Here is a 71,496-nt window from a genome sequence, read left to right on the forward strand (position 1 = left end):
CACGTAATCCTCATGGACGCCCCTTGGCATAACTTCTCCTAGGAAGCTAAGGGGGCACCGGAATGGGAGCACGCTGCGTCATCATTAACCGAGCCTCAAACCGAACCGTATGACAAGACTTCTAGCCTCCACCGTCTTGACGACCAACGCCTCCAAGGGGACATTGGTTCGGAACACATGGCCAGGTTACCGTCTCGGTAACCGAGGCCGCTACAATAGCCCCTCAACTCTCTGGAGCCCCACATCTTGGCTTTGGGGAGTTGATATCGTCACGAACCCCCCGTACGAGAATCTTGCCTACTGTTACCGAGCGACTTTGGGAGGTGAAAAACAGTTAACCTTAGCCGCCGGGGCCACGTGTCGATAATTCCCGGCCTTCAAGGAGTTTGATAGCTGTCCCGGCACGTGCCGTGTCAGTTGATTGGTACGAAACACCTTCCTCTGGAACACGTGTCAGTATGCCAATGGCCTGACTCTTCGGCACTTCTGACCTCGGTGCAGAGCCCTTAATGCCGACCGTCCAATGAGGACGCGTGTCAGAGATCCAACGGCTCTGATCGAGCACGATGCCTCGTTTCCCGCGCAACTCTTCGACCCTCCCACTATAAATAGGGAAGACGAAGACAGACCGTCCATTTCCTCTGTGCTTCGAAGACAAACCACCGCCGCCGCCGCCGTCGCCCTCCGCTTCTTGATCGAGACTTCAAGCATTTTGGATGCGGATCTTGACACGAAACCCAGGTATAATGATCTTTAGTCGCTAGCTTTCATGTTTTGATCATTTTCTTCAAGTTCATTTTCTTTAATCCAGTCTTTTACGCATTGTGGCTGTGCCGCCGTTGGCTGCTGTTTGGCTTACGGCGGTGCTGGGCGTCTCCATCGCTTTGTTCTTAACTTTCCCGAGGTCTAAATTCGACCCGAGGACAATATTCATCCCGAGGCCAATCTTCAACCCGAGATCATAGGAACAACCACTGGCCTCGGAGACCCTTCCCGAAGAAGGGTCTCCGGAGATCTACTAAGGAACGACGACCATTCCGTCCCATATGCTAGGTCATGTTGCTTTTCCCTAGGCATATAGCTAACGGGCTTTTGCACATTTTTTGCTAGGTAGGGGCGAATGGTTATTGAAGTCTCCTCGGACAGTTCCAGTAGCTCATCTTCTGCTAATCTTGAGGAGATCTTTGAGGAAATTCGTGCTCAGGCTTTTTACCGAATTCCATTGGACGCTATTGAACCTTCAGACCCTCTTAGAGCTTCACGTCCCGTCACAGCCTTTGTCCCTTGGGAGATGGAGATCCCTAGTACGTCAGACCACGGACCGGGCCCATTCCCCGATGCCCCCGAAGAGGTTCTGGGACGAAGGAGGCCGATGAGGCTGTGTCCCTATCTGAATCAATACTTCAACGGGACCCCGGCTGCCTACGCCGAGTTCAAAAGGGTCTACAGCATCCCTCTGGACGTAGAGGTTTGGCTGCTTCCCGACAACAACCCCAAGACCTTTCCTCACCAAGCAGGGGAATTAATTTTTCCCTTGATGGCAATCACTGAGGGAGGGGTTAGGTTCCCCCTTCATCAATTCATCCGACGAGTACTCTAGACCCTCTCTCTTACCTCCTCCCAGCTCACGGTAAACTCTTACCGAATTATCACCAGCGTCATTGAGCTAAGGAGGCAGTTCAACTTGACCTTTGGGGTAGAGGAACTCTTCGGCGTATACCTCGTGGGAGTCAACCGAGAGAGCAACCGGTACTACCTCTCTTGCAAGACAGGATATGATACGTTCCTTGTTGACCGCCTCCCCGACTCTGAGGAGTGGGCGAACATTTACGTCTCTCGGTAACCGAAAATTTTATGTTCAGACCCGGGGAGAATGCAGATGCCGTTACCAGAGTGCAGTTTGGGACCGGAGCTCCTGGTTGGTAGAAATTACTCTTCGGTAGATGCTTTGCATGTTTTTGTTATGCCATGCATACTTATACTGATCCCTTGTTTTGGTATTGCCTTGCAGCCGAGGGCATCGTTCAAGAGCTTCGGGAAAGAGCTATCCAGGCCCGGATTACAGCGGCCTACGCCATTCCTATCACAAGTCAGTACGCACCAGAGCTGCTCGGGTACATCCCAACTTATACGAGCTTTTTAAAGAAGAAACCGAGGCAGCAGAGGGTCCCGAGGGCAGGGCGAGGACGAGGCAGAGGGAGAGGACGAGGGCGAGGGGAGAGGGGGAGAGGAGAGACTGCGACCGAGACCGAGGGAAGTAACTCCAGGCCTCGGGGCACCCTTCGCGAGGAAATTGACCGAGATACGCCTGAGAGAACCGGGCTTAGCGAGGAGATGGTAGATCCTGGAACTCGTGAGGTGCTGAATCTCAGGCGCTAGAGGCTGGGAGGCAGGGGCAGGGGTAGGGGAACAGTCCCCGGTACGCCAGGCACTGGAACTTCAAGGGCGACTCCTATTTCGCCACAGGAGCCCCCAAAAAAGAGAGCTCGGCATGAGGGGAGAGACGGAGAAGGGGGAGGAGATCAGGAGACGATCCTGATCGAGGAGGAACAGGGAGAGCCCGGAGGGGGGATCGGTGGAGCGAAGGAAGGTTCCTGGGTCAATCCGAGGGAACTCCCCTAGGCTCCGAAGTTCCGCCACTTCGCCCGTCGCCAGATCCATCATGCGGACAGCGTCAAGAACCTCGGGGTAGCCTTTGGGATGCTCCGGGGGAGCATTCTTCTGAGGGATGCTCGGGCTGTCACGGGCTTGACCGAGGACATCACGGCCGAGATAGCTCAGGCCCTTTTCACTGTAAGTTAATGGTTTGTGCCCCGCTATTTTCAATCTGAATGTTTGTACTTGGTGAATCTCTTTTGTTCTTTGTTTGCAGGCGGGCGCTCGGGCATTGGCTATCAATGACCGGTGCAAGGCGTAGGAGAAGGAGATCGAGAAGCTGAATCGGGAGTTAGCCCGGAAGGAGGAAGACCTAAAGGTGGCTCGGGAGACTTGCGAGCTCTACCTGGTAGACTTCCAAAGGTGCGACAGGGAGAGGTTGCAGGCAGAGGGCAGGGCCGCCAAGGCCGAGGAGGATGCCAACACTCTGAAAGTCACCCAGGCTACAGAGGTTGACTTTGCGAGGAAACGAGGCTACGATGAAGGTTGGGATGCAGCCGGAGTAGAATATAAGAAGCAGGTTCGGGAGATCGAGGCCGAACTGCACCGGGACCGTTTCTCGGACGGCCTTCGGTATGGCCATGAAGCCTTGGTAAGGAGGCTCAACCTCCCTGAAGACTCTGAGCTCCGAGCACTTCCCGAGGCGCCTCCCGAAGAGCTTGTCCTGCCTGAGGAAGAGGAAGAGGTGGTGGAGCCCGCGTCCGAGGATCAAAACCCCAGGAACCCAGCCGGTCCAAATGCTCCTGCGCCCGAGGACCAGCTCGACCCCAACGCTCGTGCTTAGGATAGTGTCTTCATTTCCCCTTATTTTTGAGATTTCATGTCTTTTGATTCTGTAGCTTTGACTGGACGGCTCTGGACATTTGGAGTTTGCCGTTCCAGGGTTTGTAAATATTTGATACCGAAACTGTACCTTTTTGTTTATGGTTTGGCGTTATAACTCATGATGATTTGTGATTGAATGCTTTCTTTTCCTGAATGTTTTCTTTGAAATGCTTGTCTAATTGGTTTACTGCTTGGGTAATGATGCCCCTGCTTCGGTGAGATTTGAAGAGTTGTAAAACAAGTTTAACCGAAGCATTAACCGAAGAATTTTGCCAAGCATAGAAAGGATGTTTATTCAGGGAAAAGTGACCTGATCCGGAGCCCCTGCTTTAGGAGGGTCGGCAGGAACCGAATTATGGAATCAGAAGCAAGTATTTATTGAATTTTGAATTTTCACGCGCCTGCTTGTTTAACGAAAATAAGCCTAGCGAGGAGTAGACGCGTGAAATGGTAGTACTGCTTGGGGACGTAGGCTGAAGTTGCGAAGGGATATGGCTTCGGCCACAAGTTCGGGATGCAGTGAGTTCGAGCAGTGAGAGACTTTGGTGGGTTGGTATAGGAGGCTCCGGAGGAAGCCGAGTATCCTTAAAGCGAGTGACCAGAAGTCCAAACGACCGAAGAGGTCGGGGTGACTTGGTGGGAATTTTGTTTGAGGGTATCACCTTTGAGAGAACAATATCCCTGAAGTCGGTGTGAAAGCGGTCCGGGCAAGAACGGACCGAAGTGTAAGTAATTTAAATAGCAAAAGGTACAAATAGTGCTAAGAAAAGAAAATTCTCATTCATACTTGTTGGGGTGCTGTCATTACATAAGCAAGTTGCCTTTGAAACTTAAAAGAAAACGAAATATAAAAGAAATGAATTGGGCTTCGGTAACTGAGTACTATCCATAGAACTTCTTCAGGTTGTTTGCGTTCCATGTTTTAGGAATGGGGGAACCATCCAGTTTCTCCAATTTGTAGTTTCCTGAGCCGAGGTGCTTGAGGACTCGGTAAGGGCCCTCCCAGTTGGGCATTAGCTTTCGCTTTTTGGATTTCTCCACCATTTTTTTCTAGATGAGATCGTCAAGCTTGAACGACCTAAGGCGGACACTTCGGTTGTAGCCTTTTACAACCTCCTCTTGGTACGACGCGAGCTTGATCCTTGCGTTGTCGCGTTCCTCTTCGGCTAAGTCGAGGTCCGAAGCAATGCTGTCGTTGTTCACCGATTCATCAAAGTTTTCTGTACACATTGTCGGGAGTCCGACTTGGAGAGGGATGACCGCCTCCATTCCAAATGCCAAGGAGAAAGGAGTGCGATCGGTGGATCGCCGAGGTGTAGTATGGTAGCCCCAGAGTACCCTGGGTAGCTCTTCGACCCACTTGCCTCGGCGTGACTCGAGTCGTCGCTTAAGTCCGGATGAAATTGCCTTGTTTGCAGCCTCGGCTTGTCCGTTGCCCTGGGGGTAAGCCGGAGTGGATGTGTCCCATTTGATGTCGTACTCATCTAATAGGGCTCGGTATTTCTGTCCTATAAACTGCCGTCCGTTGTCTGTAATAATGGCGAAAGGGACACCGAAGCGCGAAATGATATTTCGCCAGACGAAACGGATGATGTCTGCTTCTTCAATAGTTACAAAGGGGTCGGCCTCGACCCACTTTGAGAAATAGTCTGTGGCGGTTAGGAGGAACTTAAATCCTCCTGGGGCAACGGGGAGCTTACCGACGATATCCATGCCCCATTGGGAAAAAGGCCACGGGCTTGTGAGAAGGCTAAGGTCCCGGGCTGGCTGGTGGATGATAGGGGCGAACATTTGACATTTCTTGCAGCCTTTGACGAACTCTTTAGAATCCTTCTTCATTGTCGACCACCAATACCCTTGGGATATGGCTCGGTGAGCGAGGGACCGCCCGCCGGAGTGGCAATCGCTGTCGCCGGCATGAAGCTCTTCGATGATGCCTGGAACTTGATGTGGGTACACAACCAATAAGTATGGTCCGGTAAATGATCTTCGGTAAAGCTTGTCGTTGGGATTGAGCCAAAAGAGAACGGCTTTGTTTCAGAGTCGGTGAGCATCTTTCTTGTCGGTAGGCAGGATGTCATCGCGCAGGTAACCAATGATTTCATCCATCCAACTTGGGCCGAAGTCTATGTTGAGGACCTCGTGGTTTAATATGTCAAGCTCAAAACTAGGCTTATCAATGGCGCTAAAGGAGATAGATCGATGTTCTGAAGAGGAGCAGGCCGAGGCGAGCCCTGCAAGTGCGTCGGCATGGGAATTTTGCTCTTGGGCGATATGCCCGACGCGGATAGCCTTAAAAGTTTTGATGAGCTGGACGGCAGAATTAAGGTAGGTCCGTATTCGGTCGTCCCGGGCTTTGTATTCTTCCGACAGCTGGTTGACTATAAGTTGCGAGTGGCTATAGACCACAAGTTCCTCGATGCCCAGTGCTTGGGCGGTCTTGAGCCCGGAGAACAATGCTTCGTACTCGACCTCATTGTTGGAGGCTGGAAAAGTGAGAGAGACGGAGCTTTCATGCAAGACGTCGGAGGGGGAAAGGAGTACGATCCCAGCTCCTGCGCCTCGGCTGTTGGAGGCACCATCGACGTACATTTTCCAGATATCGCCGTGAAAGAGCTTCCAAGCAAAACTTGGACTTGTCTGGAGGGCCGCTTCGGGGTGCGGGGATGGGATCGAAGTGATAGCGTCGGTTGGAGTGAGCTCGGCGATGAAGTCGGCGAGAACTTGAGCTTTGATCACTGTCCGCGGTTGGAAGTGGATCTCAAAGTTTGCCAGCTCGACAACCCACTGAGAGATTTGGTTGGAGAGGTCGGCCTTCCGGAGAAGAGATTTGAAGGGGTACTCGGTTAGGACGATGATGCAATGCGACTGGAAGTACGGGGCAAGTTTTCGGGAGGCTGAGATGAGGGCGAGCACGAGCTTTTCCAGGGGGAGGTAACGTGTCTAGGCGCGAGTCATAGTTTTGCTGGAGTAATAGATTGGTTGGTGCTCCCGACCCTCCTGGCGGACGAGCACCGAGCTTACAGCGTGCGGAGAGACAGCTAGGTAGAGGAACAAGTCTTCCTGGTCCCGAGGGGTGACAAGGAGTGGGGCCTTGGAAAGATACTCCTTTAGTCGCTGGAGGGCTCGGTCACAATCTTCTGTCCAATTGAAACTCCGTCGGCTGCCCTTTAAAAGTGCGAAGAATGGCTGGCATTTGTCCGAAGAACGGCTTATAAACCGATTCAGGGCTGCGGCCATGCCAGTCAAATGCTGAACATCGCGCTTGTTGTGGGGAGCCGAGAGTTGATCAATAGCGAGAATCTGGGAAGGATCGGCTTCTATACCGCGTCGAGAGACGAGGTGGCCAAGAAATTTGCCGGAGCTGACACCGAAGACACACTTCTCGGCATTGAGGCGGAGCTTGTGTTTCTTGAGTATCTCAAAGACTTCGGCGAGGTGAGTTAGATGATCACTGGCGCGCATGCTTTTGACCACCATGTCGTTGATGTAAGCCAGCATAGTGTCGCCTAGTAACCGCTCGAACATCTTTGTTATCATTCGCTAAAAAGTGGCCCCGGCATTCTTTAAACGAAAAGGCATAACAAGGTACCCGAAGACGCCGTGGGGGGTGATGAAGGCCGTGTTCTCGACATCGCCTGCGCTCATGGCAATCTGGTGATGGCCTCAGTAGGCATCCAAGAAGCTGAGTCGCTCGTGTCCGGAGGTGGCGTCGACGAACGGGTCGATACAAGGAAGGGGAAAGAAGTCCTTTGGGCAGGCGTCGTTGAGGTTTGAGTAATCGATGCAGACCCGCCATTTGCCATTCATTTTCTTAACTACGACAGTGTTGGCCAGCCACTTGGGGTACTGGACTTCTCTAATTGCCCCTGCGTTCAGAAGTCGGTTGACTTCTTCAATAACGGCCTCGGAATGAAGAGGAGAGGACCGTCGTGCTTTTTGTAAAACTGGGCGTTTGGCTCGGTCGATGTTGAGTTCGTGGCAAATGAAGGAGGGGTCGACCCCGGGCATCTCATATGGGGTCCAAGCGAACACTTCGATGTTCCGGTTGAGAAAAGCTACCGTCTCATTCTGATCAGTATCACTAAGTGAGGAACTGACAAGGAAGAAGCGGGAACCGTCTTCGGTTATTAGGATGGTGGCCACGTCTTTTATGGTTTTGTCATCGGCGGGTTTACCGACGTCCTCCAAAATTGGGGCCTCGGGGGCTTCAATGAGATTAACCCGGGAGGCCTGTTTGTTACTTTGGACGGCATTGACGTAGCACTTCTTTGCCACAGTTTGATCTCTGTACAAGTCTTTCTGGTGCCCATGAGTACCAATGAAACGGACCACTTGGTGATAGGTGGAGGCAATCGCCTTAAGCTTATGCAGCCAGGTGCACCCGACAATTGCGTTGTAAGGGCTAGGGACGTCGACTACCACGAATTCCGTTTCAAGAGTCACCGAGCCAGCACGGACTGGAAGAGTGATCATGCCGATGGGTCAGACCGGTGCTCCGTTGAAACCGATAAGAGGAATTTCAGAGGGACGGAGGTCGGTTTCGGGAATCTTCAGATCCTTGAACAAAGAGTAGTACATGACTTCAGCCGAGTTGTCCTGGTCTACGAGGACGTGACGGACGTTGAAAGTTCTGATGCATAGCGTGACCACGAGGGTGTCATTGTGGGGAAGCTGGATGCGGTCGAGATCCTTCTCGGTGAATGTTATCGTCCATTTGGAACCGTCATCGGTTCTGGGGCGTTTTGGTTCGGGACCAACCAACATGACCTGCTTGGAGGATGAGGCCTCGTTCAGCTCGTCCCGGATGATGCGAGCGGCATCAGGGTTTAGAGGACTGTGTATGACATGGATCGTCTGGACCTCTTCCTCGGTGTTGGTTTCGGTCTGTTGTGCCCGAGCCATAGTCTTCTCGTGATCGATGAAGTTGCCGAGGTGGCCACCCGCAACAAACTGCTCCAAGTAGGCCTTGAAGGGCTTGCATGTTGTGGTGAAGTGACCCTGCTCGTTGTGGTAACTGCATCGGACGATAGGATTCTTGATTTTCCCATTTTCGGTTCCTAGCTTTTGTTTTGGGAAGGAGAAAAAAGGCTGATCCTTCACTTGATCGATGATCCGGTAGATAGGAATGGTGAAGATGGTTTTCTCGGCGCTGAAATCACTTGGCTTCGGTCCCCTCCTCTGCGACTGCTTGATGGTGTTGACCTATTTTTTTAGTGTTGGGACAGGTGTGGGAACCGGTGTGGATACCGAGGTATTTAATGTCTTCGAACTCATAGGCTTCCCGATGCCTCTCTCTACCTTGGACTCGATGAGCTGACACCAACCCTCAATACGAGTCATAAGGTCCTTCATAGAGTTTGGCTTATGGCGAGCGAGGTCATCATAGACTTGCTCGTCCTGGGAAGTGAGACCGAGCTTGAATCTTCGGGCTGAGATGACGCCATCGCAACCCTCTATTTCATTGAATAGTTCCCAGTAACGTCTGGTGTACTACCGGAGCGTTTCGTCGTTCTTCTTGCAGAGGGCCAAAAGGGAGTCGATCTCCTTCTCTTGCTTATTGTTTGTTACGAACCAGGCCATGAAGGCATCACAGAGGGAATCGAACGAGGAAATTGACCGAGCCGGGAGTTGATTGAACCAGGTGAGGCCGAGGTTGCCGAGGCTTGCAGGAAACACTTTGCACAAGAAGGCATCGTCCGAAGGTTCGTTCCGAAGAAACAAAGATATGACGAGCTTGTATTGAACCAAATGAGTGTATGCCTCGGTCTTGACGTCGTATTTGGCAAACTTGGGTTAGGTGAATCCTTTGGTGAGGGGGGGGGGGGTTAATCGAGTCGATCTCTCTCGTAAAGGGGGAGGTCGTGAGTCGTGTAAGTCGCGCGTCACGATGAGGTCGGATCGAACGGTCGAGGCCGTCTGGACGCTCAGTCGTTGTACGCTTCTTGAGGATAAGTTTGTCCAATCGTTCATATTCCTTTCTCTTTGGAGCAACACTGATCAATTTCCTGGGAAAGCGTTCTTGGCGGTGATGGCGATAGCTGTCCCGAGCTGAAGGCTCGAGGCGCTCAGTGACCGGGCTCCTGCTGTGTGCGCCGCCGGGGTGCGAGACGATGGGACTTCTGGCTTTGGGGACCTTCAGGCGCTCACGGTATCCCTTGGTCTGGAACTCCACAAGGCCGTCATCTCCCCTGGCAGCCCTTGTGAGGCTAGGGGTAGATTCCCGGCCTGTCTTGCCCACTCGGACTAAGTGGGTGGAGGAGGCAGAGACGCTCCCAGCACCGAGCCTCTTGAAGGCCGATGGTCTCCTTCGAAGCTGTATGGTGGAGCAAGAACGATCCCTGTGCGACGCGTCTTTTGTGGCTCAAGCGTCTGCCGCTCTTGGTGACTCGAGACGATCCTTGACTGAGGGGCGGGATCTGTGCTCTAGCAAGTGACCGACTTCGCGACTGCAAGGGGGGGTGTGACAGCCCTTCCCACCACCGCGACTCCCGGAGGAATGAGACGGGAAGATTTGGAGGAGATGTTTGATCTCCGCCAACTCGTCTCGGATGTGTCTGTCGCGCTCCATTACCGTCGTGAGATTGTCGATTTTCCACTCAAGATGGCGGATGTAGGAGTGGAGTTCGGAGGATGGGCCTGCGTCTGGAACTGACTCTCCGGCGCCAACTCCGATGGATACATGGGTTTTTCCTAGGGCGGTTGCTCTGCCGAAAGCCAGGCTGTGGTCCACGAGGGAACCGAGCCCGTGGGCGGTACCACTGTGATGCGCGTCGTCGATCTCAACCATGTTCAATTCAGGAACGCTGAACGGAGCAGGAAAGGGGGAGGTGGAAGCTGAAAGGGTGGCTATATCCCCAGCAGAGTCGCCAATTGTAGGGGTTCGATTTGACGGGACCTTGACCTGAATTAGTATTCCTCCTCCGTTGATCCGTTTCCTTGCCTCTGGACCTGCAACAAGTCACTAGGGCTGGAATGGCCCAGTGACCCTCCGACAATCAAGTCAGACCTCAGGGCTGAATATAGATCTAGGGTTTGGGAAGAATGACATACCTCTCTTCATGAGCCTCCTTTTGTATTTATAGACCTAGGTTTACTTGGCCTCCAAGTTAGCGCGTGAAAGTCACGCTCAGGTAACCGCCTCGGGTGACATCATAGGTGACGCATCGGATAAGGCAGTTACGGAGCACATGACCAGGTCTGATTCTCATGATTACGTCCGCCACGTAATCCTCATGGACCCCCCTTGGCATAACTTCTCCTGGGAAGTTAAGGGGGCACCGGAACGGGAGCACGCCGTGTCATCATTAACCGAGTCTCAAACCGAACCGTATGACAAGACTTCTAGCCGCCACCGTCTTGACGACCAACGCCTCCAAGGGGACATTGGTTCGGAACACATGGCCAAGTTACCGTCTCGGTAACCGACGCCACTACACTTTCAATTATTCAAAATGAAGGAAACGCAAACTAAAGGGAATGAAATGATTTGGTTTTTCCATTTCTGACATTAAGCTTCAACTTGTCTATGCAATAGCAATGAGGTGATTCTCTGACAATTTAAATGGCCAATTGTTGGTGTGACATCAAATTGTTGGTAAAATGTTGCTAGACTACTCTTCTGTTACATAGTGATGCTGATTACCTCTTTTTCAACAAAATTTCATGCTTTCACTTTCAAAGTCAGCTGTTCATAATTTATTTGCTGATAACAGGATCGGATGAAGAAAATTATCCCTTCATGCTTGACCGATTTCCTAGTCCTAAATTAATGGGTTGCCCCAAGCGTAGGGCGGAGATCGACGCAGCATAATATCCGGTAAGTCCGGAGTCGAATCCACAGAGACGGTGATGTGTGCTGACTAAAAATTCGGGTTGTAGAATTAAAATTAGCTCTTAGGTAGCCACCCCTTATTGTTTTGTTTGAGATTAACTAAAACTTAAGAAAAATAACTTTTCTTTTCAAATAATTAAAAAGAGGTACAGTCGTAGGGTTCATAGCACTCGTAACCAGTCCAGATCAACCTGCTCAATTTGGTATTCTTAAAAATGTTCAATTTTGGATTGAAAAGATACCCCGCAAGATGCGAAACCTTAGGGTCGCCGTATACCTATGCGCAGCGGAGAATGGGTTTTGGACCCCCATTCCCCCGTTCACAAGGGCTCCGACAATGCCCAGATTCGTCCGCGGGAAGTATTTTTCCAATCTTAAATCATTTTTACATTGTTTGATAAAAAGAGCAGTACCCGAACTGATCACGGCGTGCTAATCACCCCGCGACCCTACCTATATAACTACTCACTAATCATTATGTGATAAACAAAAGAAACCCTAAATTGAAACATGATTCTATTACGCAAGATGAAAAATAAACAAAAAAATAACAATTAATTAAATACCAATGAATAACTTTAATAAAGAACAGAAATCAATACGAGTTACCGGTGTGCGGAGATCTAAACAAAACTTAAAAGAGAAAAACAAAGCTTCGAAGAAATCAATACTGTAAAATAAAGGTCGGAGTGTGTACTGAAAATACAGTGGGAGAAATTGCAGCCCTGTTCTTTCTTTAACCCTCGATCGCTGCTTGTGTTTTTCTCTGACAACCCTCCGTTCTTTTTCTCGCAGCTCTCTGTCCTCCCTTTTATATTTTTTTCCGCTGACAGCCGCCCTTTTTTTTCAAAAGCTGCTGCTGCCGATTTTTTCCAAAAGCTAAAGCTGCTGCCGAAATAAAATCCTAACCAAAGAAAATGGCACTCGGCAGTCCCTTTCTTCATTCTTTTCCGCCGCCTTGTTCTTTGATTTCGGCAGCCCCCAAATCTTCTCCTTTCATATGTGGGCATGTGTGTATATATATATATATATTAAGCCAACAACCCTTCTCTCCTTTTTTAATTCTAATTCCAAGTCGGGGCCACACTTCACTGACCGACCTAATTCCCAATTGATCCAAAAGCCATTATTATCCTATGTAGTCATGCCCATGGACTACTTAAGTTCATAGCAAAATTCTTGACTCTGTATTGACCTTCAAACGGACCATCTCCAATCACCATATAATATTTTAATTTCGCACTTCTTGCACTAAATCCTCCAAATACCTACAATACACAAATTAAGCATTAAACTTTAAATAATAACATAAATGAGACGTAACAAAGATAAATTAGGAGGCGCTAATGTGAACATTTACGCGCCTATCACTTCACTAGGAAAGTGCAGCGAGACATATGGGTTCATCAGCATCCTCTGAATTGCAATGATCCTTATGTGAAGTTTCTTGTAGCTGACTGGAGAGGCTGCCAGGATTTGGTATTTGAGGCCAGATTGCGGGAATGCGTGGACTTCTTGCTATTGCCATCAATGAAAAAAGGGTCCTTATTACCAACTACTATAATCGGGCAGACCATGATGAGTGCAGAGGTCTGAGTTGCTAGTAATTGCTTCATACTTCTTTTCCTTCATTGACATCTGATTTCCGTGATACTACTAGATACATGCTGATTGCTCTGTGTCTGCGGTGTTTCAGGGCTATCACGTTCTAGTTGGTCGTGTTACTTCTTTCCAGAAACATCCCAAGAATGCCAAGATCGTGCATTCCAGTTAATGAAGGAAAAGGATGCATGGGAAAAAGGAATTATAACAGGAAAAGACAACTACAAATCAAAGCAAATATGGTCTGGACAGACTCCTAGGCAAGCTCCTGAACATATTCATTATTTTCTTCATAAATTTTAGACACAGAGTACGTGTTGTTGTACAATGAACCAAACACGGGTGCAAGCACGGAAAATAGCATGAAGACTAATATCAATCATGACAAGGAAGCATGACTTGCCGATATATGGGGTTCCACAAGATTCCCCACATTGTTACTGTATTCTCAAATGAAGAAAAGACCAACATCGGCCAAGGTTTGCCAAATTAGATGTGCTTTTTGTTGATATACATGTGGTGAGGTGTCCAGTACTATTCAGGCTTCAAAAATCAACACGAACGCATTGTCGGTGCTTTATCTCACTCTGTCTAATGTCTTGCAACAGCGCTTGGGGTAATCCTTGGAGATATTTACAGCCAACAACAGATATAAATGGAACTCTAATTGCCTCTCATCGCAAAATGGATAGAAGGTGGTGGCGAGCCCAGGTATAGGGAATATTTTTTAATAAAGACATTGGCTTAGCTTTCGAGGACAAAGTACGCAAAAGTACTTTTATGAAATTAAAAATTTTCTTCTTTCTATCTTCTCGTTTGCCAGCTAAATAACAAGGTCAATGATTGTCCTGAAACGGTCAAACATAAAAGTACGGCTATTTGAGTTTCAATCGTGAATATACTCACCAATGTAGTCTACATAACGAGAAGTCGCAAACATATTTGGAATTGCTTTATGCAAGTATGTAAAATAAGAAAAAACTATATTTTCATGCTTATAAGTATTATTTAGCGGCTAACACAATTAAGTTATCGGTTGAATATTTTCAGGCAGTCCGCTACCTAATGAGATTTCAGACTGAGTATACGTGCAACTTGCTAAATGCTGAACGTCATGCGACCTTTGGACGGGAAGCTGCAAAATTGGTTCTTGCAACACCCGCTAAAGAATGGCTAGAGGTTTGTCTATCTAGATTCCTTTGTCATTTGTCAAGCAAACTGTAGGGGGATGAAAACAATTGATGTTTCGGATCACCTTGGATTGCAACGGCTTATTCGTGCCTTTTCGTCGGAACCCTAATTCGTCGTCGGAACCCTAATCTGCAAAATAGACAAGGGATGAGTGCACCTTTGCCTCTCGTGGCAAAGGCCCTCCGATGCCAAAGTTAGTATCACGTACTAGCAATTAAACCCTAATTATCAGTAGGAAAGCAATCAGAAAGCAATGTATTGCGTACCTTTTGCCTTTAGGTTTACCTCATATTTATAGATTTGCGTATGCTTGTAGCCCAAGCATTCCTGTTGCCATAGGATTCCTAACTCGTATAGGAAACCCAGGATATCAAGGATTCTCGTTTCCTTTATCAGTTTATTAGAAAAGAGTCCTTTTAGGATTCTTTTCCATTACAAGCCGAACATCCCATTCTCATTGGGTATCTTTATCAGATCCTATATTCTCGGGATCTTATTCCCTTACGGGACATAACTATTCTGAAATCTTCCAGAGTATTCCCTCTGCTCCTACTCTTGATTGGAGCTCTTTCTTTGTTCGGCCATCTCATGGCTGAACAGTCCACATGGACCAATGACCTTACATGTATCCGGTCCTCATTGTTTATATCTGGAGAGACAAATGACTTCACATGTCTTTTGTCTTTTTCAGCCGAACAGACTGCATGGGTCAATGACTTCCCATATTTTTGGTCCATATCGCCGTTCACCACACTGCCCGGCAATAACTCCTGTCATATTTACCACGTGCTCCCAACACCATGTGTTTGGCTATAAAATGTATTTGTTCGGGAATACCTCCCTACAATTGCTCCCCAGCTTCATTTACATGCCACTGTTCGGGGGCAATACATGAAGCTCTTTTTAGAAACAATTGTTTAGACTAGACTCTTCTGATCCCGTGTAGTCATAATTTTAATATTCATTTGTTGCCTTGGCGCCTTTGCCTTTGTACCATCTTGAAGTAATGACTCCACGTGGCGTATCTCGTACGCTTTTCATTTAATGTGAACTGACGCTTTGCCTAAACGACGTCAATACGTCGTTAGTTGAATCCCTTTATCCCGTTACTTTTTAAGTAACGGTGTGAGACGAGACGTTTCGTCTCCGTCCCTGGCACTTAAACCCCTCAAAAGGGTTTTTTCTTGCTTTTCCATCCAAAGTTTCAAATCCTTCATTTCTCTCTCTTAAACCAGACGAAAATCATCTATCTCTGATCCACCATTGTTGTGATCTTCATTTCGATTTCAACTCAGGTAACAACTGCAATAGTCTCATAAGACTTCTAATTCTCGCCCCTTCTTGCATTTTGTTCTGAGATTTCATCTCTTAGGGTTTTGATTACACCCAGTTTTCTTGATTTGTCCCACCCACTTCTTTTGTTTCCATGGCGGGTGATAGCGAAAACCTTCCAAGACCTAGTAAGTTTAGAAAACTCTGTGAAACCTCAACTGCCATGGCGGCGTTTAGGACTGAGTATAACGTCCCTGAGAACGTGGGGCTCGAACTCGCCCCTTTAGGTGCAGACAGGGATGGCGGCTCATGGGATAGGATGTGTATCCCAATTGTAGCCATAGTCGAAGGCAGAGTTCGTTTTCCCCTACACCCATTACTCCGTCAAATCCTAAACTGGTATCGAATCATGCCAATGCAGGTTTCGACCAATTTCTTTAGGTTAGTGATGGGAGTAGTAGCCCTGAATAGGATCTTGGGGACCCAACTGGGAATTTGGGACATCCAATGGTGGTATAGCAATGTGCTAAACCCCGAATACAACACATATTATTTTAAAGTTCGGAAAGCAGACAAGCGTCTCGTGCTCAATTTGCCAGACTCTGCTCGTGACCACGAGGTTGAATTCCTCTATGTAACGGGAGCGTTCGAGCCAGTAGGGGAGGACGGCCAGGTGGTAGGTTTGCATTGCCCCCACATATGGGGTTACCCACGTACGCTCCTAATTTCACTTTGTAATTCTCATTTACTTTCTTTTCATAGCTTTTCTATATGCTAATTGTATCTTTGAATTTTGCTCCTGCAGCTAAAAACGATAACAGGTGCCCTAGACGAGAGCCGAGCTACGTCCGAACAGAGGACATTAATAAAATCTTAAAATACACAGGCGTCCCTGGTACCCGAACAGCAGGTCGGGGTCGTGACGCTGATATACTGCTAGGATACGAACCTTCATACAGAGGGGTCATTGATAGAAGACTTGCCCATCCCAGCACCAGTGCTGCTTCTACCTCCACATCAACTGCTCCCCAACCTCGTATTGCAAGACTTCAAGCTGGTGTTACCGTTGCTGGTCAACCTGGTGAAGTTCCCATTTCAGAAGGCGTACCACTTCCGCGTTTAAAACTTAGAAGATCTACGCGTGGACCAGTCTCTGAACAACAACAGCCCGAACAACTGGTTTTAAATCGTGATACCAGCCAATCTTCCTCGTCTGGTTATTCTCCATCACCTCGTGATCCAGGTACAATGACTCGTCAACCCCTTAACCTGAGCTCTTTACTTACTGTGTCCACACGAGGTCGAGGTCGGGGGAGGTCAACCGGGCACGCTCCCCCACCACCTCGCCGGACTAGGGGGTCTTTGACACGATCCTCCACCTCTCCTCGGGAACACGATAGTTCCCAGGAGGCTACTGATGCCAATCAGAACAAACGTCCTAGGACTGAGGAACAGAGTACTTCAGCCGGTCATGCTGACATAACTGGCAACCAGCCCCCATCTCCAAACTCCCAAACGCTTCCTCAAATATGGGCCCCTCAACTCATAAGGGGAGATCGACCCGTCCATATTGGGGACAGTGCTAGTTCCTCCGAGACTGCACTAGCGCTTGCACAAGGCTTGCTGCTACCTGTAGACGTCCAGAAGGAGGCTGCATCCTCTCCAGATCGATTGGTGTCCACGGGTCTTGTCAGTGGAATTAAGGTAATAGATCTTTCTTCACAATTTTCACTCATAGTTGCGAAGCTGGTGAGCTATTGATTTCTAATAACTGCTAGTTTTTTGCCAGTTCATTCAAAAAATGATGATGCTGGGTCAAAAACTACAAGAGATTGAACCAGAACGCAATAGGCTTTTAAGAGACAACACCAGGCAATTGCAGACAATTTCCAAGCTTGAGAGAGAGAGAGAGAGACAAAGCCAAAGCGGAACTTGAAGAGGCAAAAAGCAAACTCGAGACTGCTGAGGGTAACCCCAGCCAGGCTTTATCTGAAATCGATGGTACAAAGAAGATAGCCTTTGAAGATGGCTACCAAAAAGGTTTTGACACAGCAACAGCAAATTATGTGGAACAGATGCCGGGACTACAAGATCAAATTTGGGCAGCTAGCTGGGAGGCATGTGTTACCAAATTAGGGGTTGCCGAGGACTCACCCTTCTGGGTTGACAATGATCTGCCAAGCACTCGTGCTCAAGACATTCAGGATCCAGGGGAACACCTTGAAGACGACATTGAGCAATAGATCGAAGAGTTCGCCAACACTGGAGAAGAGACCCCAGCAGATAACCGTGATGCTGCTACAGAACGATCATCTATCCGGGATACAGCTAATGAACCCATAATCCTAGAAGAGAATCCAGTCGAAGATGGTGCTGATACTGAGATCAGCACTGATGTCCCAGAGGTCCAAAATATGGACTAAGTATATGAACTTTTAAATATGTTGGCTGGTCCTGCGTGACCATAAGCATTTTGGCCCTGCGAGGCACTAGTACTATCAATACTTTTCTGATAACACAAGTATTCGGCCCCTCGTGGCATAACATTTATAATTTGCTCGGCTACTCTTGTCTTTACATCTGTTCGGATGCAAATAGTTTAATCTTTTAAGTATTTCGTACTTTGATCCTATAATCACATGCTTGTTTGTGCATAAGTGTTTCAATACTTAGCAAATCTTGTGAATCATCTGTGCTTTGAACTATTTCACGTATTTAGAAACAGTCGTTGTCTAAGTTCCTCGTACGTTGGAAATCATATAAGTATTTTCATACTTATATTTGTAAGTTTCACGTACTTTAAGAAATTTATACAAGTAATTCATACTTGTATTTTGAAAACATACAAGTGTTGTCATACTTGTTAAGTTTCACGTACTTGTTTAAGTGTCACGTATTTGTTAAGTTTCACGTACTTAAATGTTTCTAAGTTTCTCGTACGTTCTTCAAATTCCATACAAGTGTTTCGTACTTGTACTCGTTAAGTGTCACGTACTTAAAAAGACGTACAAGCGTTGTCGTACTTGTTAAGTTTCCCGTACTTACGTGTATAAGTGCCCATTTCCTGCTCCCCAATACGAATAAGGGAAACCAAGCCCATGGTTCGTATTTTGAAAACAAATACCAAGAACACAATATTTTATACTGCAAAAAGTGATTTTATTCATAATCCGTAAACCTTAAGAGGGCGTTACTCGTACCCCTTAAAAAATTTAGAACAAGGGGATTATACTCGTAATTCCCACACAATCACGTAGTGCAAATCTAAAACAAAACTTAATGCTTCTAAACAAAAAAAATTCGTAGATTATGGACATTCCAAGGCCTCGGAATTGGATTACCATCCAAATCTGCCAATTTGTAGGCCCTTATGCCTGCAATCTCGGTTACTCGATACGGGCCTTCCCAATTGGCCCCCAACTTGCCTTCGTTGGCTACCTTGGTGTTGCCGAGCACTTTTCGTAGTACGAGATCCCCAACACCAAATTCTCGAGGATGAACATGTTTGTTATAGCTTTTCATCAGTTGTTCCTGGTAAGAAGCCAGATGCACGAGGGCCTTTTCCCTTCGTTTTTCAGCGAGATCAAGCTCAATCTCGAGGGCTTTGTCATTGCCTCCACTTTCAACCAAAACGATCCTATTGGTCGGCAGACCTACTTCTAGAGGTATGACAGCCTCTGTTCCATATGCCAATGAATAGGGGGTCTCTCCCGTAGACCTCCTAGGCGTTGTTCAGTGAGCCCACAGCACTAAAGGTAATTCGTCTGGCCACTTCCCTTTGGCTTTGTCTAGCCTTTTCTTGATCCCATCAAGGATAGTTTTATTAGACGCCTCTGCTTGCCCATTACTCTGAGGGTAGGCTGGGCTGGAATAATAATTTCGTATTCCATACTGAGCACAAAAAGCCTTGAATTTCTTCTGAAATTGGGATCCATTGTCTGTGATCAAGGAGTAAGGGACCCCAAAGCGAGTGATGATGCTTTTCCACACGAACCTTTCTATCATGGGTTCAGTGATTTTAGCCAGTGGTTCTGCCTCAATCCACTTAGTAAAATAGTCAGTTGCTACCAGCAGGAATTTTCGATTCCCAGTTGCTTTGTGTAATGGACCCACGATGTCCATCCCCCATTGAGCAAACGGGTGAGAATTTCTGACACTTTTCACAAATCTTCACATACACCTTTGCATCTACTTGCATGTGTGGCCACCAGTAGCCTTGGGTAATTGCTCGGTGGGCTATGGATCTGCCTCCAGCATGGCTCCCACATGTTCTCTCGTGGATTTCATGAAGAAACTTTTGTACCATCTCAGGATGTATGCATAACAAATATGGGTCTGTAAAGGATTTCCTGTATAACTTACCCTCCAGGGACAGCCAAAACCTAGCAGATTTGATCCTTATTTTGTGAGCATCCTTTTTGTCAGAAGGGAGTATCTCGTCTCGTAAGAACTCCATGATTGGGTCCATCCAACTTGGTCCTTGGTTCACGTCCAAGACCAAGTCTATACTCCTCCCAATGCTCGGCTCATTCAGATATTCGACTGCCACCTTCCTTTTGAACTCGGTTGGTACAGCTGCAGCCAACCAAGCTAATGAATCTGCATGAGCATTCTGTCCAGAACTTATCTGTTCAATATATACCCTCTCGAAGGTATCAAGCAAGTCCTTGGCTGCCTGTACGTAGGCCACCATCTTTTCGTTTTGAGTTTCATATTCGCCGGACAGCTGATTGACCACAAGCTGTGAATCACAATACACTCTAACCCGTTCTGCTTTTAGGGTCTTTGCACTTCTTAATCTAGCTAAAAGTGCCTCATACTCAGCCACATTATTCGAAGCACTAAAACCGAGCCGAACAGATAGTTCTATTAGTACTCCTTGAGGAGGAAAAAGGACAACCCCAATTCCAGAACCAGTATTACATACTGATCCATCGACGAATAGCTTCCATTCCATAGGATCCTGTTCGGCTGTGGGTTGATTCTTTGTGGGAGATGTCTCTGTTGCCTGTTCCTTTCTTGTAGGAGGCAGGGGAGCCACCGTAGGAGAAAACTCTGCCACAAAATCAGCCAACACTTGGCCTTTGATTGCCGTGCGTGGCTGATAATCAATATCGTACTGGCTCAATTCGACGGACCATGTCGAGATCCTTCTCGAGAAGTCTGCTTTTCGTAGCAGTGATTTCAATGGAAACTCAGTGTAAATCACAACCTTGTGACTTTGGAAGTAGTGTGGCAGTTTCCTTGTGGCTGTCCTAAGTGACAGGATAAGTTTTTCTAAAGGCAGATATCTCGTCTCTGCATCTAGCAATGTCTTGCTAACATAATAAATAAGGATTTGTTCGATTCCTAAATCCCTCAACAGGACTGCACTTACTGCATGCTCGGAAACAGCTAAGTACAGAATTAAAGACTCACCTGGCTGAGGTGTTGACAAAAGTGGGGGCTCAGCCAGGTACTTCTTCAGATCCTGGAAGGCTTGTTCACACTCTGCTCCCCATTCGAATCCCTCCCTCTTTTTCAACAATTGAAAAAAGGGTCTGCACTTGTCACTTGACCTGCTGATGAATCTATTAAGTGTTGTAGCCATTCCAGTCAATCTTTGGACTTCCCTAGTGGTTTTGGGACTCTGAAGCCTTTGTAAGGCAGCAATTTGATCAGGGTTAGCCTCAATCCCTCTCATGGTCACCAAATGGCCCAGGAACTTTCCTGATCCAACTCCAAACGCACATTTCGAGGCGTTGAGTTTCAATTTGTATTCCCTCAAGATTTCGAAAACTTCTTTTAAATCAGCCATATGTCCCTACTTATCTTTGCTTTTTACCACCATATCATCTATGTAAACTTCCATAGTCTTTCCAAGCAGCTTCTTGAACATGATAGTTGCAAGTCTTTGGTATGTTGCCCCAGCATTCGTTAGCCCAAAAGGCATACCACTATAGTAATACAACCCTCGTGGTGTGATAAACGAAGTCTTCTCTTGATCAGGCCCAAACATAGCAATTTGATGATATCCTCGATACGCATCGAGAAAACTCATTCGCTCGTAACCAGCGGTTGCATCAACCAACTGGTTAATTCTTGGAAGAGGAAAACTATCTTTTGGACACGCTTTGTTTAGGTCTGTGAAGTCTACGCAGACACGCCACTTCCCGTTCTTTTTCTTCACCACAACGGTGTTGGACAACCATTCTGGGTAGTAGACTTCACATATTGCTTTAGCCTCCAGTAAACGATCGACCTCCTCAATTACTGCATCCACATGCTGCACGGCTGCCCTCCGTTTTTTCTGAATGATCGGCTTGTGCTGAGGATCAATGTTTAAATGGTGACAGATCACACCTGCATCCACCCCGGGCATTTCCTCTGGCACCCATGCAAATACATCAATATATTCCTTCAGAAATCTTATTGATTCAGCCTTTTCGTCCACTGGTAATGATTCTCCAATTAAGAAATATCTTTTAGGATCAGTCTCGTTGATCTGAATCTTCTCCAAGCCTTCAACCACTTTTTCAGCCGGAGTTCTTCCAACATCCTCGATAGTTGGTTGATCTAGTACTTCTAATGTATGAACATGATGGACCTTTGGGGCTTTGTTAATAATTGAAATCAAACATTGTTGTGCCACTTTTTGATTGCCTCTAAGTACCTCAATCCCATTCGATCCTGGGAACTTCACCATCTGATGATAAGTCGAGAAGACTGCTCTCATCTTATGTAGCCATGTCCTCCCTATAATTGCGTTATAGGAAGAAGGTACATCGACGACTAAAAAATCTGTCCTCAATACCACTTATCCTGCCCGAACAGGTAGTGTTACCTTTCTAAGGGGCTAGACTGCTCCTGCCCCGAACCCAATCAGAGGTGTTGTAGACTGCTCTAAGTCTGTCTGGACCAGCCCCAGCTTTTTGAACGCATCGTAGTACAACACCTCTGTACAACTCCCTGAGTCCACTAGAATCCTTTCAATGTCATATTCCCCAACTCGTAGGGTTACAACCAAAGCATCATTGTGGGGTATTTGGACCTCTCCCGGGTTATCATTAGTGAATGCTATGCTCTCTTTGCACACATCATTCTCTCGCCCTCTCTTGTTTCCCAGTCGCATCACGTGCTGATCGTGCTTAACTTGCCTTTGTAACAGACCTAACCTCATGTCTCGTATAAGGTGTGGCCAACCCATGTATCATATGGATTACTCCTTTAGAGTTTTGCTCGTAACCCAACTCCATAGCTTTCCCTTTCTCCTTTGGATCCTCCTGGATAATTCCTTGAGATAGCCCCGAGAGACCAAATCATCAAGGTGGCTCTTGTACATCTCACAATCTTCGGTCATATGGCCCCAATCTTTATGGTAACTGCAGTGCTGATTCGTAGCACGTTTTGCATCATTGTCTCCGCCTAGACTTGGTGGCCATTTAAAATATGGCTGATTCTTTATTCGATAAAGAATCCTGTAAATTGGTTCCTTCCAAACCGTAGTGATAGAAAAGAAAGACTTGGGGTCAGGAGCTTGCTTATCCTTGTACGTCTCTTTCTTAGCCTGCCCATACTCCCTTCTCTCTCTATAAGTCTTGGGCTCTGGTTTATCCACCTTTTTGACAGGTGCCTTCGACTGCTCGACAACGGTCCTGCCGTCCTCACGGAGTATGTCATCCTCCATTCTGGCATGTTGCTCTATCCGCTCCATCAATTTAGCCAATGTGGCTACCGGATGTTTATTTAATGAGCGACGCAACTCTCCCCGAACAGGCAAACCAGTCTTGAAAGTGGCAATTGCATACTCTTCACTACAACTTTCAATCTCGTTGAAAGTCTCCCAGTACTTCTTTGCATAATCCCTGATCTGCTCATTCTCCTCCTGTTTCATGGTGGAAAGACTTTCAAAGGTCTTTGGGGCTTTTCTGCTTGTCAAGAACCGAGCAGTGAATTCCTCGGCCAACTGCCTCCATCCTCGTATGGATCGTGGGGCCAGTTTATGAAACCAGGATAAAGCCACCTTGCCAAGACTGAAGGGGAACATCTTGCATAAGATGGAATCATCCCTTTCATGCATAAACATAGCCTGTTGATAATGCTGTATGTGAGCCACGGGATCCGTATTTGTCTCCTAAAGTACGAACGCACCGTGCTTCACTCTGCTCGGCAACCTAGCCTCTTGTAGCCTCTTTGTAAATGGGGAGGCTGCAATATTACTTAATGCCTTGCGTGCTGCTTCTCGTGCAGTCACTGTCCCATCCTCGAACTCCTTTGACTTGTGAGCCGTGGCCTTGGCCCAATCAGCATCAGGTCTTTCGTACCTGTCTCGATGATGTTTCCTTGTTCCCTCCTCTTCGGGGGTGGAATTTCCGTCTCTGTTCCTCCTTTTTCGTGAAGAAGCCCTTCTCTCCGGTGTTCGGCTCTTACTTCTGCTTCTCCTTTTTCTTGGAGAAGCTTCGTATCGCCCTTTGGTAGGACTCCTGCTCGCTCTTCTCCGTGAATGAGTCTGCTTATGGATTACCAGAGTCCGTCCGTCCCTCTGGGAATGCCTACGAGAGAGTCCAGAATCTTCTGGGTGCTCTCGTACCCGCTGCAACTCCTGTATCTCGTACTCTCGTTTCTTAATTAAACGAGCATACACCTCGATTTCCCTTCTCTTTTTATCAAGGACATCATTATCATTGTGTATACTTCTTGAATGGGTAACTGACTCTTCTTTTCGATGAGCCCTTTTCCTTCTCATGGAGCCAGTAGCAGTTTTATCTCCTTTTTCTCTGGAGTTATCCCCGTTATGTCTACCAGTTGGCTTTCTCGGAGCACCGGGTAGGGATTTATCTCTTCCCCCACCCAACTGGTCCTTTGGACTAAACGGAGTAACTGGATCTTCTTCCATCGTACTTACTTTTCAGAAAAGTTTGTTCGTTTTCCACAGACGGCGCCAATTGTAGGGGGATGAAAACAATTGATGTTTCGGATCACCTTGGATTGCAACGGCTTATTCATGCCTTTTCACCGGAACCCTAATTCGTCGTCGGAACCCTAATCTGCAAAATAGACAAGGGGTGAGTGCACCTTTGCCTCTCGTGGCAAAGGCCCTCCGATGCCAAAGTTAGTATCACGTACTAGCAATTAAACCCTAATTATCAGTAAGAAAGCAATCAGAAAGCAATGTATTGCGTACCTTTTGCCTTTAGGTTTACCTCATATTTATAGATTTGCGTATGCTTGTAGCCCAAGCATTCCTGTTGCCATAGGATTCTTAACTCGTATAGGAAACCCAGGATATCAAGGATTCTCGTTTCCTTTATCAGTTTATTAGAAAAGAGTCCTTTTAGGATTCTTTTCCATTACAAGCCGAACATCCCATTCTCATTGGGTATCTTTACCAGATCCTATATTCTCGGGATCTTATTCCCTTACGGGACATGACTATTCTGGAATCTTCCAGAGTATTCCCTCTGCTCCTACTCTTGATTGGAGCTCTTTCTTTGTTCGGCCATCTCATGGCCGAACAGTCCACATGGACCAATGACCTTACATGTATCCGGTCCTCATTGTTTATATCTGGAGAGACAAATGACTTCACATGTCTTTTGTCTTTTTCAGTCGAACAGACTGCATGGGTCAATGACTTCCCATATTTTTGGTCCATATCGCCGTTCACCACACTGTCTGGCGATAACTCCTATCATATTTACCACGTGCTCCCAAACACCACGTGTTTGGCTATAAAATGTATCTGTTCGGGAATACCTCCCTACACAAACCCATATAATACGAAGCTCTCTCCTAATGGATTAAGAAGATACTTTTGCTTTATCCGTTCTTCTGGTACTTTAATTGATCAACTTATCTGAACGGACATGTCTTAATGTAGTAGCTTGCGAGAGATATCAAGGGGTATTGGACTTTTTAGGGCATCCTCCTCCTTTCCTTTCAGTATCAGTGTCTTTGGAATCCAGTACTGAAATGGATAGCTTGCAAAAACAAGGCTATATAGCTATAGAGCAACTAAGTAACTAAAAGACTCGCGTATTACCAATTCCACAAGAGAAGGCTTTCTGTTGAAGCTTATTTGTAATCCTTGTCCTTAGAACCTTTCTTTCAAGTTCAAAGGCCAAGCCTTTTTTTGTCACTTAAACCTGTTTCTCAAAGTCAAGCTTCAAATTGAAGTTTCTGGATAAGTTTGGAGTTCAGATATTAATTTCAAACGAGAACAAACGGTGTAACTTACTGAAAGTGTTTCTGAAACGATCCGTACTTTTGATATCGTTGAAAGAAGATCTATGTCTGTTATTTTTGTAAACTAATGAGTAATGCCTTTTGAGAAAATCCTTTTCAGGAAGTTAGAGAAGAACCGCAATTTGAAATGGAGCAATTTGTATGGTCCAATCACAAACCGTGGATGCCTAGGCCATTGCTAAGCATACAAGTGAGGATGGGCGATAAGGCATGTGAAATGAAGATATTTGAATTTGAAGAATACATGAAACGTGCTGAACGCATAAGAAAGCACTTCCTGCACCTTGTCAGCATCTGGCTATCCACGGAGATGCAGGTTATTTACAGTTTTCTTGTGCTTTATATCGTTTTATCTTCTAGACAGAAAGACCCTAGCTGACGTAGTAGATCTGGTTCTCATTCTTACATAAAAAACAAAATATCACGATTTTTTTCTTTGCAAATAGTTACCAAATACAATATAAATATGCTATAACAAGGGTACAATCCAACCCGAATCCAATTAAGGTGTGTGCCCTTATTCAACAACACAAGTGTCTATTCAAATTCAATCAACCTGTGAATTAATAAGAATCTTGAGAAAGTCTTTCATTGGTCTATCGATATAGCGGTTCCATCCATCTCTTTACATTCCAAACCGGGACAATATTTATGATTCTTATGGTTGCCCATTTCCATCAATTACTAATACAAAGAAACCTAGCAAAACCCTTGCCTGCTTAGCCTTTTTTCCTTTCATTTATTTGTTATTTAAGGAATTGTCTACTTCTAAACTATATTGCTCTTTTTCTTTGATTTGAAATACGCTGCCACTGATATACAGAGAGGATATCAGAGTTGCATTCAAGTTACCTTTTTAAGTTTTTTGTGACGAGGAACTCTAGTCAGGGTTTCTTTTGACCCAGACCCCCTACTGGATAAACTCCAGATATATGCAAACAGACTAAAAGCCACAATGTCACAGACTATGTTGCATGGAAACAGAAACGGCTGGGGACATAGAGACAGATGGGCGACATGACTATTCTAAAGAAATGGGGACACAGACATGGCACGGCAGGAGATACCTCAATATTTTTTTAAACGGTTCTTTCAGTTATGCAAACCTACATTGTAACCACTACATATTTAGGTTTGGACTCCTATTGAATCGGAATCCATTATTGAGTGATGGTGTATGCTTATGCACATATACTTGCGCTTTATATTACATTTTTGTTGGCTAAATACTATTGAAATTACAAATATTTTGCTGTCAAAAAGCTTTTAAAATCTGTACATATCACCATGCTGTGTCCCCATGTGGGTCCTCGGAGTGTCCCACCGTTAACAAATATTAAAAATGTAATGGACACACCGTTATGTGTCCCTGGAGTGTCTGACACGGTTACAGTGATCTCTAGGAGTGTAGATGCTTCATAGGCTGCAAACATTGGATAAGTCCGGTCGTTTTCGGCAGAAGTTGAACACAAACCCATTGAGTTCCATTGGAGTTGTTTGATCATAGTGTTTACTCTTTTTGATAACTTTTGTTTTGCTGTTGTGATCAAATTCTCATAGGACTACTTTTCTTCAGGAAGTAATTGATAGATGGAGATCATACCCCCACTGGAATTTCTACTTACAAATGTGACACGCCTGGTGGGAAACATGTCAATGGCTACTTACGAAGCCAGCCTGGGGAGGGAAACCAGCACGAATTACCCTCTCGTTAATTTCTTGATGGCTGCGGAATCAGATTTCTTCGTCGGAGCCTTGGGTTCCAGTTGGTGCTTTCTTATAGACGGAATGAGGAACACGGGAGGAAAAGTTATGGCTGGCTATTTAAGTGTCAACAAGGATCGGTTTTGGTAGCTAGATAGTAAAATGGCAAATACATAAAAATGGAGGCTGGCAGTTCCACGGGTACGTATGTTTTTGTTTGTTTGTCAGATGTACATATATTTTTTTGATCTGCAATGTCAGATGTATATGGGTATCCCTTTTTGTTTTTGTATAGGTTTATGTATTTAGCAAACTAATGCACATGAAATCAACTGTCAATATTGTTGATAGTGCTGTACTTCTATAATAAAATGGGAAAATTAAATGCAGTTTCCTAGGGTCTATTTGCCCTTGCCTTGGTAATCATCTAGAATCAAGACAAAATTGAATGTGCAAATGAAAGTAGAAAACCAAAGTTAAAACCAAATAAAGCAAAAGTCATTCCTTCCCCCTTCCATACTGTGGCCCAAAAATGACTAGAGAAACAAATGTTGCTATTACGATTTCTGCAGATTGATTCCGCAATGTTATGTCAGAGCTAGTCAATTCATGAGCCATTCAGGCTGCTGAAATCATAGTTTGGCAAATATGTGGGCAAATTTTAAGTCCATCTGCCGTCATCTTTTGCTGCCAAAAAATGAAAAACTCATCTTTGGTACCAACTTTGGCTTTGTCGAAGTTGTGTTTTTGTTTTTGTTGGGTTGGCTGTGTGGGTGTGGGTGTATGTGCAAAGCTGTGCATGTGTGTGATGGGTATATGGGCTAGCAACTTTGTTGTGTGCGTGTATGGGGTGCTAGCAATGTCTATTGCTGGTGTTGAAGAAGCTGCTATTTAGAGGGGAGACAAGTGCTATGTAGGTAGTTTGGGTGTGATTTTCTGCACACCTAGATTGTTGCTATTGGTATAGCTGAGTGCCATTTCCTGGTTTTTCTGCTTCTGCCATTCAAATGCAATGGTTTTTAATAGTTTTTGTTAAAAATGATTCTGGTTCTTGTGTACCGGTCATGATCAAGATCCGCTGTTAATGCTGTTTGGACCTTAAGTTTGATTTCGGCTCTGAGGCTGCTGGATCTAGGGTCTTGCTGGTGTTTTGGTGTTAGGTTGTGCCAAATCAAATCTGCCCCATTTCTTTTCCATTGCAGAAAAGAGATCCCTTCCCCTCGCTTTAAAAAATACACGCTATCGGGTTGCCTTCCCGGGTGGGTCTCGCTGCCTCGTGATGTGCCTTGAAATGGCCCTTGCCAGTGGGCAATCTGCTCCCAGGATATCGCTCTGCTGCAAATAAAGAAAAAAAAAAAACACACATTGGCTTTGTCAAACTTTCGATATCCAAGCAAACTAAATTGCATCGAAACAATGATCGAGACAATTCAATTCAAAGGTATGAATTTGCAATTGAGCAAAAATGGCACCAAACGGCTGCCGCACCATTACTATTTTTGGACCTTTTGATATTATGAGTACTATAGTAACAATAGTCATTCTGGCAAATAAATTTCACACGAACATGTGTACTTGCTTTTGCTCTTAGAATCTACCATTCTCCGCGTTATATTCTTCTATCTTCCAGGGCCTACATCGCGTATAAGAGACGCAAAACGAATGCGGACTAGGGGACATTTTTTTTTTTTGAACTAGATTAACGTGAACTCGTGATTTATTTCTTCTTATTTCTAAAGGGCTTTCCAAGCTGTTTTAGGCTTCTAGCTGAAATTTTCCCATCTCCGGAGGGGGGTCTAAATTACTTTATCAGTTGTGGTTGTCAAAGGCTGAAGAGAATTGGGAGTACTTCCTATGTGATACTTACTATAATATATTGGAAAGAAAAAAAGCTTTTTTTCTTCTCTATATACCTTGATAAATAAAAGCTGTATTTTTTTTTTGTTTGCATAGACGAAATCTTGTTTGGTGTTAATAGAAGAAAAAGATACCCACCCATGGGTTGCCTCAATGGTGAGGGCGAATCTGTGCCTGCAAGGCTGCAACATGGTAGAGTTCGTTTCCCCCCGGAAGCAAATCATGATTTTAGCGGGGGGCCATGGCAGTGGATTGCTGTGCTAGTCTCCCCCAAGGTACGCGTAAGTTGGTCCGGACACCTCGGTTACCCAAAAAAAAAATCCATATATAAGCGCCTTGGCTTAGGACTCCACCAATTCCTACTCCCGAAGCATCACAATCAAGTTAAAAAGTCTCTCTCTCTCTCTCACCACGACCACAACCACCGTGTCCACCCCCTTGTAAAAGATTAATTCGGAAACAAGGCTATAAAATGAAACATTAAGGGAAAAGAATAACAAGGAGGAAATTCAAGGAGGATGCCTTTCAATTAGAGGTGCCAAATGAGCGAATTTAGGTGGGTTAAAACGGGTCATGGATTGAATATGGACGGGTTGAATACGGGTCAAAAGTAGATAGGTTAAAATGGGTTGGGTCAAATATGGGTCAATTCATACCCAAACCCGACCTGACCACTTCCTTTTATATGGCATTTGGTTGGCGCGCGTCCCCATATTATTTCATGTGTCGAGTCGGGAAAAAAGTCGGTTTTGATTTTCAAAACAGTTTAGGGTGGTTTGGATTATATAGTAAGGAGTGACTTTTTTTCTCTATTAAAAAAAATCTCATTTGTAAGTTTAATTTTGCGTAAAACTTTTGTGATTTATTGATTCGTCTCGGCGAGAGGAATTGAAAAAGTTAAATTTTTTGTTTGAAACTTATATTTTTTTTTTAAAAAGGACAAAAACAAATAAAAAAAGACAGCTTTTTACTTTTTTTTAAGAAAACTATGAGTTTTGATGAAAAAAATTATACTTTTTCGATTATAAGTCCTAAAAGTTTGAGGCAAATCTAACAAATGCAAAAAAAAAAAAAAGAATAAAAACAAAAATAAGTCACTCCAAAAGTGTGTTGGACGGTCCAGAGTAAAACCCTCTCTCCCTTCTCATCGTGTAGAATTTGGACTTTGGGTGCTGTGCACCTCTGAGCCGCCAGATCGTGCATTCGACTACTCGGATCTCATATCGGCAACTAACGATTGAGAGTCGTTCATTGCCGATATGAGATTCGAGCCGTCAGATGCATGATCCGACGGTTCAAAGGTGCGCAGCACGGTGCTACGAGCAGCACCATCCCCCAATTCGTAGAATTTTACTCTCTCCAACAAACACAGTCCAAAATGAGAGAGAGAGAGAGAGAGAGAGAGAGAGAGAGAGAGAGAGAGAGAGAGAGAGAGAGAGAGAGAGAAAGAGAGAGAGAGAGTAGTGATTAAAAATAACGAGAGTTTAGTTGTGGAAATCAATTGAGTTGAGTGGGAGCAAATTAAAAATAACGGCGAGTGGATCTTTTAGTTCCAACCCATCTAAACCCATAAAATAAGTGGGTTTATTAAGTTGGCCCAATTACAACTCATATTTAAATGTGGGTGGGTTTGAGCTAATTATAAATGGATGGATTTAGATGAAACCCCCATATTACTGTACACAAATTGCCACATCTACTTTCAATCCTAAGAACATGAAGTTCTAAATGTCAAACAAGTACACACGTTTGTTATTATTTGCAAAGTTGATTTAGATTAAAGGTGTTGCAAAATTTCACAAAAATCTATCAAAATACAAAAAAGAATTTTTTTTTCAAAAAATCCCAAATAGAAACCCATTTATTACGTTGAAAATCTCTAACCCTGGATTTGCTGCCATGCTTGCACTCATTGATGAACGGAATTGGCTATGTTCGTTGCACTTAGAGTATCCGACTCGTTGATGAACTGAATTGGCTATGTACGTCTTCTGCACTTGGAATATCCGTAGTCATAAAACTGGATGTGTCTGAGTTCCAGTCAGTCAAATATCCAGGCCGTGAAGTAACTGCACTAACTTCAATGTCTCCTGAAAGCATCGCCACTACACGCGGCATGGAGGGGCGTTGTTGTGGAGATATCTGGGTGCACAAAAGAGCTACTTGTATAACTCGTTTTACTTCTTCCTCGTCAAATTCTAACAATCTAGCATCCACTAGCTCAACTTCACGGTTGGTTTCATGCACATGCCAGGCCTAAAAAGGAGGGAAGAAAGGAATGTCATAGAATCATGTAACCAGAGTGGGAAGCACCCATTATGGGCTAGGTGAGAGGATGAGTGAATTAGATATTCATTGGCATTAATGCACGTTTTAACACCAAGAATACTAGAATTCAGTTTCAGAGATACAAGGGATTTATAAGTTTCTTTGTGTAGTATTTGAACAACTTATCTTGTTTCTAATGATGCTCAAGCGAAACATCCTAAAGTTTCCAAGATAGAATAATCCTTCCTTCTTTTTAAAGAATTATAAAAAGATGTAGCCAAATCAGTAACCACAGTCAAAACAAACTATGCCCACAACCGAATATGCAGCCATTTGGAACTTTTCGAAGGATCAACAACTAATGAGTGCCTAAAAGAAAGTGAAACATACCCATTTAAGGAGATAGATCTTTTCTTCTTCCAAGCTCGAGTCAGTATTTGGCCTTCCACTGACAATCTCCAAAGCTACAACACCAAAGCCAAACACATCGGCCTTTTCTGTAAGTTGCCCAAGCAAAGCATACTCAGGTGCAAGATACCCTCTGCATCAATAACCATTGAAATTTCATATCACATGTAAGTTAATACTTCAGCTACAAACAGTACCAAAATAGAATATTGAAACCAATAACATTGAAGAATACATGGAAATTGACTGCGGAGAATCTTACAATGTCCCTGCAACACGGGTACTGATGTGGGTCTTCTTGTCATCAAAAAGTTTGGCCAAACCAAAATCAGAAACTTTGGGGTTGAGGTCAGAGTCAAGAAGAATATTGCTTGCCTTAACATCCCTGTGCACAATGCGAAGCCGAGATTCCACATGAAGATAAGCTAGACCCTTTGCTACACCCAAGCATATATCAAAGCGGATGGGCCAGTTAAGAAACAAACTTGTCTTCCCTGCTTGACAAATGCCAAACAGTTAAACTTTTCACTTATTCACCATATTCAAGATCTATAATTTGCATTGATAATAAAGGTGATGTCCTGTACCAAACAATGCTTGATCAAGACTCTTGTTTTCAAGATACTCATACACAATCAGTCGTTTGTTCCCCTCACTGCAACATCCGTACAATTTCACAAGATTTCGGTGTTGAACAGCAGATGTTGTAGCAATCTCTGCAACAAATTGATCCTTTCCTTGGCGGGAGGCCACAGACAGTTGCTTGACAGCAATAACCCTCCCATCATTAAGTGTTCCCTGGAGAATATGAAAATTTTAAAATTTTGAGAAATATTGTGTAGTCCAAACCATGGTTTTTGATCTGATGAAAAGCAAAAATGGTATGGACCAATAAATTGTTGTTCTAAGCAAGTAATCTAGAACAGCAGGGTTTGTATTTTCCATGGTCTTATTTTAACGAAAAGCACTGCAAAAATGTGATGGTACAAGCGTATTGCTGCCATCCATATACAAAAGGGAAAAGCAGAGGTGAAGTGGCAATATTCAAGGGAGTCCGTCGATGGGTGCTATTTCATAAAAGCAATATGAAGTTGTTCCAGGACAGCCTGTCTTTTATTAGAAGGATGTTTACCTTAAAAACGGGTCCAAAGCCTCCCTCCCCAAGTTTGTTTGCAGGATTAAAATCTTCTGTTGCAACCTTTAGTTCTGCATAACTAATAGTGTAGGGCCTAACATCCATCCCTAGGAGATCTGCAAGTACAGTTAAAACCAGTGTTTGTGAATATGCAAGGAAATTAATACTCAACTTACGTATCTATTACGCTTAAAGGATGATCAATATCATTCTGTAGCACATTGTTACTCCCTCCATCCCAATTTGTTTAACCAATTTAGAATAGAACGTTTTAAGGAACATAATCATTACACCAATAAAAGCTCAATGTTCCAAAAGTTACCCTCCTACCTTTGGAAAATGATTACTTTAACTCAAATAGTAAGGTGTAAATTAAAGGGGTATTGTGTAGCTTTTGATCCATTAGTCTTTAAAACTATACAATATTTTATGACAATTAAAAGTCGGCAAAAGTACATAAACACCCCCTCAACTATCACTTTTTCTCATGAAGACCCCATCACATTTAAATGCGTCCATACAGACCCCCTCAATTACTAAAAATGGAAAAAATGCTAACTCTGTTAACGGAATGGAGGAAATGACTAAGATACCCTTTTTTTATAAGGCAAAAGTACATAAACACCCCCTCAATTATCACTTTGTTCCACGAAGACCCCTTAGCATTTATATTATACCTTTAGTCTATCAGTCGTTGTTCTATTTGTTTTTTTTATTTCGTTTTATACAATTTCTTTTTTCCTTACATCAATCATTTTAAAGAGAACTTTCTATATGTAACCATAAAAAATAGCTCAAAACCGTGGTGCGACGGCGGCCGGTGCCGCGGTGGTTCTTTTGCTGATAAGAAATGAGAAGGGAAGAACATGAGGGAAAGGAGAGAGGTGTGGGAAAAGAGAAGTCGAGGAGAATGGTGGTGGCAGTAGATCGGACGCAGCTGCTACGTTGCTTTTCCCATCTCTATTTTTTAAAACTTTTCTTTAGAGAGAGTGTGTATATGTATTGGAGGAGAGAGGAAAAAGGTCACCGGAACCAGTGGTTAGTCGGTTAGGGTATAGAGAGAGAATAGCTTAAATGGAGAGGGAGAGATTACATGTGATTGAGATGGGGAAGAGAATAATGTTCTTTTAAGTTTTAATCCAATAATTGATTTTAATGGTTGAGATGAAGTGTTTATATATATATATATATATATATATATATATAAATAAGAACCAAAGTTTAAGACCTGTTTGCTGATTTTGGGTTTTGATTAGAGGCTGTTTGTAGAGAGAAGAAAGAGAAGGGTTAGAGGGGGTGTATATATGTAATGCAATAAGGGTATTTTGTCCAATTTATGGATGAGGGGGTTCATCGCAAACGGTTTAGAGACGGAAGGGTGTCACTTGGGTAACGGATATTAGTTGAGGGGGTCTGTATGGACGCTCTTAAATGTGAGGGGGTCTTCGTGAGAAAAAATGATAGTTGATGGGGTGTTTATGTACTTTCGCCTATTAAAGTCAAAGTGGACAAAAAAAATGAGACATAGGGAGTAGCAGATGATGTAAGACCGTGGTTATTACAACATACTAATTTTGGGCAGGACACTAAGGGCAGTGCCAAAATGTGTTTCTTCGACTATGGGTTTACTTTTTTTCCCTCATTCGACAAAGAAAACCTGAGGATTTAAGGTAGTCACTGGTGAGAAAGAAAGGGGAGGGATGAGCTATTTTATAATAGGATTGCTGGTTGGCTAGAAAGGGGAGTGTTTAAGAGAACATTTACACATACCTCCATCATGTCTGAACACGCCACGAATCACACAGAAAGCATTTAGCAATCCTAACGCTACTAAGAACACAAAAATAACTAGCATAGGACCCATACATCTAAAACAACATTACAAATAAACAATAGCAGAACCACACACAGGACAACAAAAGTCATAGCCCAATAACACACTCGGCATACTATTTTTCTGCGTATTTTTACCTTCATCGTCATCATTTTTACCTTCATCGTCGTCCCATCTCGGCCCTTTTCGGCAAAGGACAAACCAATAGAGCGCAAGGAAAGATAGAAAGCTTACAACTCCAACAGGAACAACAATCTCCAAAATCATACCAGTCTTACTCTTTTTGCCGGATGTAGGGTTTTTACCAACAGTGGGAATGAAATCTGTAGAAAATCTTAGTCATAAGAAAATTGGAACTAACATTTTTAAACTTGCATCAAATATTTACAAAACATATTACCTTGGACAGCACTGATTGCTGAAATAGAAGGTCCATATGTACCTTCAATAGGTATACAACAAGTCCCTTTACCAGCCCAAAATAGATGGATTTCAAGGTAGTTTTTTGATATCTGAGCTCGGAAATCAATCTGAACAGCTTTGAAAGATACCCCACCGGCCTCCTTTTTTATGTCGAAATCTTTCCGAACCAAATTCCCCTATAATGAAGAGGTTGATAACTTAAGAAACAAAAAAATAGTAACAACTTAAGGGGATCCCCTTGTGAAGCGAAGTCTCACAGGGTACCAAAGTAATAGTATGAATAATATAAGTGTTAGGGCACCCTCACTTCAGTAGCTAGTTTTTGGTGTTGAATTCTGTCCAAAACCGTGTACTATGGTATATAACACTACTACAATAATAGATATGCATCACACTAAGCAGATTTACAAAGATCACGGTTTTTAGTGAAATCGTGATAAAAAATGGTGCTTAAATTTTTTTTATCTCAGTTTAAGTCCAAAGCTGAGATAAAAAGTGGGTTTTAGCGAGAAATAAAAGACCTTGCTCTTGCGGTGAGATAAAAGAAAAACAACCTCACTCTTGCGGCGTGATAAAAGATTTTAGGGCGGAAAAAAGAGAGATAAAAGATCTCGCTCTTATGGACGTGATAAAAAAGAGAAAAGACCTCACCCACCCTTATGGGCATGATAAAAAAGAGAAAAGACCTCACCCTTGTGGCGTGATAAAAGATTTTTGGTGGAAAAAAAATGAGATAAAAGATCTCGCTCTTGTGGCGAGATAAAAGAGAAATGACCTCATCCTTGTAACGTGAAAAAAAGCTTTAGCGCGGAAAAAAGTGAGATAAATGATCTCACTCTTGCGGCGAGATAAAAAGCCTATCCACTTAGGCGCGCAGTCTGAATTTTCACGTGGGTGGAATGGTACTCATTTAGGCAGACTTTGAAAAGTTATGTGAGAAAAATGATGTCATTTAAGAACTTTGAAAAGTTCTTTTTTTTCTTTTTTACAAAAGGTAAGAAGATAAACCCTAATTACACTCATCCCAAAAAATCTTTATGTTTCATCTTTATCTTCACACCCAAAGAGAGAGAGAGAGAGAGAGAGAGAGAGAGAAGGCAAATCCCACAACTGGGTTCCACCAGTGCCCAGTTGTTTCTTCGACGACGGGTGGATTATTCCACTAGTACCCAATTTTCACATGGGCGAGCCGTGATCTTTATGGTTTATTGTAATAGTGAAATTTAGTTATTTCGGATGTCTTCCAAGTATACGTTTGACACATTAGGTAAAAAAGAAATTATATTATTATGGCTTAACCTTATCTGAAAAGTATCAAAACCCAATTGAGAAGCCACCATTGAAATTGAAATTCAATATAAACACAAAATTCATGTGAAATAGTTAGTTTTTAAAAAAAAATCTAAAGTTTGTCTATAATGTTACAATTTGCAGGTTGTGATAATTTTCATAAAATACAAAGTGAACACTACAACAAAAAACACTATTGTCTACTAAATTTACTAGCTAAAACAAAAATTTTTGCCCCAAGAAAATCTTTTGGTGACCAACAACTAATTTTGATTGGCAAAAGATCTGCTGTCACTTCATTTGATTGTCAAAAGATCTGATGGATCTGGGTGATGGAAAACTTACAAATCACACCCAGATCTATCACGGTAGCAGGAGCGTGATGGAAAACTTACAATCGCCGCCAATAACTGTGATCTTTATGGTTTATTGTAGTATCAATGCTAGGTACCAAAAATGGATAGGGTGCGTGTCTCGGACCTACACATAGCAAGTGCTGCTGAGTGAGCATGTTGTGCTTGAAGGAGGGTATGACGCAAAGTACCACATAGCCTCGGTACCAAAGTAACATAAAGTATATAAGCGCGAGGGCTCCCTCACTCAATAGCTAACTTTTGGAGATGAGTTCTACCCAAAACAGTGTAACACCCCTCTCCCCATACCTATTCACCTTGGTCATGGAATTCTTTTCCAAGAGCTTCCAAATTCACATTAATTCAGGGTAGTTCTCATACCACCCCCCGTTGAAAGAACTAGGGATTACTCACATATGTTTGCCAATGACTTGTTTATTCTGTGCTACACCAACAATCAGTCTTTTCAAGTTGTTAATACTCTGGTCTGCAGCCTAACAAGATCAAGAGTAGGGTGTATTTTTAGCCATGTAAAATTAGGACAAGGAGATCATGTGTTCTCTGTTGGGCTTCCAAATGGGTACACTTCCAGTTAGATATTTGGATGTCCCCCTATTATCCTCAAAACTCTTTATGGCAGATTGCAAAGGTCTCATTTCTAAAATCCAGGATAAAATCAGAAGTCGGGCCAATAAGTCCTTTATAATACGCTGGAAGATTGCAACTCATAAAGTCAGTCCTTTTTCGTATACAAGTTTCCTTGACCATGCATGTTGTTCTTCCCAACTCAGTTTGCTTGAATATTGAGAAGCTCTTCAGAAACTTCCTACGGACTGGTACTGAAGCATATTCGCACTCTAACAAAGCTGCTTGGTTAATGTTTGCTCGCCTAAAAAAGGAGGACTTGGTTTAAGAGGGATTAAGGAATGGAATCATGCATACTTCCTATGACAGCTGTGATATATTTGCTCTCATCATAATTATCTATGGGTTAAGTGGTGCTATAAGCATCTTATTCAAAGAAAGAGTTTCTGGACTCTAGAACTAGAAGTTTCTTCTAGCTGTTCATGGACATGGAGAAAAATTCTTAGCCTTCAGGGCTATTGCTAGACCCTTTATCAAGCATATTATTGGTGATGGGAATAGCACATTCCTCTGGCACGACAATTGGCTGCCTCAAGGGCCCCTAAGCATATATTTTGGCCCTTCATCAGGTATCCGTACTGATGCTGAAGTGTACAAATCTTGTTTATATCACTCAACGGACTTGGCCTTTACCAAGGCTCGTCTTCCACATTTCCATCCTAACTATGCTAGACTTGATAAAGTTCCATGGACAATCTCTTCACATTCTACCATTAGGGTTGCATATACTTGATATGCTATCAGAATGCACCAACCTACAATACACTGGCATCACCTAATCTGGTACTCCATGTCCATTCCTCGACATCTTTTCATTCCTTGGATGGCCTAAGGATGCTATGAGCAAATACACCGATTTACGCACCTTAACTTAGGCTTGTTATATCCATTTTGCACACTACTTGGGGCTTGATACTCGTTTTGCTCGTTTCAGGATCTGCGGAGCTGTTGGATGACATTCGGAGCTAAATTGAGGAGTTAAATGTGAAGAGCGAACAAATAGTGATAGTCCAACCAATTTGGCCTTCGATTTATTAGTGGAAAGATGGTCCAGAAGTTGAACCGATAATTCAGGCTTGTGAAGTTGCCGGTTAAGTGGTCTAAAATATTTCTTAATGGTGGGCCCAATGCTCCACCAATTAATTAAAGAACATATGGTTTGAGCTTGCACGAGAGAAAATTATTTGGAAGATGATTGGTGGATGCATGTTAAGGGGCATTAAATTACAATTGGTGAAGGCAATAGAATCAAGACAAAAAGGAAGGTTATTCTCTTAGTTAGAAAACTGGGGAATGGGATGAATATAAAAAGGGACAGCAACCGGACTCCGGGGGATCTTTTTCACACGCATAAGTGCCGCGGCTGCGGCAGAGGGAAAAACTCCATGATCGGCTAAACACTATTGCTCGGGCAACGAGGATGCTTCTCCAAGTAAGTATGATAGTTTAGATTTCAAGGGCCGGTTTTAATTTAACAATTAATTACATGACTTTGGATTATTTATAGTTTTTATAAAAGTCACTATTTTTCTGATTTATCTTTTGTGTTTGTATTCATGATATCAAGCACCGTTGTACGATCGTTTTCATTATTTCGTGATAAGCTTTGAGATAGATTATACAAAGTGAGACGGGTTGTGCCGTTGGTTAAATCCAATGAGACGATCCATGCCATGTTGAGATAGTCTTTCGGGGATTAATGATAGGAATTGTTACCCTATCTGTGGTCTAGTTACAAGTTGAATGAAACCCTTGACTTCGCCACAATTATAATGCAAGGGGAGGTTGAATCGAAACCCTAGTCCCTTTTCTCTCATCAGTTTCCAAAACTTAATCACTTTCTAGTTAGTTTTAGTTTACTCAAATCAAAATCCAACTTCCATTTGCTTTTTGAATTAAGTTAGACATTGATTGGAAGTACAATAACGTATCATTTTACTTCCCGATCTCAAACTTAACCCCTATTCTTCGGAATAATAGCTATTTCCTTATTTTATAAATTATATTTTTGTTACGAAAATAACAGACCAAAAGATAAAATCATCAGCTGGGGCATGCGAATCTTCCCTATATGTTTTCTCTGTAATCTACATAATGAAGACATGTACCACCTTTTCTTTAGCCGCCCATTTGAAAGGACTATGTGGCCACAGTAGGGAAGTTCTTTGGAAAATCTTTTCACGAACACCATTAGGAAAATGACTTGGGCAGCTATGGTCTACTATATTTGGGAAGAAAGGAATTGCATGATTTTCAGGGGATTCAAAGACCCCAATCTTCTCTCTCCAGAAAATTACATTTGATATTCGAATTAAGGGGTCCAATTTCTCCAATGTAAAGCTGACCCCCTTAAATTTGGCCCTATGCTGTTCTTGGCAGATTGCTCCTAGAGCTCCTGCTTTTATTCCTAGCTTGTAGTTATTTTTTCTTTCAAAAAAAAGATGAGGACTATCAAAAAAAAACCAATTGTGATAGCGCGGCACTGACCTGAATGTATATATCAAAAACACGCCTTCCAAGACTTTTCCAAGATGGGGAATTTAAGAATTCTGTCTCTGCAAAATAGAGAGTCACAGTGTAATTACCATTCTCAAGTCCCAGCCCAAAATATCTTAGTGATCCCGGTGATATCCGTGCTGTGTGGAACAGCCTCGAGTCCGAATTAGTTATGACCTGAGATGAATAGACACTCGTATACTGGGCAGCCTTTGTACCGTTGAACTGCCCAACATTACTTACTGCCCACCTTTTTGTACTAGCCTCATAATAAGTAGCTGGACCAAGAACGTCGTTATCCCACTCATATACAATCTGACTACTAGATGATGTTATCACTGGACCACCACAATTAATCGCAAAGTCGGAATCTGCAAACCATCGGGGAAGAGAAATTCATCAGATTAGAGTTCAAAAAGGTGCACCAGAAAAAAAGAAAAAACAGCCACATCTCCTTGATCATGTGATGCATCTTATGGGTTTACTGAACTTCTAGAAGTGGGAATTTACACTTTATGAAGACAAACTTGACTTCGCTGCATTTTACATGTGAAGTTTTGACATTAACCGCATGAAAGGATTTTGCATGACCACATACACAACAGTACACAGTAAACCAAAATCCTAACATGCAAATATCAAACTATGTAACACCCCACCATGTACGACCCCATTCCCACATATCAAGAGGCAATCAAAGCAACACCGAATAAGGTGGACAGATGCACACACAGAGAGTGCATGGTAACATAAAACAATGGAATGAACAGAAGTTACGAGACTTGGATTGACTTAGGACCTCTACGAACTGAAGCTCTAATACCATCAAGTCACCAATTCCAAAAGCTTGAACAATTAGGAAAAGGGCCCAGCATTGTGTACCAAGTCAGCTAACAGTTTCCGGTCTAAGTTGACCTACTTTTAGAATTATTAAAAGGATTTGATGATTCAAAGAACACTAAACTCAAAGATCCTCTTTCCCGCATCATAGAATTTATGTGTCCCGTCTCAGAATCACGGGTAAGGGGAGGTTCTAAATAGCACTTACACTTACGAGAACTGGGAATACCCCCAAGGCAAGGAAAGTTCTCTTGAATACAATCCAATCCTGTAGCCAGAACACTGTATGCAGAAGAAGAATGGATATAGATTAGTGCAAGTTGAATTTGCCACATAACTAACGCAATTGAAGTTGAATGATTCATCAGGTAGAGTTAGCAACATCTTGTGGAAACAAAGAACATGAGCATGGAGTATAACTAATCAATGTTTAAGCTTTCAAGTATAATTACTCCAGGACTTGTTTTAAAGGACATGTGTGAGCTGTTTTTATCAGGATTCTGGAGGAGGTTCAAAATCTCACACCATGGCAATTCTATATCTCTGCAGTTGCCGTGAAAAAATGCTTCCAAAGTTCTCTAGTTAACTTCTCACTTAGGCCCCATTTGCTGCACCTCTAACAATCAATTTGCACAAATCACATAGCAAAATTTTCATCTATGGTTTTGAAAGTGAAAAACAGATGGCAGCCAGTTTCATCTAGAGTCCGGTCCCACTACAGAGAACAACTTGAAAAATATCATATCAGAACAACTTGAAAAATATCTGTTTTCTGTTAACATTTAGGATCATACATTCTCTAAAATTAACAAACTCGTGCATTAAACAGCACTATCATCATGCTGTTCAACACTCAAATTGTATATAGGAAATGACACAACTTTCTTTTTGCATCACTAAATGTTCATAGACCACAGAATACCATTAAAAACATACAGCACAGAGAGAATCACCTGTTCTTTGCCCAAGATGGAAGTTCCACCGATAATTGATTGTATGACACATCTCTGCAAGCAACGACATAATGGGGATGCTTAGTTGAGATTTTCGTTTTACTGAGAACCGATAAATTGTTCAGTCTTACATTTGACCGCTGAAGCCTCAGATTTCGTCATCAGCTTACATATCAGTATACTACCATGACTGCATGAATCAAGTTTTCATTTCCCAAACACTTCTTTTTTTTTTTGGTAAATGGCCAAACGCTTCTTTACGATACAGGTTCTCATATTTGTGTATCCATGTCTCCTCATACACCAAAACATAGTAGCAAGATGCGCATTAACATGAAATTTTTTCCAAGCAACAAATGATGGACATATTGGCAATCCTACTTGTTTCCTTTTTATGTCTAAAGTTATAAACGATGCGCCCTTAAAGTTATAAATAATTTACTCTATAACGAGTCGCCCAAAATTGAACCTATACAATTTAATAAGTAATCAAATATTATGACTGTACAGTAGTGGGTTATGCTTCTGAAATAATCTAACAATGACATTCTAGGAACTCTACGTACATAATGACCATAAATGTAATACTGACTTACATCTGCAGAAGAGGACTCTTTTGTGCGGGAAGCATTCCAGTCAATTTATTATTCCCAAGAAACCTGAACATACAGGAACTAGTTCAACTCATAAACATTCATATTTTCTAAAATGCTTTTCGAAAAAAACATTGCACAGCTTGTTTATCAAAAGGAGAATGTTTATTACAAGTAAGAGAGTCCCAAATGGAAGAGAGAATCTGGAATTGGTCCAGTTAAAATGTTAAAGCTCAAATCCCTGAGAATTAGACAGAACATGGTTGTTACAAGTTTGCTGTAAAACGTTAAAAACTAGACGTTTACATTTACTTAATAGAGAGATGTTGACCCATCCTCATCAACGTGATTATCAACTGCCAAACTTTTAGGTTGAAACATATGGAAGCCGATGCAAATTTAGCAGCTATAACTTACAGTTGAGACAAACTCTGAAAATCACCAATATTGGAGGGGATTGTACCAGAAATATTGTTATTCCTCAGAATTCTGCCAGGTGAGAAACCACTTAGTTACGTTAAGTTTGTAAACAATAATGGAGGATCATAAAGACGAAAATATATCAATATTGATTGTCAACTAAAACAGTGTTGCCTTACAAGGTCTCCAGAGACGTCATATCTTTCAGAAATGCCAGTGAAGAGCTTCCTTTAGATAAATCGCTTATTCTCCTATATAATAAGGCAGTATGTTATAGAAGAGAAGTGAACATCATTCATATGCTAAACATGAAGAAAAGATGTAGAAAGAGTTAACACCCACAAGTCCATCAACGAGGTCAAGTTGGAAAATGTTGATGGTATTCCACCTTCAAAGGCGTTTCCTTGAAACCTCCTACAGATGAACTAACTACGTAAATTCACTGATTACATATAATAGAGGTTACTGAATGAAGTATCAATACTTCAATTAAAAAAGCACCTCGGTTACCAAACATTGTTATCTAGTTTTAAGTAAAGCAATGATCAAGGTACGATGGTCGAAATAAAGAGGATACGGCAAACATATTGCTTACAGTTCTCTAAGTTCTGACAAGTTCCCTATGAATTCAGGTATGCTCCCTGTGAGTTCATTATCCGAACCCCACCTGAAACCCTCAAAAAAAAATTCTTTCTTGATCACAAAAACAATTACTAGTATTAAAAACATGCTCAAGTTCACCAGATAAGACAAAGGATGAGCCAGAAAGCTCTTACACTGTTGTGAGGCTTTGTAGAGCAGCAAATGTAGATGGAATAGCTCCACTAACTCCAGAACTGTAGAAGTAGCTGTCAAGGCGGAGAATTATGTTAGTATGATGCTTGAACTTTTTGCATGCAATGCCAGCCTTATAGAATATGTGAAACTTGAGAACACATCAGGGTTCCTTCATTGCAAAATAGTTGTGGAGAGGGAGAGAAACTAGAATATGTGCCAGCTACTCCACATAGAATTCATAGCAGCCAGTCCGCCACGAACTAGTATATAAAGAGCTTCAGTTTTATTAACTGTATTAAAAAACCAAAATTATTAAAGTTTCTCTGTTAGGAACTTGGTTTGGTTTAATTCCTATAACCGGGTCTACTGATTTTTGGTTAGGAGGTCACCAGTTCGAAACGTGCTAACAACCCCCACTCGAACTTGGTCCTCATGCGAAGCCCGGTAGTAGTCCACTAGCCCTTGGTGGGGCGGTAGTTGTTATGGCTCTTTGGTCCCTTCCAGGGCCCGCCGTAGGTCTGGAGTCCTTGTGGTCACTCCCAAGAGAGAGTTGCTATGCCCCGTCACCCCCTCCTCACCCTTTTTACTCAACAAAAAACAAGAAGAGAGAAAATAGATTAGGGAATGTCTCAGCACTTACAGATCCTCTAATTTTACCAAATTCCCCAGTTCTGATGGGAGAGAGCCTGAGAAGTTATTAATGCAAATGCTTCTGCAAATTACCAAGTTAACAACATCAGAAAATAGGCTCATCTTTCAGTTACACGTACGAGTGACTCCAAATTTCAATGGAATAAGGAACTCAATGCCACTGCAGCAAACAACTGATTTAGATATAAAAAAAATCCAAATTACAATATGTTACGTAAATGACACAGTTGTGGACACAAGAATAACATACAAAACTGTGAGATTAGTTAGTTTTCCAAGTTCCTTTGGAACCTCCCCCGATAATGCATTATACGCCAGGTACCTGAAAACAATTAAATGAGGTGTCAGACCGTTAAAGGAGTTAAGCTAGACATGGGTAAAATATTAACGACCTGCAAACAATGTTAAATAAAAAATAAGGTGGATTACAGCCACTTCATTTGAGTTAGATTGGCAATGGATGAAGACAGGGGACCAGTCAGGTAATTTTTGCCCAAGTTCCTGCAAAATATGGAAGAAACTTAGTAAACCATTGTGAGATGAGAGAGAATTTTGAATGACATAGTTAAATTTTTTTTCATCCAACGATGCATTACACATGTAGATATATGGAGACGATCAGCATCACGATTTTGAAGGTTTCAATTTGATAGTGTCATAGTTCACATAGAGAAAACGTAACATTTTTTTCTGGCATGGAAAATGAAACATTGTTTAAACTAAAACGTCAGTGGGTAGACATACAAATATGTGAGGGAAGTCAAAGACCACAGCTCCTCCGGGATTCCTCCAGTAACATCCAGAGCATGGACTTCGCTGTTACAAAACAGTAAATAAGGGAAGCAGTAAGTGGGAAGACTTCAACGAACGGTACTAAGAGCTTGAGTTCATAAATCAAGGTTCTGACTTCAACTGCATGGTAAACGTAAGCTCTATAGGCCGAGCTCCCATTTGGTTGGCTCGTTCTTGACCAAAACACGCATTTGCATGTATTCCCTTTTATTGACTTGTATGGTTCTTTTACTTTCTTTCTAAAGTGTCTGTCTAGGGTTGTGAAAAGGAATTTGTATTTGACTTTTATTGAATACGATTCTGGTAGTCATTAGTCCAGTGTTTTCGAAAAGCATTGAAGCAATATTGAAGCTGGAAAATTTGTTCCAGAGACCATGAGGCGAGATGTCAAGCAAGGTCTACTGGATGCTTTTGCTTGAGTGAAAATGAGTTCGCTCGAGTGACTTTTCATCGCTCAAGCAAAATTGTCAAGTTGTGGCTTCTCTATAAAAATGGATTAGTTACGGTACTGAGCGCTGTATTCATTTCCCAGAGCTCTCATTTCCATCTCCAAACTTCTGGGAGTGCTAGGGTTTGTGTATTTTGAAGAAACGTGAAGATCTATGGATCTCTAAACCTAATCAAGTCATGACATCAAGAGGTATTCTATCACCTATGTTCAAACTTCAAAGCCAGTGGCCACATGATTCCTTCCCGTGATTTATCTTTGATCCTTGTGTGATTGAAGTAATCTAGTCAAAGGCCAATAATAGTCCTTGCATCAATCTTGGAATTTCATTCGGTATCAGAGCGGGTCCCTATAATGTGGAATCGTTGAGTTCTAAGCGGACCCTTGATTTGCAATGGAGTTGAGTTCAAACTGTCCTCCTGTGAAACAAAGGCCCACATTGTCTGAGAACCAAAGTAATATGAAGTATATAAGTGTGAGGGTTCACTCACTTCAATAGCTAGCTTTCGGGGTCGAGTTTTACCCAAGACCATGTAACACCTTCACCACTAGAAAGAACGAACTCTTCGCCGCTAGAAAGATCAAACTCCGATCATGGGAGGGAAAAGATGGAGCCTATTCAAAGGCTGTCAACGAGGATGTCTAGAGTACTGCATGTGAGGTCAAATATACACCTCCAACTGAAACTGGAGTCGTCATTCCATAACTAAGTGCGAAGTACACCAAAGACTGAGAAAAATGAATGGGCGACAAGCAGTCGAGCACTAAATGTCCTGTTCACTCATGTTGGTATGAAGGAGTTTCACCGCATCAAGTCATCTTCAAGTTGCTTTCAATCAACTACGTTCAAACTTCGAACGAAGGACTTTTGTGAAGTTCAAAAAGCGTTTTTGGAAGGCTTGTGGATTCAAGATTTGGTGATCATGCAAGGGACAATGAACGTGGGTTCGACGTGAAATTATTCTTAGGATTCGATGAGTAAGAATAATATTTCTAGTGCATGATTTCTTCCCATGGTTTTCATCCATTTAAGGGTTTTTCATGTAAATCTCTATACCCCGTGTGATTGGTATTTTTGTTAGGCCTGTTTGCAGTCCGGATCGGATCGAATTTCCTAGAAATCCAAGGACCGAACCATTAGTTGCGATTTTTACAAAATGAAATTCGTGTCCGAACTGTCCGAACCAAAAGTCGAACGGTTCAATTCCAATCCAATCTGTTACTCGTGGATCAATTACGGTTTTATCCAACGGAGTACATTAATAAGCCCGGACATATTTTTTTTTATTTCTCACAGGTATCTTTAAAATCACGTTATGATCACATTGAACGGTTTGAATCATCAAAATTCAATCGGTATCTATGAGGTCTGCACGTAAGCTTAGTAAGGGACTTATATATATACATATATATATATATATATAATAAAACAGAGTTGTGTTTGAATTCAATAGATAACCAACGCTCAAGATTTATCCCTATCCTTCCATAAATCTCTACCCTTCATTTTACAATGGCATTTTGGTAGATACTTGATCCATCCAAGGGTTACCATAAACGGCTTTTTGTGGGAAACCCTACCCGCACCGTTATTCTCATCCTTCAAACTCCCGTTGTCCTTTTTTTCTGTTTCTTTTTGGGAAAAATCACTTTCCGTCTCCCTCTCCCTCCCTCTCTCTTTGTTCGATCGACCCACCACCACCACATCCCTCTCTCCCTCCTACCTACAACACCACTGCAAGACCTCGGAAACCGAATCCAGTCGCTCCTCTCTGGCGATCCCGATTGGACACCACTAACACCACCGACCGGCGCGACAAGTCACCCCTGGAACCACCACCGTTCGAGGTTCTCAGGGTTCGAATCGATGGCATGTAGTTCTTCTTCACCCCAAAAGGTTTGTATTTCTTCACATCTTTCACTAAAAAAAAAGTATGGGTTTAGGGTTTGTTCATTCCCATGGCATAGACCGAAAGAACACCGATTACCTACATGATTCATGTTGTCGTAGGTATGAGTACTTCACAGGTTATGGTTGTTCTCTCTCCAAGGGATTTCTTCTACCGCCAACTGTGGCCGATCAAACTTTGCGCTCACCCAAGTAGCGGGAACAACCGAGGTCAAAGATAACCACTCTTCCACCATCACTGGTAAACAAATGGGTTTCATATGGTTATTTTGAGTTTTGTTCTCGAGTTTTAAATTGAATAGGTTTTTGAAGTTGCAAAAAAGTCAAATTTTATGGTTTTCAAACTCATTTGGTTCGTTGGTGGCAATTGGGCAGGTGGAGAAACTGAAAGTGGAGCAATGTAGGTATATTTGAGGAAAAATGGGTTGAGGTAGACTGGGAACAAAGACACCCACATTTGTCAGGAATCATCCTACTTTGTCAAAGAATCATGAGACTCCATATTTATGTCAAATTTTCAGGATTTACATTGTGCAATTGTATGTAACTAACTATAAGTCTTGCTATCTATATTTCTGAAATCTCTCACTGTATCAAGTCCTGAATTTTCCTAGAGGAGAGGTTAAATTCACCCCCGAAATGAAGTTCATATCACAATCCTCTACGGAATGGATACGCTGCTATAGAGTTCTTGATGACAATGGTTAGCCAATTACCAAATTGCAATTTTGTTCGGGTAGTTTTTCATTTTGGCCCTATCATAACAAGCCTCTATCATTGGTTTAGGATGTAGAATTGTGCTGAGCATTCTGCGTTTTACTAACACGCTTTCAGAGACTGGGAAAATATGTATTATTTTGGGTTTGTTCTTATGTATTTTGAATTATGATTGACTTTCTCGGTTATGCATGAGTTTTTTCGGATATTGATGATTTTTTAATCCTCATGTCCCTTTGTTTGTACACCACCTGATTGGTTAGATTCCTTTGATGGAAATTTCAGCAGCCGAAGAAAACCATTTGACACCTTCAAATTGCAGCTTGAAACACCTCTAGGCGATAAGAATAGCATCAGAACTTGCCACCAAAGAAGACAATAGTAGCAGTAGAAATGAGCACGGAAGAGCCCAATAGCAGCAACAGAAAAGGACACCATATGGAAGTCCATATGCAGCAAAAGTGACAGCCAAATTTGAGACCAAAGAGTAACAAGAGCAACAACACAACAACAACAAACCACAACAAATGTACTTCACACTTAACAACATACTTTGCAGAAAAGGTATGATTGTCACCTTTATGGTGTGAGTCTCTCCTATATGAGCAAGTGTTTTTAGGTAAAATTGTGGCTACATGATGTAGTTAACTTATCAAGATTGTTCCTCGGGGATTTATTTGTTCCTTAAAGCTAGAATCGTGTAGGATCAATTGTTGGCTTCAAAATGGGGAGGAGATGTACCTTAAGGCTTTAGTCACAGTAGAATACTTGGTGTTGCTTATTGACCCTTTTGTAGCTTTGTCAAGCTGACCCTTTCATTTAATTGTGTTCTCTATATTGGAATTTGTAGGTGTTTCATGTTAGTCGTTTATCTTTCTTCAATCGTGAATTGAAACTATCTTAGGTTGGTTGATTCATGTACAAAATTGTGATGCGTCATCGTGATCAATGTGCCAAGTTGAATCCTTACATCCTTTTAACTACTACACTCATGAATTAGATGGCTTTAAATTGAACATTGTTTCCAGAAGTTTAGTACTAGCCTATACTTTTGATCTCCGCGAACATCTCCCTGTCATTCCTTTAGGCACGGGCGATTTCATGAATAAGCTTGGGTCATTATTGTTTGCATAGTTGAATTTGTTGGACAGGGGTTGATATATTGTGCATGAGTCCAGTGTTTATTTGCTTGTGTCGATCGTTCGAGCTGTGCCTTCAGGCACGGGTATGCACTAGTATATATATATATCAGAGCGGTTCTCGTGACATCTATAAAAATATCTAAAAAAACTTCTCATAATTCCTGATCAAATTTCAATGATTCGAGTTGCTCAATGTGATCAGAACGTGATTTTAAGGGTACCCGCGAGAAATCAACAAAAAAATGATCTGGAAGGGCTTGATCTGAACAATTCCGAATAGTTTTTTATTGAACGGTTCAAATAAAAACTGCTCAAATCAAGCCTTTCCCGATCATTTTTTTTGTTAATTTCTAGCGGGCACCGTTAAAATCACATTCTACACACATTGAATGGTTTGGATCATAAAAATTTGATCGGAAACTATGAAATTGAGATTTGAGATATTTTTTTAGATGTCCCCGGAACCGTCCCGTGTGTGTGTATCTATATATATATATATATATATATATAATTTACATAAAATAAATATCTCACGGTCTGGTTCGATTAATCCACGGTTTCGTAATGAAAATCTGTGGACCAAAACCGTGAGTCACGGTTTTCTAATTATTCAATCCGTGTCCGGACTATTATTCCACGGACAAAATTCAAAAGGTATGGATTGTGGGATTTCGGTTGGTGTGCCATTGTTGGTATGGTACTTGGATATCTCGTTGAGGTGGAGATTTGTTGGATTCGACTCGATTTTGGTCTTCCCAGCTTCCGTAGCTTAGACCATGGCCTTGGTGGTCTGGACAAGCGATCAACATGTGATTTGGGAGCTCGTAGCAGGCTTGGTCCAGACCAAGGTTTTGGTGGTCTGGACTAGGGGTCACCGGGGAGGAAGGATTTGCTCTTAGCATGTCTCGTCCGAAGCTGGTCCAGACCAGCGTGCACGTTTCAATCGATTTTGGTTATATTTTGGACCTTCTAAAGATTGGTTTTGGAGTTTTCTTTTTGGTTTTGGACTCTATATGCAAAGAAAACATAATCTAGCAAGGATTCTAGCTTTAGGAAGCAATTTGTGGCTATAAATATAGCCTTTCCTCTTATTAGGGTTTGAACTTCTGTGAGTGAATCCCTCTGAGAGGCCTCTAGGGGGGTCTCATCTACAGAACCTTAGGGTTTGTCTGTTTGATTTTCATCTGCTTCTGGTTGCCCCTTCTATGATGGGTTCTGTAGGCCTTCGGCCATGTTGAAAAATTATATGCATTACGATTATTTATTTTTTGATGATGTGTTTTTATTCCTCGGCAAAATACAAATTACTTGTCACAAAAATATTTCTGAACTAAACTCCCTTGACCCTAAAATATTGCACAAGTCTCTTTGATTTAATGTACTATTCCCATATAGACTTAGTGAGTTCATACATGAACTAACGAATCTATTTAGATGAATTTTTGAGGAATAGGTTGACGAACCGACTAACAGGTTGGTTGACAGACCATAGAAGTGTGTCAACCAGAGGGCACCGGACGAACAATTGGACGACAGCCTAGTCCACCACCCAGACGACCGTTCAGAGTAATTTCTGCTGATCAGTAAAGTTCCAACGGCTATATTTTCCTCTGATCAACTCTCCAACAGCTCCAATATTTTATGAACGACTAGTAGGTGGATGGATAACTATATAAGGGATGAAGAATTCATTGATGAGCACCAAGAGACAAGCTACAACATTCTACATCTTTCAAAGAGCAAATCCTCAAAAGATCAAGCCTATAATTCTCCTTGTTCTTCCACTTTCATATTTTCCTTGAGAGAAAATCTATACAAGTCGTGAGCAATTATCTTTTATACTTTCTTCACAAACTTGTAAATCCTAAGGGAGTGTTTGAGTTAAACACTCGAAAGCTTAGAAGACCAAATCTGCATTGAATTTGGGTGTTATTGTTTTCAAGAGCTTCCGGAGAAAACTCTTACGGTTGTACTAGCTCCTTGGGAAAGCTAGAGGTGTACGGTTGTTGTAAGCACCCGCAATATTTACTACTTGTAATCTTTTTGGAGATTAGTGGAAGTGGACCGTGGACAAATCTGGACCGAACCACTATAATCGGGTTCTATCTCTCTAACTCTCTCTTTTACTTGCTCATATTGTTTCGATTAAAAAATTGTTAGAGATTATTTTTATTGGCAATTTTAATTAGCAACCCTATTCACCCCCCCCCCCCCCCCCCCCCCCCCCCCCCCGCGGTTGTCTTTTTTGGTAATAGGCCATTTGGAAGATCATTTGTTTTAGTGATTCTTTTTGGCTGAAACTGTACGATTTCGTAAGAATCAACTGTTTATGTGTGACATCCGGTCACCTTTGTGGAACAATATTCAGTCTGTGTCTCTTGGTTTAAACCCTAGGGGTTTTGTGAGACTTGATGAGAGAGTCTGAATTTGGTGAGAGATTCCAATTGGGCTTTTAATTTGGTGAGAGAATTAACTTGTATTTTGGGATTTGTGAGTCTTTTTGTGAGGGCTTTGTTTGTTTGTCACTATTGTAGCTCTTCGGAATATCGTTCTCTTCACGTAATGGAATCGTCTCTCATTTGCTTGCCCGTGGAGTAGGCTTACCGCTGTAAGCCGAACCACGTATATGTTGGTCTTTCCTATTCATTTTCTTTATTTGGTTTGGTTTATCCGTTGCTTTTTCGCATATGTGTTTGGTTTGGTTATTTTCTCAATATCACGGCCATCAATAATCGTCAGATTTCTGTTGGGTCCTTCGGAGGCCCCCCGCACAAACACGGATCTCTTAGGTCCGAACCGATTTTCATGATTTTGCACAGCCTTCTTTTTGTGTGTGTGTGTGTGTGGTGTGATTGAAGTAATCCCGTCAAAGGCAAATCGTAGTTCTAGCATCAATCTAGGAATTTTAGTAATAAATCACGATAGCTTTACTTCAAAATGACTTCATCAGGAATCAGTAATTAGTTCTCTTCTTGGCCTTCTACCTTTTTTATCACCCTCAATACAATTCAAAAATCATCCCGGCTCAAATCGTTTTCTATCATTCGTCGCCATTCAAAATCACCCTCCTTAATTGACCTACATTGCAAATGACGATCCCATCTCCAATGGTTAATACAATCTGTAGTTGTTTTCACTCCAAACTCTTCCCTAGTGCACTCATCACTTTCTGGCTTGACTGAGCTGGGATTGTAGGCTTATTAACTTTTTTGGTTTCCAAAGTATTATTTTTGTCTCATTTTCGTCCCTGATGTAAACATTGAAGATATTTAGTCCCCAACGTATCAATTTTGTACCAATCAAGTCCCCAAGTCTAATGTCGTTACCCCATCTGTCAAAATGAGGGGCATCCTCGTCATTTAACTCACCCCAAATTCCTGTCAAAGAAAAATGGGGAAAAAAGAAAAAAAGAGAAGAGAAGAGAATCGAGAGATGTGGCTGTGGGGGTTTCACGGGGGTGGTGGTGAGAAAAGATAGTGGTTTGGGTGAGGGAGGGATCGGAGATAGAGTGCAAAAACCTCAAACCCCTCGAAACCTAGTTCAAAACAAGCGAAAACAGGGTAAAGGGTTGTGTTTCTCAGGTCTGCATCCGAGCCTACCTTGACTCGGACAAGAATGTTGTGTTTGTGGCCGATTTTGACTCGGTACTCACCAAGGGACTCGCGGCTTACTGGTTCAAGGGCTTTCGGGTCGGTTCGTGGAGGAGATTCTACGGGTTTCACTTGATTTTGTGGTGCTTCTGCCTTCCTGTGTTGCAACAAAGCTTGACGCCGTCCACGAATAATGGGTTCTTGAATATGTTGAAGTTGATGCAAAGAAGGCTTTGGAGGTTAATAAGGAAGCTGAAAAAGGCCGTGACTTTGGTATATAAAGACGAAAATCCCGTGGAGGGTCCGAATTTGAGCTCAAAAAATGGGATTGTAGCTGAAAAAGATAGAGTGATTTTGGTAAAAGACGGAAACCCCATTGAGGATTTGAATTCGGATTTCATGAAATGGGATTGGGGGTGGGGATTTGGTTGTTGGAGTGTGCTCCGAAGTTAGTGATCATGATGATTTAGGATCATTTTTCTGGTTGTTTTTTTACAAGAAATTAGGGGTGGGTGAATGACGAAGATGCCCCTCATTTTGACAGATGAGACTAATGGTGTTAGATTTGGGGACTTGATTGATACAAAATTGATATGTTAGGGACTAAATTAATGTCTTCAAAATTGATATGTTAGGGACTAAATTAATGTCTTCAATATTTACATTGAGGACGAAAATGAGACAAAAGTAATACATTGGAAACCAAAAAGGTTAATAAGCCTGGGATTGTACCACTAGACAATATTAGTACAACATTTCTTGAGAATAGTACCAATTAGACATACTCCAATATGGATCATATGGGGATCGATCGTGGAGAAAATTCCTAGTAGTATTTTATAGTAGGACTTACAGTTGGGTAATGTGGCAAACAGTCCCATTGCAATCGCATCCGATGGCCCAGGTAGTGTTGATGGCGTTTCCACTGCATGGTTCTCCGCTTATGTTCCATTGATAATCTGTTGAGGATAATGATAATCCCCATTGGTTGAAGACGGAGTTCAAAGCACTCACTGTCCGAAATTCCAAAAAAGAAAAAAAAAGAAAGAGTTAGAGCTGACATGGTAATCTTGTTGTTTCGAAAAGAAAGTACTATACCATAACGCAAATTAACAGTCAATTGGCAATACAATTCTACAGTTTTATAGTATAATTCTTAGAGAAAACATTCTTTCCGGAGGCGGAAGAAAAGGGGGGTTTTCTGCCACCCCCGTGGGCCTCTTTCGTGGTTTTTTTTGGGTAATCCGAACCGTTCATCATATAGGGCTTGCAAAATAATGTATCCACGCGAAAAATCAACTTGTCCGGATATCGATAGATATGTCAAAAGTTGAGTTTAAGATGAAAGAATAGACGACTGTGGATAGTTTAACTTAAAAAACAGTTGACAGATCCATGCCGTCCATATTTCCGAATAAAACTCAACTTTTGACACACATATCGATATTTGGACAAGTTAATTTTTTGCATGGATACATTATTTTGCAGGCCCGACAAGATGCACAGTTCGGATTACCCAAAAAAAAAAAACTTGCGGTGGGGGCCCACACTAGGGTGGCGGAAAACCCCTTGTTCGCCGGCGCCGGACAGAATTCATTCTCTAATTCTTATACTTCTACTACCGCTTGAAAAAAAAAAAAAAACACACTTCGGTCAAAAGCTTTACTTAAGACAAGGTCAAAGGAGTTAAATTTGGATGGTGACTCAGTTCGTTGAAGAAAGTGTTGAAAATATCAAAACTTGATTTTAGTAGACACGTGATACATGAATGGTGCAGTTTATGTATGTAGTTCATGAGTCTAGTTGAAATGTTCATGTATGCGTGTAAAGAGACATCTAGTAGTTTGTATAGTTGGTTAGGTTCCAATAACTTTATTTCTTCATTGTATCCAACTTTTCAAAAAAGACATCTAGAAACAAGTAGCAGCAATAACTGATTTTCTTATGGAGCAGTTAGTGATGTTCATATTGATCTATGATGGGACGCTACATCAAGTATTGGTTCAACCTCAGAATTTTATTACGCTATTTCTAAGCTCATTTTTTGTTCAGCTCTTCTGGACCAATCTAAAAACTTTGCGCAACACTGAGTTTTTGCGGAGTCTATATAAACTATGTACTCTAGTGATTGTGATTCTAAGGTGTTACCAAGGTGATGGAAAGTGGAGAGAGGGATTAGAAAGAGTGAGGTTGAGTGGAGTTTATGCACCACAATGAAGTAGTCTATGTGTAAATGAACTAGCGTGAAGTGTTTATTACACAAATACTGTGTTATCTCCTCCCTCAAATCTCTCCTACTTGTTTATGTGGGAAATATTAGTTAGAATTTTTGCAAACTATAATAACTAGAAAAAACACCACAACAACAAAATATTGAGAGAATAATATAAGCTCATAAGTAGCAATTTAAGAGAAAACTTATGTAGATCGAGCCACGCATAAAGAGTTGTCGTAAGAGAAGATACGTCCCCTTTTGCACCGAGTTGTATGACGTTCCACTTCAAAGATAAAACAATCCTAAAAGGTTTGTGTGCAGCTAAAACTTTCTTTGAACCAAAAACCGCCCATATGTTCAAAACAATGAAAATATGAATGTAGTGAAACTCAAGACCAAAAAATCATTTGTGTTCCGCCCCATGACCTTCTCTGGTTTTTTCTTTTCCTGTAGAAGAGTAATATGCTGGGAAGTGTGTATCTCTATGTACTGACTTGGTATAGGTATATATATACGTAGATTTCCAAAATCAAGAAACCAGCATAGTGCATGTAGTAAATGTTATATATGATGATGATAAGGGGAAGGTAATGAGGTCAACACAATAAATGAGCAAAGAATCCAAAGCCATATTAAATGTTAAAATTTTAAATTATCTCCAACAGTTTAAGTGTAGTTGGTCCATCGAATTTCCAACACAAAGAAATTTTAGAGGAAGCAAACTAGTTATTTTGAAGGACATCTTTGGACAGCATAGGTTGGGGAAATAAATTGTGGAGAATAGGTTGGGGGCTTGGGGCCGACCTTCTAAAATTATTCTCTTTTTTAGGATGATATGATGAGATTTACTACCGTATTCCTGAATTCGAAGGAATATTGCCACTTGAATTCCTCATTGTGTAATACGTTGGTGCCCGCTACAGCGCTACTAAATACAAGTGTTCTGTTCGTGGAAAAAGAAAAAAAGAAAAAGCGAGAGAAACTATGTAGCTATTTGGGAGCCTACTTTTTTGGCTTTTCATTTTCAACTTTCTGCCTTTTTAATTAACTTTTTGTAACAAGAGTAGTGTTTAGAAGATATGTGTTGAAAATAAATTATGGATTAATTTTTTTACCATGTTGCCCCTTTATTATAGTATATAAGTAATGTGTATGAATAATGTGTTAATAATTTTTTAAAGTTATATTGGGAAATTGTTTTCTTCTTTGTTATGTGAACATATATCTCAAACTATTTTTCAATTTATAGGAAAGAAATAAAAATAAGTAAAATAATGATGTGACATAAAAGATTATGTTTTTTGGTTTGATGACTTTTTTGTTCTTTATTTTTTGGTAATTGAAAGCCTCCAAGAAAATTTTCAAAGATTAAAATCCCAATATTACTGCCAATTTCAGAAGATTAGCAATTACACCTTCTCTTAGGCCATCCACAATGGTATAATCAAAAGCAAATTATTTTTAAAGTTAACAATGTTGGTGCAAAAGATGGCTCACAATGATATAATCAAACTTAGCAACTTCCTGAGAAATAACCAAATTTTGGAATTTGGATTAATTACCAAAACTAGCAACTTTTTTTAATAATCAAAAATTGTGAACCCCACACCACATAAGTTAACTGGTTCCCAAATTTGTATATACGCATGTTTCAACTGGTATTTTCTTCTTCTCTTTTTCGCGTGTTTCATCTTCATATTGCAAGTAATTTGTTTTTCTTGTTTTCTTTTGATTTTCTTCCAATGGGCTTTGGAATTGTGACTGTGATTCCATTATTTTGGGAAGAAGAGGTGCTCAAAAATTTCATTAAGAGGGAAGGAGAATGGAAGAGGAAGCTCTAAATCCTCTGATTTTTTACTAAAAAAAAGGTGGGAATTGATAAATTTCCAATCCCCCTCCCCCGTTACAGTACCCCGTCTTTTCTTATTCCTAATAATTATATTTCTGTAATAAATAAATAAAAATGATTTAGGGTTTGGATCCTAATTGATATTTTCTCTCTCTCAACATAATATAAATTGTTGTCGGCACTATTATAGTATTGGGGTTAAAGTCTAAATAGTTTTAGTATTTAGTGTTGTACCGTATTTAAGTACTTTTAGTAAGTGGTTACCTATTATTTAGGGGAGAACGTGGGTCAGTTATATTAGATTAGGGTTATATTATAAGAGATCGAATATTGAGAGCAGGGCGTTGGGAGAGCCGCAACAGCCGTGTAAAGGTTCTTGAGGCGTCCTTTGATAATCTTGCTTTCAATCTCAGTTGCGGTATGTATTCACGTTCTTCTTCATTTTGGTTCCATTAAGTTGAAGTATTACCTCTTGATAGGAAGTGTCAGAGAATCCTTGGTAACACATTTTTTTTCTTAGTGTCTAATTTACCCGGATGCAGTTTGAGAGAGAGAGAGATGTGCGATATGTGTGGCGGTGTGGTGGTTTGTGTGTGCCGTGAATGATGACTTTGGTATGAGTTCCATTTTAAATGTTGTCATCAGTGGGGTTTTGGCCGTATATGGTTCTTGCTATGGGGTTGTTGATGCCATGTCAATGAATGACAATGGCTATGGATGTGCTTAGTATATTGGGAACAAGATTGTAGTTGATTATTGGAAGGTGAAGTTATTAGTTTTGGAACAGGTGTCTAGCCCTTTCGTTGAGGAAAACAAATTATTGAGTTTGGAGTTAAAGTGGGTTTATAGCTTTAGGTTTTATCTTTTTAGGTAGCCGTATATTAGATATGTTGATACAGTTAGCAATAATAATGTTATATGATTCTCTTTGTTCAGGTTAGCATCTTTTTGCGTACTCGAGTTGCATTATATTTGGACCCAGGTGAGTAGTTAAATATGTTAGGTATTTTTGAAAGGTATTTTTGAAAGATCCCAATGTCCCTTAAAAGTATTTCCTTCAGAAATTTATATGAATGTTATTCAGAGACTCAAAACTGTTTAAAAGTTATTCTATAAATTGGCATGCGATGAATTTTCTGAGTTTTTCTAACTACCTCTTTACATGTTTTTCTCTGTCTACCTCTCTACATGTTTTCCTAATTTTAACTTAAAAAGATGGAGGAAGTAGGACTTTCATTCAAGGCCAATTATTCAGTACTCCCGGTGCAAGTGGCATTGATGGTACTCCCTATAATTGAAAGATATCATCACACAATTTGACTCATTCATTATCTCTCAACTACTCAATAAAAGTCGATGATAGTACGCCTGCTGGAAATTTGCCGCAGCATAAATGGTTGGAAGTACCACTTGAGTAACGCCATAATAGGCACGGATCTCCCAAACGGAGAGAGAGAGAGAGAGAGAGAGAGAGAGAGAGAGAGAGAGAGAGAGAGAGAGAGAGTACCTTCGGAAGGAGGAGTAGTACCATTTTGAGCTTGGACAATCTGAACCAAGCCCAGGAGGGAAACAAAATAAAAGGCCAAGGCATAAAGAACTGATGGTGTTGGTGATCCTCCCATTACTTTCCTCTTCCTAAGTCAAATGGATTGGTAATCAATGGAGATCCGTCCAAGCCTAGCCTATATGTACGTGTTCAGAACTTCAGATTATATACAGTATTAGAGAGCTAGAGAGAGAGAGAGAGAGAGATTTTCAGAAATGGGCAGTGGAAACAGGCCTCTAATTAGAATGAGTCTACAAATACAAATCAAAGAATGCGTATACATAAATCACTGCGATGAAAAATCTTGTGGTTTGACTGGAATGGTATACTAGCTACTACTATTATATTGTTTTGTTGACTAGGGAGCGTAAATGGGGGTGTGGCTCCCATCCTACTCACAAGCACGTTGTTGGGGGCCAAAATATCGGAAGGTTCAAATAGTTCGATCGGAAGGGTCATAATGTGGACCCATCGTTTAGTTGTCTCAGTTTATCTGTAAGCACTACATGCAAGAAATTACACCATTACTAAAATAAATTTAGTCGCCTATTGTTGGACAATTACCGACTAAAATAAATTTTAGTTTGAAAATAATAACGTTTGCCGACCAAAAATAAATTTAGTCGGCAAATATAAATTTTCCCCTAATTTGAAAAAATAATAAATAAAAAACATTTTCCGACTAAAAAATTTAGTAGGGAATAGGTAATATTTGCAGACTAAAATTACATTTCGTCGGCGAATATCAATTTTTTTCTAATTTACAAAATCAACAAATGAAAAACATTTCCTGACTAAATAATTTAGCAGGGAATAGGTAATATTTGCCAACTAAAATTACATTTGGTCAGCGAATATCAATTTTTTTCCCTTTTACACAAATTTCAAGAAAGGAAATATTTGTTCCAACGGACATTGATCACGATGCAACCTTTCCCGATCTAAACCGTTCATTTTTTTTTCCTTCTTTAATCATTAGATTTTTCGTAAATTTTTGGCTTGATCGGGTTACGGAAAGCTGTCTATCAGCACGCAAATTCTTAAATAAATAGAATTTTGTTGTCAGATCAAGTGTCTATCCATAGGCGGTTAACTTCATTCTTGGTACGAATGATCTAATTTGTATTACGTCAAAAGAGATGATTTGCATTTTGCCAAAAAAAGACCTCAAGCAGGGCTTGGTTAGTGCACTATAACACTTAAACGTCTCTAAACACACTAAATATCTTTTGATCTTAATTAATTGAAAAGTCGCACAGACTCCCAAAAATGACTAAAAAATTAGAATTGAGGAAGTAATAATTAAAAATAATAATAATTAAGGATTGTGCGCAAAAAGAAAGGGTTGGATCACTAAACTCAAATCGAACGTAGTCACGTTTCTTGGGAGGAGATAGTAGTAGTGTTGTTGTACGGTGTGGTGTGGTTGCTGTGCTGATCAAGGTTCTGTTCCATGGTCTTTGCTATCTCTCGGCCACCCTTGACATGGCAGCAATGAGGGTCTTGATTGGCGTTTTTGGGCGGCTGAACTTAGGGTCGGGTGTGGATCTGTTGTTTGCTCGTAGGTTTTGCTTTAGTTTTTGTTTACTGTTTTTTTTTTTTGGTTGATTTTCTTCCCCTACATGGGACTTTCTCCCACTCCTTGTGTGTGTTGTTTTGGAGGGTTTTCTACGTCGACTTGATGGCTTTTCGAGGTCAGAAATGAGTCTTGTCCTGAATGTTCAATTCGTTGGAGTTTAAGCCTCTTTTGTGGTTGCTTTCTTCTCTCCTTGGAGGTGGCTACCCGTTCGGCCGTTCCCGATATATGTTTTTCATATCAATGAAAGTATCTCTAAAGTTTGACGGAAAATTTTTTTTTTTGGTAAGAACCCCAGTCCCGTTATATATTTAATTTAGAAAAAAATTAAATAGACATCCTATCAGAGTCATCATGGGTTCCACAAAGTTAAATGCTAAGTCTTGGTCATTGGATGGTTCTGCCATTGTCTTGGTCGATGTCGATGGTAAGCCCTTCATATTCCCATTGACTTAGAGCATGCTTGTCTTTGATCCAAAGACTCCACACATACTTCTTGGAGTAGTCTTTTCTGCCTTTTTCATTTTTGTCCTCCTAGCCTAACGTAAGTGTACAAGATCACTCTGCCTGTCTATTTTGGTCCCCATTTATTTACTGTTTTTTGTCCCACGTATACCAGGTAATCGCTGGGACTAAACCAGTCATGCATCGTTTTAAAAATGTATCTAGTCTTTGGGACCAATTAATTCTAAAGCAGAAATGCATTTTATAAGTGTATATCTATTTTATAATTAACCTCTTAATTTAGTTATTGTTTGGATTTGTAAATGAAAAGTATCTAACATGTGAATGTAAACTTTTGGCCCCAGCAAACAAAATTCCTTGCTCCACCCCTAGGTGCAATGAATCTAATCTAATAGGCGACTCATTGGCAGTTTCGTTATTAGTGTGAAGAAAAATGATATTATGTATTATTGATCATGTGTAGCTCATTTGCGGGCTTTAGATAACAAAAAGGTTAATAACTATTGCCCACTAAAGAACCCTTTTTGCACGAAGGCAATTAGCTATAAACTCATATCAAAACATTCGTTTTATATAGGATTACAGCAAAGCATTTCCTTGTTTTTCAAAATGACTTTTTAATAAAAACATTTTACCTATACTTTTAAGAAATCAATTTTGTCATAGAACATAAGCGAAATTAATTATTCTAATTCTAACACAAAACCTACTGTCACTTCTATCCCCACAAGCATTATCAATTGAACCTCAAATGGTACTACACAGAGAAACGTTATCATTACGGTCCACACTACGACATTAACCAAAATGACAAAGGTTTACGAACTTATACATCTCTATGGGTGAGACAACATTGGCTGGAAATGTATAAGCGAACGCCATGGTCATCAGTGGCGGGCAAGGATTTTAACCCAAAGATCACCGGCTTAATAGACATTTATTTTTGGAAAATTTATATAAATGGTCCTCCTAGTTTCACCCGAGTCTCATTTTCGTCCTCCAAATATATCATGTGGTCGCCGATATCGAGTGATCTTCGATTTTGGTGACAATGCTATAATTGGTAATAAGTGAAATCCTAACGGTTCAGATCAAGCATTATAAAAAATTACTCGACAGTTATGTTTTACAATTTATATCTTTGATTTACTTCATAGTCAACTAGGTCTTATGTTGCACTTATTGTTGCAGAAGCCACACGATCGTGAGAAAATCATTACGATAGAGACTGTTCATTTTGTTACACTTGTTGAATAATTCATCCTAGTAAATTTGCGACTCGATCAGGTTTAGAAAACCCCTTTATCGAGACATGAACTCATAATAAAATAATATTTTTGTTCAAACAATTGTCTAATGAAAAACGATCAAACTATAATCTCCGGTAAAGAATAAGTTTCTCCGTCGTGAGTAGGTTTCTCTCGTGGTATTTAGTCCCGCATAGGGTTTGGAATAAAAAGTTAAGAGACTTATTTTTTTTTTGTCCTTATTCAAATCTTTTTTGCATTTTTTTGTTTTGCGTCAAATTTTTGTGACTTATTGATTCGTTTCACGAGAGGAATCAGAAAAGTAAAAAAATTTGATCGAAACTTATAAATTTTTTGAATAAAGACAAAAATAAGTCAGTAAGACAAAAAAAATTACTTTTTCTTGTCTTTTGAAAAAAATTACGAGTTTCGATCATAATTTTTTACTTTTCCGATTCTTCTCGACGAGATGAATTAATAAGTTGCAAAAGTTTGAAATTTAATATATATGTAATTGGGCGGGTCGGTTTTAATTTTAAATAAATGGGTCGGGTCGGGTATGAGCCATTGACCTCATAACTAATGGGTGGAAATGGGTCAATGACCCATTAGAGACCCAACCCACTTACAACTTATCCAATTTAACCTAAACCCGCCCATTTAAAACCCCTAATCGGAAGACATGATATTTCCATTTGTTTTTGTAATGTGCAGAAGTCTTTCCAAGTCTTACGCATTTGTCTGTGTCCACATCTTCCACATTTACTTGGAAAAGCATGGTTGACTGCTGGAAAAATCATATATAATCTTCTAGCTCAATAATGTGACAGAAGTATTTCTAAGTCTCTCCCATTTGTCTGTTTCCATATCTTCCACATTTACTAGGGAAAGCATGGTTGGCTGCCAGATCATAATCTTCTAGCTCAAAAAAAAAAACAAAAACAGAAACAAAAGACGATTTGAACGGATTCTGATGCAGGGAGGCGTGTCAAAATAGAAGGACGCGCAACAAGGACAATCACGAACAAGTATGAACTAGAGGTACTCCCTCTACGAACACACAATAATGAGAAATAATCTCAATTTTCATTAATCAATTCATAAAACAACTCTCTCAGCCCGAAGGCTTACAACTTATTATATAGGAAAAAGCCCTAACCCTAATTGATTCATCCGAAAAGGAAGCAGAATCAATTAATTAACAAAAATTACCAAAAGCAAAATTTCTACTTGAACTAGGAAATCAAATACTAGAAAGAAATATAAGGTTGCCAAAACAAGAGGCAACTAAAACGGAATTTCCTAACAAAATAATAAACTCAAAATAATGCGTAATTAATTTATATTATTCATTTTTCTGTTCTGCATCATTCTCCCCGTCTTGAAGAAACTCATCCTCGAGTTTATACAGTTGAATACAGCGAAACCTGTCTGCATCAAGCTTGTTCTTCAAATTAATTTTTTCGACCCCAAACTGTGGAGATGAGTCTTGAAAAATAAAAGCAAAATTGTTTGTCACAACTTGTTCTAAGTACGCAATCCAACAATTCTTCTTTATAGTACCTTCAATAAAATTCCAAAATGGGTCAACAAATTTATTACGCCAGTCAACTTCACCATCTTCAAGCATGGTAACAACTTCTTTTTGTATTATTTTCTGATTTTCTTTTTTTGGAATTTCCTTCACTGGATTTTCATCAAAAACTGGTGGCTTATTCCAATCCACTACTGGATCTGGAATAATATTTGATGTGAATGGCCACTCGATGGTAGCTTCATCCATTTTTGTCCTCCCCTTCGACTGATGGTTACCAGCCAAAGGTTTGGTTATAGAAATACCATCCGACACCTCCTCCTCTTTCGGAAACCGAGGTTGAACCGGACGATGGCGAGGTGGGTTCCCCCCAACAGCCATGGCAGCCATCTGATTGGTTAGGATGCCAATCGCATCCATCACATGCTGCTCAAGTTGTTGGAACCTCTCCTCCATTCGTGCTTCTCGTGCAGCTTTACTTCGATTATACACATCTTCAGCAACAGCATAACGACCATAACGAACTCCTTGTCGCGCCATGATCCAGAATCGAGCGCAGGCTCTGATACCAACTGATGCAGGGAGGCGTGTCAAAATAGAAGGACGCGCAACAAGGACAATCATGAACAAGTATGAACTAGAGGTACTCCCTCTACGAACACACAATAATGAGAAATAATCTCAATTTTCATTAATCAATTCATAAAACAACTCTCTCAGCCCGAAGGCTTACAACTTATTATATAGGAAAAAGCCCTAACCCTAATTGATTCATCCGAAAAGGAAGCAGAATCAATTAATTAACAAAAATTACCAAAAGCAAAATTTCTACTTGAACTAGGAAATCAAATACTAAAAAGAAATATAAGGTTGCCAAAACAAGAGGCAACTAAAACGGAATTTCCTAACAAAATAATAAACTCAAAATAAAGCGTAATTAATTTATATTATTCATTTTTCTGTTCTGCATCAGATTCCAACCATTCAAGAGGGATGATCATTAGTTCTACATAAGAGAACGACAGAATTCTATTGTTTGTGGACTCTATGAAGAGTATGGTTTTGTAATCTTCTAGTTAAATGCAGTGGCGGACCCAGAAATTTGACATAGTGAGGGCACCAATTTTCTTTGTAATACTGTAATATATGAGTTACAGTTAAACACATTCACACCAAAATAATTTTAGCATTCATGATAATGTAATAATTTTAAAGTATATATGTATTTTAATAAAAGCTACTTGGGCAAACTGCGCACCTCGACTATATGAGTTAAAATAAATTTATCAAATGTTCATCATCTATTTTTCTATTATTAACTTTACAAGTACAAGTTTTGGGGACCAAAATGTATATATACAATGTGCGGGTTCATATTGACTACTACACAAATGATTGGAGAGTGGGAGAAACATTGATTGTGAAAGAGTTCTAGGTGTATTTTGAAAAAAAACTTGGAGGATCTTGAATCCATGTCCTTTCTTTCCCCAAAGAGTGCCACTTACCACTACACCGCACGCTAACTTCTTGCACATGTAAGACATATTATATATATACACAAAATCTGGAAATTTTTTTTTTTAAAAGGGTATGGGGCACATGACCCGGCCACATGTCCCAAGGTGGGTTCGCCTCTGGTTGAATGGATGGCATGTGGCGTCACTCATTGGAAAACAAGAGACTCCAAACATTGCCTAAAGCTAGTTGATCAATTCTGCATATGTAAGATCGAACAAGACAGCATTTTCCTCAAGGACACAGTCACACAACAGTTATTTTGATAACTTAAACACCATTATGTCATGCAATTATTATATCAAATGTTACAATAAACCAAGATCATTGAAGAAAAAGTAGTTCCTTTAATCATTCCATTCATCCCCAACCACGCACTTCATGGAACGGGGGATTGTCTAATGAGTATCTGTTTCTCCACAAAAAGTGTTAAAATCAAATTGGCTTGGGATGAGAGGGCGTGTGATAAGCACCCAATAATGCATATTCTTGGTGCTTAAGTCCTCTAGTATGTTGTGTTTGTACATATATATTGTCGTTTTTATGCGATATTGCACGTAAGGTATGTTTTTGTGTATTTCAGGTAAAACGTGCTAATAAGGCAATTTTGAATGCCAATCAACGTTCCGAGATGTAACCAAGTGTTCAAGTGCCCGGCGGTACATATTTCATCGTCACTAGATCCTAACGGCATCATAATAAGCCTCGTAGGTCATTCGGTGGTCAAGATGGCGAGGAATGTGCCAAAGCTCATAAAGCAAAGCAAATGCTTCGAAGATAGCCCTCGAGGGTATCCGAGACTCCAAGGCCATAAGGCATACCTCCGCCAAGTCCCGTTGATCAAGAAATAAAGTATTGGAAGGCCGTCGGGGCACGACAAGGCATGATGGCCCAAGCTGACCCTGTTCTGCTGTTTTCACACAGAGGTACCAATACCTCATTTTTTAGGTATTGGTACCATCATGCCGAATTAGAAGACAGTTGGATTGGTACCAATACCTCATTTTTTAGGTATTGGTACCAATGCCCTTCGGGCAGCACCTTTTTTGCTGAATATTTCAACCTTCCATAAATGGAAAGTTTCTACTTCTAGTATGTTTTTGGGATATTTTGGGGGCCTTTTTGTCCATTGTAAGGCTGATTTTGTAAGGCCTATAAATAGTCTTGTATGCCATTTATGGAAGATATGGCCATTAGTTAGTTTTTTTAGGCCTAAGTCTTTTCTTTCTTCCTAGGACTCCATTGTTAGTCTTTCAAGCTTTTGTTTGTGTTTCCTTCAAGAACTCCTTAAGGTAATTGTCTTATGTTAAATTCTCGTTTATTAATGTTGTAGCTATTGTATGGATCTTCTTATAAATCAAGTTTATTTCCGTTTTTATCGGTTAATTACGTTTACCTTTCTTAGCATGCTTTCTAGTCTTTTTATTATGAGTGAGTAGATAATCGGTTCGGTCATGGGGTGAGGTTCACCCTATGGATTAGTCCATTAAATGGTTTCTCTTAACTTTAGCTTAATCTCAAGGTTTTGAATGAATTAAACCCATGATTTTTAGTTTTGATCATGGGGTTGGTGGCTTCTTTGATCAATGAAGTTTATCGCCTTGTGCTACGAGCTTGATAATCCTACGCGTGCGAACGATCTTTTTTCGTCTCTCACTTGCGTTAAATGAGTTCAATTTGAATTAGAGCTTTGAATTAAGTTATAAGTAGTCTTCAGCTTTTAATTCGTCTAGTGGATCCGGACGGTTTCGGTCCACTCTTGAGTTAGATGAAGAAACCGTTTGATGGCTAAGTCGTGGGTAAATCAATCCTTTTGACTCGACCATCTTAACCTAGTTTATTTCCAAGTTTAATTTCGTCAATCGAATCCAAACTCCAAAGTTGGCTGCTTGAACGCCGCAATCTATAAGCAACTTCTATTCCAAATTCGCTAAAGAAGATTTCTCTGTGGGAACGATCCGGTCTTCCGGTTATTATGCTTTCAACGACCTAGCCCTACGCTTGGGGTGTGAACCTTTCTAAGAGGTTAGGTTGCGACAGAAGCATTTTTGGCGCCGTTGCCGGGGAAATTCTTAATATAGCTTATTTGGAGGTTCGACAAACCACTGTAAGTACTCCGTTTATTTTTCCTTTGTGTAATTTGAACTCGACTTAGCGGATACCTCTAACCGAGCCACCAATTCGACTTGAGGTGTAACGAAGCTAGATTGAGCATCAATTGCCTTTTCTTTTGTTGTGTATATATGTGGTGGTGGCATAACCCCACGGAACTGTTTTGAGAAAGAGGTGGCGGCATAGCCCCTCTAGTCTGTTTACTTTATGTCTTATCTATCTAATAGAATGGTGGCAGCAAATTGGGAAACACCCCACAAGACTTTGCGGGAGTACCTTTGTCCCAATCAAACTTTCCCACCCCCTTGCATAGCCACTCATGACACCAATGTTTTTAAAAGTCATATGACCATCACTAATTGGTTTGATCTCAAGAATCAAATTCAAACTTTTGTTGAAAGAGTGAATGAGTCATTTTATGCATGTTGGGGAAGATACAAGGACTTGCTCATTGCGGTTCCGAATCATGGCTTTGAAAATTTTGAAATTGCTAACTATTTTTATAATGGACTTTCTCAAAAGAGTCAACGATTCTTAGACATGATATGCGATGGCAAACTTTTTGAAAAAGAACCTGCTCAAGCCTTGGATTTCTTTGATCATTTGGCTCAAACTGTGCAATCTAGGGTTTTTGTTAAACATTGTCAAGAGTCCAATTCAAATGTCATGGAAGAGGAAATTGAGCCACATAGCTTTGTTGAAAATGTTCGTTTAGATTGTGAAAGCTCTGCAGAGTCAGCATGGAGTGATGTGCCGGATGATGAGCCTGATATCCAGTGTTCTCCCCCTATGGATCCCTTTCTATGTGACGATCCGGGGGAGAAATTTCTCATTTTTGAGGAAACAAATGCGGAGGTAGACTTCTTAAATGCTCTGCTGAATGAGCAGGATGGGAAGAATGTGAATAGACCTGAGAGTTTGTCTCCTTCCTTTGAGGAGATACCTTCCATAGAAATTTTGAACCATCCAATACTCTCAGGTCTAGACGATGCCACCTCTCCTATCGAGTCTCCCCAAGTGCAAGAGTTTTTAAAAGTCGAATTGATTGATTTTGTTGGTGTTGATGAATTTGATTTCGTTTACCATCCTTATATTGTAGATTTTGTCAACTCGTTGAAAATCAATCTAGTTTGGAATGCGCACTTGGTTGAACTTAAATGTCTTAAGCAAATTCGGCAATTGCGGTACTCAAAGTATCTATTTTTGTGGCATGGTCGGATCCAATTTTTGAAGCAAAGTGTGGAGTGGAGTGCTATGTTCATTTTATTAGCGCTCATTGGCATATTAAATGTTAGAAGCCCGCGTTTGGCTGAACGTACATAAACTCTTTCTTTTTCTCCTTCTCTTTTCTTTTTTCTTTTTTTAATTTGATGGTCTGGTATAGCCACCCGTTTCTCGCTTGAAAAATGGGGAGAAAAGTAGTACCCGTGTAATCGCGTGAAGAGTTGGTTGTGTTTTACTTTTGGTTACTTTTGAGCCCGGATACCACGAGCCGGGCGGTACTAATGTCACTTGCTTCTTAGTAGGTAGTTGGTTCTTAAGTCTTTTGCAGGGTAAGCATGCTACCACACCAGCCTTGGTGGTTTAGGTCTAAAAGCTATGGTGAGTGAGGCATTCAGGAGCCCTAAGCATGGGTGCGATTACGTGTCGCGGTTGTAAGACCAAGAAAGCCCCAGCGATGACCTTGTGTGACTAGCTGTGGTTCCGATGAAGGAGCCGAAAGAGTGAGCCTTGGAAGCAGTTCCAATGACGAAGGGAAGCAATGACAAGAAAGCCTCCAACATGGTCGAGGTATAGGGGGGTTGACATTCCCTCTAGAGGTACAATCTTTTGTTCTTTCCCTCTTAATACTGTTGTTCTCCATGCTATGAGGACATAGCATCGTTTAAGTTGGGGGGAGGGATATATATGTTCATGAGACTTGTCTCATTTTTCTATTTTTGGTAAAATTTTCAAATTTTTTGTGCAATCTTCCCTTGTTAGTAGTGATTTCGTATGTTAGATACTTTAAATATGCTCAATTGTGTCAATATGGCAAGAGTCGTGTATCCCGTAGAATTTGATTTTGTGTTTGAATCTATGTCACATGCATATACATGAACGTTGATGAACAAGTTAAGCCTAAAAGTCAAGTCAAGTGTTATGCATCACTAGAGTAGAGATTCGTTTATTAAGCATCCCATGCTTTTTGCTTTCATTTTCCGCACTTGCATTAATAACACCTTTTGTTCATGCTTTAGTAGTGTTTATATCTTTCATGCATCTTGTTGGAGTTGCTAGCGTACTTAGGAAATGATTCAAGGCATTTTTGTTTGATTAAACCACATAAGAGTCTCATCGTCCTTGTTTTGAACCACAGTCCGAGTCTCTTCCATTGTTCAAACTTAGGTAACCGGATGTTCGGAGGATTGTGTGTTTATAGTTTTCAATGATTCAAGGAGGTTTGGAGTGGTGTGAATGTGATGGTTGGGATGTAAAAAGGTGAAGAATTGGTATATGATTCTCTATCTCTCCTCTCCCACTACAAAAGGTAAAGCACCAAATTTTCATCTCCCTCTCCAAAGCCCTCAAAATTGGCTCCTCAATCTCTCTCACTACCAAATCTCAATTCAAATGACCCTATTTCTCAAAGAAAAATCAAAGAAATGCTATTAAAGAGTAAAATCATATTCGAAAGAGGGTTGAATACTATGATGAGAGGATTGGTGTGACCTCCGGGTTAGCTTACATTCCGGATGAGGAAGAGTTCGATAGAAAGGGGGAGCTCGAGGCTCAATACTATGAGGAGCCGGATGAAGATGACGACTATGTGTTGTTGAGTCGGTGGTAGTAGTTTTTCTTAATTTCTTTTTCGTAACTTTGTTTGGTGTTTGGCCGATATGTGGCCATGCCTTGGGTAGTTTAGGGTTGGTAGTGGCCAAGGGTAGATGAACCGTGCAAGTATATGGCCACTACATTTTTGTAGTCCCTTTCCCTTTGTATCCAAGGTCGTTATAAGCTAATAAAGTCCTCCGTTGATCTTTTGTACGCTAATTAACTCCGTTTGATGCATGGTCGATATCTATTATTACTTAAGTTGTGATATTCCTAGTCTTCCCATACTTGTCAATAATTAGTTTTCCTTTCTTTCTTAGTGCTCCTTCGATAGCATGCGTAGCTTTTTGTCTCTAGCTATTGCATTTACTCGCTAGCGCTTGTCATGGGATGTATCTTGTATCTCATTGTGTGAAAAGTCGAATAAGAGCGTATCCTAGTGAGTTTTGGAGTTGAAACTCGTTGTGGTGCATGCATGTTTGACTACTTTAATATGGCATAGTTTGTTCATCCTAGTTCATGGCATGTTTGTGCGTGGATTGCATATGGTCAGATTTGAAAGGGTGCTTTGGACTCTTGCCTAGTTGTAGTTGTTGAGCATAGTTTTTGTATCTTGAATCTCGAGAGGATTGCATAGTTTAGTTAAATACATTTTGTTTTAGTTTGCCAGGGACTAGCAAAGTTCAAGTTGGGGGGTGTGATAAGCACCCAATAATGCATATTCTTGGTGCTTAAGTCCTCTAGTATGTTGTGTTTGTACATATATATTGTCGTTTTTATGCGATATTGCACGTAAGGTATGTTTTTGTGTATTTCAGGTAAAACGTGCTAATAAGGCAATTTTGAATGCCAATCAACGTTCCGAGATGTAACCAAGTGTTCAAGTGCCCGGCAGTACATATTTCATCGTCACTAGATCCTAACGGCATCATAATAAGCCTCGTAGGTCATTCGGTGGTCAAGATGGCGAGGAATGTGCCAAAGCTCATAAAGCAAAGCAAATGCTTCGAAGATAGCCCTCGAGGGTATCCGAGACTCCAAGGCCATAAGGCATACCTCCGCCAAGTCCCGTTGATCAAGAAATAAAGTATTGGAAGGCCGTCGGGGCACGACAAGGCATGATGGCCCAAGCTGACCCTGTTCTGCTGTTTTCACACAGAGGTACCAATACCTCATTTTTTAGGTATTGGTACCATCATGCCGAATTAGAAGACAGTTGGATTGGTACCAATACCTCATTTTTTAGGTATTGGTACCAATGCCCTTCGGGCAGCACCTTTTTTGCTGAATATTTCAACCTTCCATAAATGGAAAGTTTCTACTTCTAGTATGTTTTTGGGATATTTTGGGGGCCTTTTTGTCCATTGTAAGGCTGATTTTGTAAGGCCTATAAATAGTCTTGTATGCCATTTATGGAAGATATGGCCATTAGTTAGTTTTTTTAGGCCTAAGTCTTTTCTTTCTTCCTAGGACTCCATTGTTAGTCTTTCAAGCTTTTGTTTGTGTTTCCTTCAAGAACTCCTTAAGGTAATTGTCTTATGTTAAATTCTCGTTTATTAATGTTGTAGCTATTGTATGGATCTTCTTATAAATCAAGTTTATTTCCGTTTTTATCGGTTAATTACGTTTACCTTTCTTAGCATGCTTTCTAGTCTTTTTATTATGAGTGAGTAGATAATCGGTTCGGTCATGGGGTGAGGTTCACCCTATGGATTAGTCCATTAAATGGTTTCTCTTAACTTTAGCTTAATCTCAAGGTTTTGAATGAATTAAAC

General features: G+C 41.3%; 4 protein-coding genes across 4 annotated transcripts; 1 reads left to right on the forward strand and 3 right to left on the reverse strand.

The window, feature by feature from the left end:
- Positions 1–3,596: 3,596 nt before the first annotated feature.
- On the reverse strand, positions 3,597–5,319 carry LOC131299807 (uncharacterized). Its single transcript, XM_058325380.1, has 2 exons — positions 4,961–5,319; positions 3,597–3,687 (listed from the first exon to the last, which is right to left on the reverse strand). Exons 1-2 carry the CDS (start codon positions 5,317–5,319, stop codon positions 3,597–3,599), a joined length of 450 nt encoding a protein of 149 aa, XP_058181363.1.
- Positions 5,320–7,146: 1,827 nt separating this feature from the next.
- Positions 7,147–7,956, reverse strand: LOC131299808 (uncharacterized). Its single transcript, XM_058325382.1, has 2 exons — positions 7,582–7,956; positions 7,147–7,491 (listed from the first exon to the last, which is right to left on the reverse strand). Exons 1-2 carry the CDS (start codon positions 7,954–7,956, stop codon positions 7,147–7,149), a joined length of 720 nt encoding a protein of 239 aa, XP_058181365.1.
- Positions 7,957–13,280: 5,324 nt separating this feature from the next.
- Positions 13,281–28,005, forward strand: LOC131301147 (uncharacterized). Its single transcript, XM_058327323.1, has 4 exons — positions 13,281–13,627; positions 13,967–14,095; positions 25,704–25,919; positions 27,180–28,005. The coding sequence occupies exons 1-4, from the start codon at positions 13,511–13,513 to the stop codon at positions 27,234–27,236; spliced, it is 519 nt and encodes a 172-aa protein (XP_058183306.1). The 5' UTR covers positions 13,281–13,510; the 3' UTR covers positions 27,237–28,005.
- Positions 28,006–30,793: 2,788 nt separating this feature from the next.
- On the reverse strand, positions 30,794–58,848 carry LOC131299809 (probable LRR receptor-like serine/threonine-protein kinase At1g56140). Its single transcript, XM_058325383.1, has 23 exons — positions 58,420–58,848; positions 53,702–53,861; positions 44,995–45,066; positions 44,680–44,751; positions 44,501–44,572; positions 44,240–44,311; positions 43,599–43,670; positions 43,418–43,489; positions 43,165–43,236; positions 43,002–43,073; positions 42,820–42,891; positions 42,575–42,643; positions 42,406–42,468; positions 41,810–41,959; positions 41,065–41,138; positions 40,008–40,387; positions 35,210–35,408; positions 34,968–35,132; positions 32,973–33,091; positions 32,428–32,638; positions 32,103–32,334; positions 31,823–31,973; positions 30,794–31,420 (listed from the first exon to the last, which is right to left on the reverse strand). Exons 1-23 carry the CDS (start codon positions 58,532–58,534, stop codon positions 31,109–31,111), a joined length of 3,048 nt encoding a protein of 1,015 aa, XP_058181366.1. The 5' UTR covers positions 58,535–58,848; the 3' UTR covers positions 30,794–31,108.
- Positions 58,849–71,496: the final 12,648 nt, after the last annotated feature.

This window comes from Rhododendron vialii, chromosome 9a (genome assembly GCF_030253575.1).
Source record: "Rhododendron vialii isolate Sample 1 chromosome 9a, ASM3025357v1".
NCBI classification, from domain to species: Eukaryota; Viridiplantae; Streptophyta; class Magnoliopsida; order Ericales; family Ericaceae; genus Rhododendron; species Rhododendron vialii.

Excerpts from the sequence above, each read along its gene's own strand:
- LOC131301147 (XM_058327323.1), top strand. The coding sequence starts at position 13,511 with ATGTCTTGCAACAGCGCTTGGGGTAATCCTTGGAGATATTTACAGCCA. Across the intron at positions 14,096-25,703 it reads CCGCTAAAGAATGGCTAGAG|GAAGTTAGAGAAGAACCGCA; the intron begins GTTTGTCTATCT and ends AATCCTTTTCAG. Across the intron at positions 25,920-27,179 it reads GGCTATCCACGGAGATGCAG|GAAGTAATTGATAGATGGAG; the intron begins GTTATTTACAGT and ends ACTTTTCTTCAG.
- LOC131299808 (XM_058325382.1), bottom strand. The coding sequence starts at position 7,956 with ATGATCACTCTTCCAGTCCGTGCTGGCTCGGTGACTCTTGAAACGGAA. Across the intron at positions 7,492-7,581 it reads ACGGTTCCCGCTTCTTCCTT|ATGCCCGGGGTCGACCCCTC; the intron begins GTCAGTTCCTCA and ends ACCCCATATGAG.
- LOC131299807 (XM_058325380.1), bottom strand. The coding sequence starts at position 5,319 with ATGAAGAAGGATTCTAAAGAGTTCGTCAAAGGCTGCAAGAAATGTCAA. Across the intron at positions 3,688-4,960 it reads TACCGAGCCCTATTAGATGA|GGGCATCATTACCCAAGCAG; the intron begins GTACGACATCAA and ends TCACCGAAGCAG.
- LOC131299809 (XM_058325383.1), bottom strand. The coding sequence starts at position 58,534 with ATGGGAGGATCACCAACACCATCAGTTCTTTATGCCTTGGCCTTTTAT. Across the intron at positions 43,671-44,239 it reads TTGGTAAAATTAGAGGATCT|CTACTTCTACAGTTCTGGAG; the intron begins GTAAGTGCTGAG and ends CCGCCTTGACAG. Across the intron at positions 41,139-41,809 it reads CCATCTTGGGCAAAGAACAG|TGTTCTGGCTACAGGATTGG; the intron begins GTGATTCTCTCT and ends TTCTGCATACAG.